This window comes from Suncus etruscus, chromosome 5 (genome assembly GCF_024139225.1).
Source record: "Suncus etruscus isolate mSunEtr1 chromosome 5, mSunEtr1.pri.cur, whole genome shotgun sequence".
NCBI lineage: Eukaryota > Metazoa > Chordata > Mammalia > Eulipotyphla > Soricidae > Suncus > Suncus etruscus.
Window position 1 is genome coordinate 146,403,414 of NC_064852.1, and position 72,089 is coordinate 146,475,502.

Here is a 72,089-nt window from a genome sequence, read left to right on the forward strand (position 1 = left end):
TCTATATAAACTAGAACTTCTAGAAGCAGCAGTTAAAATAGTTTCAATGCTCTTGGGTCAAAGATGAATCTATGCTTTGATTTATCACTTAGTAACTTTATTCACTGTGTTTATATTTGCTTATTTCCTCAGAGGAATAATGTAAGCTAATCGTGTATATCTTTGAGATTAGAGGAAGATTTGCTACAAATGTCATGCAAATATCAGAAAGTGTTGAATAAAATAGAGGCTTTGAGAGAAAAAGTTGGAGTTCCCTAAACTCAAGGAAGTAGCACCATTGTTTTCTGTAGTGTTCCTAATTGCTTTTCCCTCCTTTATTAATTCATACATTGCTTCCTTCAGTATTATTTCAATGTCTGTTCTGTGAGAGGAATGATTCTGTATGTCAGAACTGTAGTTAAGAAAAAAGGTAAAACTATGGTTTGCATACTAATGGAAGAAAATGGCAACATACTATGCATGTGTGAGTTAGAAGAAGAGTGATAGACAAAATAACCTCACTACTTTGTGGGATATAAAAAGATAAAAGATAATGTGGTAATAATATCCAGAAAAAATAGAAAGGAAGACCAGGAGGATCAGTACATGGTAGGAAGTTTGCCACAATAATGGAGCAGTTCAGTTAGGGCAGAGAATGAACCACAATGACGATGATAATTAGAACTGATCACTCAGGACAATAACTCGGTATTGGATAGAGATATAGTGATATACATGGAATTCCTTTATTAACAATAGTCCAAACCACAGTGGTTATAAAGGAAAGAGAGAGAGAGGAACAAAATTCCTACCCCAGAGGCAGGTGGGGTGGGACAAAGGGTGGTTTAGGCCTCGTTCCCTAAATCAAGGACACTGGTGTTGGGAAATGTTCATGGATGAAGGGAGTGTCATACGTTGTAAGACTGAAACTCAATTTTTGTCATCTTTGTGATCACAGTAGTTAAATAAAAAAATCTTTTAAAATATAATTAAAATTCAAAATATAAATAAAGTGGTATGAAATAAAAATGATATACAAAAGGCAAAATGAGGAGCGTTGAGTGAGGCAGTTCTTATCAAAAATAGTGGTCATGGAAAGCCTGATATTTTAGGAGAGTCAACAAAATGAGGTGACGTAATTGTACTTCAAGACCATCAGTACTAGCAATATTATAAACACAGTCCCTAAACTATAATAATAATAACATTGTCTTCAAGAAAATAATAAAATCTTCCTATATTACTGAAGGAACTTGAAGGCATCTTCAATATTCTGCCAAAAGTAAGAGTATTCTGTGTCTCAGGTAAGACTTCTAAAGACAATTAGTATGCACACCTTCGCTTTCTTAAATGGAATAAAATAAAGATAATGTAAGTGTTCTGTGGTGATTTGGGTTGGCAGCTCATTATTAAGATCCATTTAACCAGAAGCTTTTCATTCTCTCTGACAGCTGCTCCAATCAGAATTTATCCGCTGAGTGCTAATTGCTGTGGTATAAAAAAAGGCAGAACTGTGGTAAAAAAAAAAGGATTCAGTGAGAACTGAAACATTCTCAATGAAGGTTTGACTTTGACGACTTGCCTAGCGAAGAATTTTCGGTTGTAGGCTTAGAAAAGTTCTTCATTCTGCTCAGAAAACTGCATTGTAAATTGACTTTGGGAGAAGGAATTTTTAATTCCAAGTTTACAAAAAAAGCAGACCAAACCTATAAATAGGAATTAAGTGACTATGTTCAACTCTATTCTAAGCAGTTTATTTCACCTAAGTCCTTCAGGAAGCCAGCTTTTTCTCAGCTTTATTACCAATGCAATGAAGAAGTTCTTCAGAATTTCTCTGAAACATGTATGATCCTCATATTACAATTAGATGAGACATGTATATTTTATCAAATGAAAGAGTAAACAATACTCAAAAACTTAGAAAGACTTGGGTATGCTCTGGGTACAGCAAAACAGCCTGTATCACTTATCAAGAATAGATACGAAGCAGTATGTGCTATTATCTAAAATATTATTGGCTATTTGTTTTATGTGTGTTCTTGTTAAAAAATGTCATGCCCATGGTCCAGAGAGATAGTGCAGGAATTATTTCACTTAGATCTTGCAATGTGCTGGTTCCCATGTGAATCCCTGTACTATATGGTCCCCATGTGGCTTATGAGCATCACTTGGGATAGCCCAGGCAAAACCTAGCACCACCGAGCCCAAGTAACACTGACATCGTTGACCCCAATGATTGAAAAATACCTGGAGGGAGCCCAAGACTTCTGAACACTGCTTATGAATCTTTTCCCTGCAAACAATTCCAATGCCTATTTCTGAGACCACATGTAAAGTACTTCCACACACAAAAAACAAAAAATTAATAGATTTCTTAATATGACAAAAATATTTAAGTCCCATTTTAGGGGGCAGCATAGCCAGCAGTGCTTAGGGCCTATTCTTGAAGCTACTTGGGGGACATGAGATGCTGGGGATCGAAACTGGGACTCTCAGGCACATAGTAGTTATGTGTACCAATCTGTTGAGTCATTTACTTGCCCCTTAAAGAGAAGCAAATACATGCAAAACAGAAATCTACTTTTAGGAGCAATAAAGTAGGAGGGGTCATTAATATGAATTTATTTTATCCAAAAAAAAACAGCAAGTACTGGAGAGAATGTGGAGTTATGAAAACTTGGGTATAGTGAGAAAGTAAACTGTAATTTTTTTTTTGAAATCTACAAATGTATTTGAAACTTACAAATAGGGCCAGAAAGATAGTACAACTGGCAGGGATTTGACAGGCACACAAATCTACTGGGTTTAATCACCAGATACTCATATAATTCCCTGAGTATCCCCTAGACTAATTTCTGAGTGCAGATCCAGAAGTAACCCTGTATGCCACCAGGTGTGGCCCCAAAAGAAAATAAATGAAAAGAAAATAGCTTGCAAGTAGAAACTGCATACAAGCCAGTTATCCTGATTCTAGGATACAAAGAATACTAAAAAAAAAAACATTTCAGGGGCCGGAGAGATAGCATGGAGGTAAAGCGTTTGCCTTGCATGTAGAAGGATGGTGGTTCAAACTCCAGTATTCCATATGGTCCCCCGAGCCTGCCAGGAGCGATTTCTGAGCATAAAGCCAGGAGTAACCCCTGAGCACTGCCAGGTGTGACCCAAAGACCCAAAAAAAGACATTTCAAAGATATAGTTCACCTCACGTTTGGCAAATAAAGAAACAAAATGGAAAGCAAAAGTGGGAAGGATTGATTGAAGGGTTTAACTGTCATGGTGAAGTATGAAATTCCCTTTTGAGTGATGGTGAGCTTGAAATATAATACATAAAGAAATATACCTGAAACCTCTATTATAAACCAATGTTACTTCAATAAAAAGATAATCATTCATAAAAAGTGCTTTACAGAATTACAAATATGGATAGTTTGGAATATAATGATGATTCCTGAATAATACTTGCAAATGAATATGGCATAATTTAACTTTCAATGGAAACAGATTTCTCACTGCAGGGTTCAGAACTTATTCTAAATCTATAAAAAGCTAAATTAGCTTTCAGCATTTTGAGATAAATATAATAGTTTTCCCTTTCTTACATTCAAATTTAGTATTTGGAATTAAAAAAATTCTCTCCAAAAGTTTCTAAACTAAAAGACAATATAAAGTTCCACTTAGGCATCAATTATAAAAGAAAGGCACAATACAAGTTTCCTTTTGAGTACATACCTTTCTTAGGAAGAATATTTTTATTTGTCTCATTTACATTGAAGGACAAGATAGGACTTACAGGAAGTTTTAAAAACACAGAAGAACTTACAAGTTTGAATAATCAGCCTAGCACTCTTTACAATATATTAAAAATAACTATATTTAAATACATTGATTACAGGTTGTTTATAATAGTCTTTAATTTACTTATTTATTTTATATTTTAATATCTCTTAAAATTTATTTTATTTCTTATTAAATAATATATTTATTTTTAGCACCGTGATCAGAAACATGTTTGTAATTGGGTATCAATTATAAAAAAAAAAAACACCCCCTTCACCAGTACACATTCCTACCACTACTGCCACCATCTTCCTCCTCCCCCACCACGGCCCTCTGTCTTTGAGACAGGCATTCTATTTCTCTCACTCACTACCATTGTCATGATAGTTGTTAGTGAGTTATTTCTCTAATGAACTCACCATGCTTTGTGGTAAGCTTCATATCATGGGCCAGTCTTTCTTTCCCTCATTCTATTGTCTTTGGGTGTTATTACAATAAAAATTTTTATCGCACATATGAGTGAGACTATACCATGTGTGTGTCTTTCTCTCTCTAACCTATTTCACTCTTAGGAAATACTCTTATTCTTATTTACTCTCTGACTTATTTCACTCTTAGGAAAAAGAAGATGGAAGTCATCACTTTCCCCAACTTCAAATTATTCTACAAAGCAATAGTCATTAAAACAGCATAGTATTGGAATGATAAAAGACCCTCAGATCAGTGGAATAGATTTGAGTATTCAGAGAATGTTCCCCAGACATACAATCAATCTTTGATAAAGGGGCAAGAAATTCAAAATTGAGCAAGAAAAATCTCTTCAACAAGTGGTGCTGGGAAAAATGGTCAACCATATGCAAAAAAGTAAACTCAAACCTCCATCTAATACCATTCACAAAGGTCAAATCCAAATTGATTAAAGACCTTAATATCAGACCAGGAGCCATAAAGTATATAGAAGAACACGTGGGTATAACACTCCACAAAATTGATACTAAAGGCATCTTCAAGGAGGAAACAGTACTTTCCAAACAAGTGGAAGCAGAGATAAACTGATAGGACTATATTAAGCTGAGAAACTTCTGCACCTCAAAGAAAATAGCGACTAGTATACAAAAACTATCCACAAACTGGGATAAACTATTCATCCAATCCCCATCAAATAAGGGGCTAATATCTAAGATATACAAGGTGCAGACAGAACTTAACAAGAAAAAAATATCAAAAAATGGGGAGAAGAAATGAACATTTTCTTAAAGAAGAAATACAAATGGCTAAAATGCACATAAAAATGCTCCAAATCAACTATAGCCTCTGTAAGCCACTATGATCAAAATAAAAATTAAATTAAAAAAAAATGCTCCAAATCACTAAACATCAAGGAGATGCAAATCAAAACAACAGTGAGATACATCTCACTCCACAGAAACTGGCACACATCACACACACACACACACACACACACACACACACACACACACACACACACAAAATCAAGAACAATCAGTGCTGGTAGGGATGTGGGGAGAAAGAAACTCTCATTCTCTACTGATGAGAATGCCATCTGGTCCAGCCTTTATGGAAAACAATATGGAGCTTTTCAAAAAATCTGGATATTGAGTTTCTATATGATCAAGCTATACCACTCCTCAGAATATACCCTAGCTTAGGAACACAGACAGACAATGCAAAAAAAAAAAAAAATGCCTTCTACAAATCTATCCTCATTGCAGTATTATTTACAATAGCCAGACTCTGGAAAAAAAAAAAAAACAGACTCCTGACAACATATACAGAGTAGTCCTTTTTTTTAACATATACAAAGTCGTTCATGATCAAGTTTCAGTTAGGAAATGTCCAACACCCTTCACCAAAATGACTCCCTCTCACCTTCCCCTCCATACTTTTCTTTTCTTTTACCTCTTCTTTTCTTTTCCTTTATTTTCTTTTTTCTCCTTTTACTTTCATTCTTTCTCTCCTCTTTTTTTTTTTTAGATAGCATGATTTAGAATATTGTTACTGAAGGGGTATCATGCATATCACTTTATCTCTCTTCAGTACCCAGTTCCTGTTCAGAACAATCATTTCCAACTATCGTAGTGGTCCATTTTCTTCCCTAACTCCACTCCCTCACTCTTTGTGACAAGCTTCCTACCACGTATTGATCCTCCTGGCCCTCTTCCCTAATGTCTCTGGATACTATTACCATACCATCTAGTGTTTGTTTATATGTGTGTATATAATTCCACAAATGAGTGCGATCATTCTATATGTCTGTCTATCCCTCGAAATCATTTTGCTCAGCATTTTAAAGCCCTATCAAATAGGTGTCTGAGAGGTGGCTTTTTCTGAGCATTTCCAATGGAACCATTACTGACCTGATGACTGCAAATAGGCTATTTCCAGGTGTGATACTGGGCTAATCCTTGAAGAAATGTCAGTCTCTAGCTACAGAACATGGAAACTAAACACATCATCTCCCATGACACTGTACTATGGTATATCCCATGAAATAGCCCCACTTCAGTAATTTGCTACTGTTGTGACTTAAGGTTTTACAAGCTCTAAAATTCCAGGATATTAGATTTTTTGTAACCTATGTGTGCAATTGTATGCAATGTAATAATAAATGCTCTTTTTTATTTCCCAGTTACGTTCTTGCTACTAATAAACATATGCAGCTATATTACCATAGTCACAAATATGCTTAAAAATTGACACTAGATACTTGCTAATTTATGGATAGCTTTGTTTCGGTCTTTCTCTTTATAAACATACAGATCAGCCCTTAGTCGTTATCTGTGCGTCAGTTATCGCCTATATTTAAAAAATATTGTTTTCAGTATGAATGTTGATATATGTAGCTTACATATACAAATTTGGCTTACATAGAGTGCTTTAAGGTTATAATTCTTTACTTCCTTTTCTTCTTTCCCTTTATACAGTTATCACATTTTATAGAAGTCTATAATTTCAGTGTTTAGTCAATAAATCCAGGTTAAACTCTGAATATATCTTGACTATAAAATTATGTTTTCATAAAAATTACCAGACTTTTAATTCATTAAAACTGACACATGATTAAAAATATTCTTTTTAAATATGCTTTTTAAAAGCACAATTAAAATATTTGGAAATAGAGTTATGAATTATTTTAAAATTTCTGTGTTAATTACAGAACTAAATATTTAGTCAAGCTTTAGATCAGAGCTTAAAATACTCAGATATTTTTTATTAGAAGATTGACTGAGATAGCACAGCGGTGTTTGCCTTGCAAGCAGCCGATCCAGGACCTAAGGTGGTTGGTTCGAATCCCGGTGTCCCATATGGTCCCCCGTGCCTGCCAGGAGCTATTTCTGAGCGGACAGCCAGGAGTAACCCCTGAGCACCGCCGGGTGTGGCCCAAAAACCAAAAAAAAAAAAAAAAAAAAAAAAGAAGATTGACTGAGCTTTAAACATATTTGTAAAATAACAAGTACAGTTTTATTTACAAAGGGTTTATTGTCCTATCAGCATAGTATAGATATGTGGCTAAATAATGTTTGAATTAGGCTCAGTGTCTAAATGACTCTTGCTTTCATAAGCCACTGTTTGATGTCAATATTTCTATGTCATGATGAAATTGTTCTGGTCCAACATTTATGACCTGAGCAGCAAAAGCTTTGGCAACTTGTCTTAAAGCCAAAATTTCTCTAATTTAATGTTCTTAAGCCTGGATGTGTCTGTTCTTCAAAATTAAAATATCTTTCGATGAGAAAGTTGAAATTCAACATAGTTTAAATTTCATTGTACCTCTCCAAGTGCTAGCTAGTAATGAGATTTGGGTTGGAGGAAGAAAAAATAAGAAAATGAACCATCAATTAGTTCAAGTCGTTAGTCAATTTAATTCCAATTCATTATTTTGAATATAGGTACAAGACAGTATCAAAAACTTTGAAAGTGATCCAAAAATCGATTTCAAAGAGGAACTAATAGGTTAAATTATTAAATTGAGAGTTAATAGAGTGATAGCACAGTGATTAGGGACTATGTCTTATTGGCCTACCATAGTTGTGGGAGCCTGCCAGGAATCATTTGTGAGCACAGAGCCCAGAGTAACCCCTGAGTGCTGTTGAGTGTGGCACAAAAAAAAAATTAAAAGAAAATAATTCCCTGTCTCGATCAATAATTTTTAATTTATTAAGTTGGGGAAACCAGTTCTTTAAAAACTAGCATTAGGCCCTTTGTGCCTCAGGAAATTAACAAATTGGATCATCATACAGAACTTTCAAACTCTGTCTCTTATTCTCTTGTGCAAATACTGAATGTGTCTGGCAAAATTGCTGCTCTTTGCTATACCACAAAGGAAAGTGCCCTTGGACTTCATTCAGAGATACGTGCAATGCCAGACAATGTGGAATTTTCTACTCTTGTCAACCTGCACTCAGCCATACTTGAAGAATAATGCAATCCATTCTCCTGTTTCTCCATCAGTTTCCCTCCTCCCTCCTTTCCTCCTCAAAGTCTAAGAAACATTAGAATTGTAACAAACTCAATCTTTGCATTTTCACTCCTGCATTCACACAGAAACTTATGTTTAAAACAGAATTTTCATACTAGCAAAACATAGAAGCAACTCGAATGCCTCTCAATCCACTTATAGGTAAACAAAATTTGTCCACACTTTTTAATTTATTCACCATAAAAGAGAATAAAGTACTAGCACAGACTACTGTGTGAATGAGCTTTGGAAAATTATGTGAAGCATTAAGATAAATATAGGTTATATATTCTTTAAATGCATTTAAATGAATTGTCCAGAACAGACAAATTTATAGAGATAGAAAACAGAATGGAATTGCAAGGGATTAACAGGAGGGGTAAATTACTACACTCGGTTATGTGGTTTCTTGGGGATGATGGTGGGTGATCAGGAGACATTATTAACGTATTAAAAGAGATAAATAGTATACTTTAAAACGGGGGGTTTGGTGGCATATGCATTTTATTTAACTTTAAAAATAAGATTTTTTGTTTGTTTTTTTTTGGGGGGGTCACACCTGGTAGTGCTCAGGAGTTACTCCTGGCTCCACGCTCAGAAATAGCTCCTGGCAGGCTTGGGGAACCATATGGGACACCGGGATTCCAACCAATGACCTTCTGCTTACCTCCATGCTATCTCTCCAGCCCCTAAAAATAAGATTTAATAAATTTAATTTTATTGTAAAAGAATGCAATTAGTAAATCCAGCTTTCCATAAAAAGGTGGAAATTTTCAAATAAAATGCCCAATTTTATCTTTCTTAGCCTTTCCTATGATGGGGCCCTCAGACTATAAATGTATTCAATGTCCTACTAACAAGTATCTTAAGCCCTAGTAAAATTTTTGTTTGTTATGAAAAAACACTACAAGTTTGTTAAATAGCACAAGAACTTGAGTGTCATCTTTACTTCCACAATATTGTTTCAAGTGTAGCTCAAACTAAAAGACAGATAAACTAGAAGAATAAAATGGAAAAAATAGATCCTTAAAACAGCATACATGGAGCTCAGATTTTGAGAGTTTTAATTCACTATTGTATTAGCTTAAGTTGTTCCTTAATCTACTCTCTATTCTGCCCCCAGTTTTTTAATGCATGATATAACTTCTAAAGAAATATTACTTAGGTAACATAATAATAAATAATACAACAGATAGGGCATTTGTCTTAAAAGCAACCAGCCCAGGTTCAACCCTTGGCATCCCATATGATCTCTTAAGCCCACCATGAGTGATTTCTGAGTGCAGAGCCAGGAATAACCTCTGAGCACCACATGGTATGATCCCAAAACCAAAACAACAAAAGAAATGTTACTCACTTTGTGGGGGGGAAAACATACGTACATGGGCAGAAGGGGAATAAATGCATACATATATATTATACCCTATTCTCTGGGAAATAAGTAAATTCCCACTGCAAATTACAAAGAAAATAATTTACAAAATGGCATTTCTACTATTTCCTTCAGCAACTTATCAAAATTCTAAAGCCATCTTGCCCTATAGCTTAATTAAAATACTGATTTAAACTGTCTGAAATATTTGAGTTTTAAGACATTCTTATTGCAATGAGTTTGCAAAAAATAAATTGTATGTAATGCAATTATTTCAATGATCAATCTATAGTAACGATAATTTTAATTGTGAATAAATTTGAAGCAATGTTTCCAATATTTCATTTCAATTAACTATTGGAAAATCTCCAAGAACATTTACAATTGTTAAATATTTTGTTGATATTAGACAATTAGATATCATTATTCTTTTTTGTTTCTGGATGCTGTTTTCTGGGGACAGAAAATAAAGTAAAATTATTTCCAAATTAGGTAAATTGAATCGAAGAAGTCACACATAAACCAGTAACAATTAGATTTTGGATAAGTTATTAATTATAATGAAAAAGTATGGGTAATTCACTAACACTGAACTATTACAATAAGCAGAATAATTCCAGTATTTACAATGCTCATGAATTCATCTGAGCATTTCATGCATTTCATAACTAATATTTTTAAACCATCTGGTCATCCTTTAATAAAATGATTCCCTGCAGCTCAGAAAAGAATTGTTATCTCTGAGGGCTTAGAAAAGATTGGCAAATGTGTAGGAAAAATGCTGCTAGAGCATTTTATTATGATAAACACTCTTTAGCTAAATGTTTCAAAATCAACAATATGGGAGCGTGACCAGCTTTCGATACCTTGATTACACACCCTGATGTATTTGAAAGTAGTAGTTGGCACTTAGGATTATTTTAGCTCTCTCCAGGAAAGCTGGAATCTTGCGGAACAAACCATAAGGAAGGTTGAGTTCTCGATATTCAGCAATTATAAACCCTAACCATCAGGAAAATGATGCATGCCCAGAAAAGTTGCTATTACCCACGAAACAATTCTTTAAAGCTTCCAAACAATTTTTCTGCAATACATATATCCTTGGGTTAATAACTGCAGTTATGCATTATTTATTTCAGTAAGGCTGGACTATAAAAAGACCAGAGAGTACAGCAGTGTTAGAATACTAGACTTGCATGTGGCTGGTGTTGTCTCAATTCCTACCACCCCATATGATCTCCTGAACACAGAGCCAGGAGTAAGTCCTGAGCAGTGCAGAGTGTGGCAGCCCCCCCTCAGAAAAAAGTCAAGAACATGAGAAAGCTAATTTTATTTTGAAACTTGAACACTTACTCTCATTCAATATTACTTCTTATAAATCTTGAATTAAAAGTCTACTATGCAAAGTAAGATATACTTACTAACCTTTATCTGCTCTATCTAGTGGTAAAGATAGGGCAAATATGTATTGTATATAAACACTAACATGGTTAAAACAGATCAAAAACTAGAGAACCAAGACTTTTGCAGTAGTTAACTCTTAGGACAGATATAGAAAGAGCGACTAAATATAGGGAAAAGGAGAAAGACAGAATCTGTGGTATAGTCATTAATTAAGAAAAAACTATCTGCCATCATAAATGTCACATATGCACATGGTTTTCTTATTTAGTACTGATAGAACAGGTCTCCTAGAAATATCTTATTTTTATTTTCCTAACAGAGATGAGGAGGTTGAAATATGGAGAAAATCAGGAAGGTGACATATATGCACCCAGCTAAGTGAGGAGGAGAACTGTGATTTGATTGCAACTTCCAGATTTCAGATGCCTGTCATACACAGTCTTATGTACAGAAACAGGCATTTTCATTTTTCTTGTACTTGAGAAGGTGTCACTGATATTCTATAGAACAGTGACATTATTGGTTTGTTTCTAAAGAATAGTTTTTGGGTTCCTGATCCCAAAGTCAAGCAGGAATTTTGGGAAGAAACCACAGAGCAAGCGAATAAATGGAGCATCTAGTTGAAAATGATAATGTCAAGTATTTGGGAAAAAGCAACAGAAAAGAAATATCCATATAAGACATTAATTCAATTAGAAGTGTTGAAACATATTAGTAAATAATACCTATAATATGGGAAACATGTCCGTAACCCCTAAAACTTATCAAATGACATGATTTAGCCCTTGTCAAAAAATTCTGGTAGGCAATCTTGTTATAGTACTATTGTACTAGAGATATTTTTTCTTATTACTTGCTTCAGTTTTGTCGTATATAGCCAGCTCTAAAAAAAATAGTGTCACTCTTTCTGTATGTAAATTAAATATAAAATCTGATCAATACCAAAATTTAACCTTCCCCTTGTCCGGTCCGAGGATTCCAAATTCTGCTCCGTCTCGGAGAAATGAAGGGAAACCAACTCAAGCAAACGCTTAGGTGGATTCTTTTATTCTGGTACCAGGGTCTACAGCCTCCTCCCACAGAGCAAAGCCAGAAAGACCTCGTGCTACGGCTGGTTACCCCTTATATAAGATGGGAAATGGGAGGAGAAGGAAGTAGAATGATGCACTTCCTTGAGGGCTGGGTTTCCACCATGGTAACACAGATCATTGGGTGAGGTAGGGGTAGAGGCGGGACTTCCGCCACAGTAACGCAAACCATTGGTGAGGTAGGGTTTCCGGCTCGATAGCGCGGATCATTGGGTGAGATAGGAGTAGAGGTGGGACTTCCGCCACAGTAACGCAAACCATTGGTGAGGTAGGGTTTCCGGCTCGATAGCGCGGATCATTGGGTAAAACCTAAGTAAAACCCGGCATGGATCTAAGTAAAACCCGGCATGGATCTAAGTAAAACCCGGCATGGATCTAAGTAAAACCCGGCATGGATCTTATTCCTTTTCATCTCCCCACTTCTTGTAGTAAAAACTTCTAATCCTAGAAGTTAATGTGGTCAGGGGCCTCCACTTCCTGATTAAAATTATCTGCCTGAGCTAATTCTTGATATTGTTGACGTAATACCATAAGTTTAACGTCCCCAACCTGGGCTCGTATGAACGCAGTGATCCGATTGATTATGCATGGACCAATGGCTACCAGAAGTAAAAGGCTCAGGAGGGGTCCCAGTAGGGGCATTAGATAGGGGAGAATCCCACCCCATAAGGACCATAAGGGACCATCTAATAGCTCTTTTCTTCTTTGGGCAAGCTCCTCTTGATGGTGTCTGATCCTGTCTCGCACTATTCCTGACTTGTTAGTATAGAAACAACATTTTTCTTGCAAGGCCACACAAAGCCCTCCTTGCTCTGCCAGGATCAAATCTAACCCCCGCCTATTTTGTAATACCACTTCAGCCACGGAGTCAAGCTGGTCCTGCACATCATTAATGGAACTATATACTGTGTCCACATCTGAAATTAATTTTTGCGAGAGTTTGTCATATTTATCTATTGATATGGCTAGTCCTGCGCTTCCGGTTGCTAGTCCACCCGCTACCCCTAGCCCTACCAGTAGGGGCAGGAACATTATAGCTCGTCGAGACCGTCGGGTGCCGCCTAAGAGATCTATGCTAGGCAAGGGGATGGACTCTGTCCCCGGAATGATGTCAATGTTGGGGAGCACTAATGCTGGGACGCATATTCCGGTCCAGTTCTGGGGAAAAAGAGAGTAAGCCAAATTTCCACCACATATCCATGCCCGTCCCGGAGGTAAACACCCTGGGCTAGAGGGAGCAGGTAGGACTTCTGAACACTGAGTAGCCCCTGCCTGACCCAGGTCTATAGATTCGGTGCTGTTATGCGAATAGCAAACAGATGATTCAAAGCTATAGGGGACTACCTTAAAGGGTTTGACATAGGTACAGCTAGAAGAAGCAAAGGTTAGATTACCTAGTTGGACAGGGATAGCCAAAGGCCAATTTTCCCCCATTCTCATACAAAGCCAACAATCAGCAGCTAGAGTAGGGTTAGAGAGATTAAGAAGTTTGTGAGTTTCTTCTAGGATGCCATGAGTATTTGGATCTAACTTCTCAGCAGGCATCCGGGGTCGGAGGGAGGGGTGCCGAGGCCACTTAGGCATTTTAGTCTCCACTTCCTTTGTAGCCCAGTCTATGGCCTTTTTTTCTCTTTCCTGGTCTGTTGGCCCTCCACCATCCGAGATGTGAATGGGTGCCTTTAGGGGCCAGCAGACCAAGTCTCCCACTTCAGCCATGCAACTTGCGACTCCATAGGGAGATCTATGCCTACTAACTGTCCATTTCCCTCCTATGCTCCCCTTGTAAGTTTCAGTGAGTCTGGCCACCAGATATGCCCGGTTATTTTTGGTACACTCTCGATACTCCCGATAGCACCGGGAGTGAACTTGAGTAAGCTCCACACATCGAGCAGGGCACTTCCCCCCCGAAGAGGGAGGCAAGGGTTGAGGTTTTTCTCTACACACCCATTCTGATTTTTCCCCCACTTGGGAAGAAGTAGGGGACTGGAGGTAAGCAATTCTAGTTCCACAGTCTACTGCTCGAGTGTACAGGAGCCTACTGTTGAGTTGATAGCCTCCCACACAGTCACAGGGGTTTCCAAATAGTTTTTTTACCAGTTCTTCTGGGCTTATGGACTCATCGAGTCCTCCTTCAGCCAGTGCCAGGAGGAGCATTGTTAGAGTCAGAGGGCATATCAGGGCTAGAGTGTGTTCGCCGGACTCGAATCTTGAGAGGATTCTCGGTGCGCTCCACTTTCCACTCATTACGGTTGAGGTCAGCAGGGGCAGGTTTCAGATGGGAGGCGTGAACCCAGGAAGCAATGCCGTCCACCTTAACAGCAGTAGGGGTGGTCAGAAGGACGACATAAGGTCCCTTCCACCGAGGCTCCAGTGTCTGCGAGCGATGCCGTCTCACCAGGACCTGGTCTCCCGGCTTGAAGGGATGTGGCACCGTCAATTCTCCGGGTTCATATGCCTGTCTGAGTTCTTTCCAGACTTGGCTTTGTAGGGCAGCGATGGCGGCCAGCCGAGCTGCTAAGGGAGTGGAGGTGGAAGAGAAAACATCATAAGGCTCAAAAAGCATTCGCACCGGGGGGGGAGCACCATACAACACTTCAAAAGGAGTTAGTTTACACAAAGAGGGCAAAGGGGTATTCCTAGCCCTGAAGAGGGCAGAAGGTAGGAGGGTAGTCCAGTCCCCTATGCCAGTCTCTAGAGATAATTTGGTTAAAGTCTCCTTAATAGATCTGTTCATTCTTTCTACCTGCCCTGAGCTCTGCGGGCGATACGAACAGTGTAATTTCCAATTTATGCCCAGGGTCTTGGCTAATCCCTGACTTACCTGGGCCACAAAAGCTGGTCCGTTGTCTGACCCAATTACCTGAGGAAGTCCAAACCTGGGGAAGATGTCATCTAATATCTTCTTAGCCACCACCTGGGCTGTTTCCTTCTTGCATGGGTAGGCTTCCACCCAACCTGAAAATGTATCTACAAAGACTAGCAAATACTTTAGTCCATATTTGGCAGGCTTGATTTCAGTGAAATCAATCTCCCAATGTTGGCCTGGTCTCTCCCCTCTCAGTCTCTTTCCGGTTCCCATTTTAGTAGGATAGGCATTTACCAGTTGACAGGGTTGGCAGGACCTTACAATTTTTTCGGCCATTTCCTTTAGCCTCTCTGGTTTTGGTACCCGAGGCCATTCCTTAATTAACTCCATCATTTTTCTGGCCCCCAAGTGGGTGAGTTGGTGAAGAGTTTTCAGATACTGATTTACCTCTGGTTCTTCAGAAAGGGAGTCTACAGTTGTTGACACTGGTGGGAGGTTGTCAGGTTCAGTAACAATAAGTGCAGGGATCTCCTTCATGCGGGATGCTGCTGCCTTTGCTGCTTCATCAGCTCTTCTGTTTCCGGACGCGACGGTTTCCTTTCCCGTTTGATGACCTGGACAGTGAACTATCGCCAGTTCTTTGGGTAGGAGAAGAGCAGATAAAAGACGCAATATCTCTTCTTTGTGTTTAATTTCCTTTCCTGCAGATGTCAGGAGTCCCCTCCTTTGGTAGATAGCGCCATGGACATGGGCAGTTCCGAAAGCATATCTGCTATCTGTGTAGATGGTTGCCCTTTTTCCTGCTGCCATTTCTAGTGCTCTGGTAAGGGCTATCAACTCAGCTCGCTGAGCAGAGGTCCCCTCTTTCAGGCATTTGGACCAGATAACGTCATGGTCACTCACCACTGCAGCCCCAGCTCGTCTCTCTCCATCTTGGAGAAAACTACTCCCATCTGTGTACCATATGACATCAGGGTTCTTTAATGGCTGGTCCTGTAGGTCCCTTCTCAGCCCACTCTCTTCGGCCAGCAAATCCTGGCAGTTATGCAACACTGGTGTCTCTGACTCTTCAGGGAGCAGGGTGGCCGGGTTGAGAATCACAGGTAGGCCGATAGTTATTCTGCCTTTGTCTAGAAGGATGCTCTGATAGTGGGTAATACGGGCATTTGAGAGCCAACGGTCGGGGGGCTGTCGAATTATACTTTCCAGAGCATGAGGGGCTATTATAGTCAGCTTTTGTCCCAAGGAAATTTTATCTGCATCCTTTACCAGAAGTGCAGCTGCGGCTATTGCTCTCAAACATTTAGGCCACCCACTGGCCACTGGGTCTAGTTTCTTTGATAGATAGGCAACCGGCCTTTTCCACGGACCCAGCGTCTGTGTCAGCACTCCCCTTGCCATTCCCCCTTTCTCTTCTAGATATAAGGTAAAAGGCCTGCTAGCATCAGGGAGGGCCAGGGCTGGGGCTGTGAGCAGAGCTGTTTTGATAGAGTCAAACGCCCTTTGGCATTCATGGGTCCACTCAAACTTGGCATCCCCTTTTGTGAGGGGGTACAGTGGGGCTGCCAAGTTGGCGAAACCAGGGATCCAGAGGCGGCAGAAACCTGCCGTCCCCAGAAACTCACGTAACTGCCGGCGAGTAGTAGGTGCAGGGATCTGTGCCACGACCTTCTTCCGGGCCTCCGTCAGCCATCGCTTTCCCCCTCGTAGCATGTATCCCAGAAACGTCACCTCTCTCTGGCACAGCTGCGCCTTCTTAGCTGATGCTCTATACCCTAGCCGAGCAAGTTCCTTCAGCAGGTCATGGGTGGCCTGCTTGCAATCTTCTTCAGTTTTTCCTGCAAGTAAAATATCGTCCACATACTGGAGCAGGGTTACCTGGGGGTGCTGGCTGCGGAAGAGACTTAAGTCTTGGTGCAAGGCCTCATCAAAGATGGTAGGGGAGTTCTTAAATCCCTGAGGCAATCTGGTCCAGGTTAGTTGGCCTGAAATTCCTGCCTCAGGATCACTCCACTCAAAAGCAAATAAGGGTTGACTGGCTGGATGTAGAGACAGGCAAAAGAAAGCGTCTTTTAAGTCCAATACACTATACCATACTCTTTCAGGACTTAGGGTGCTGAGGAGATTGTATGGGTTTGGCACAGTGGGATGGATGACTTCCACCTGACTGTTAACTGCCCTTAGGTCCTGTACTGGCCGATAGTCCCCAGTTCCAGGCTTCTTAACTGGGAGTAATGGAGTATTCCAGGCTGACTGACATTTTACTAAGACCCCTTGTTGGAGAAGTTTCCGGATATGAGGAGTTATGCCTTTCTTCGCTTCCTGACTCATGGGGTACTGCCTAACTCTCACAGGGACAGCAGTAGTTTTTAACTCTACCACTACTGGAGCCTGTAAGGTAGACAACCCCAGTCCAGCAGTTTCGGCCCAAGCTTCTGGAACTAGTCTTAACCAAAAGTCGGTGTCTTGGCTTTCAACTGGCAAGGGGTCATCTGTAAACAGTCTATATTCATCCTCAGCCCTGATGGTCAGGACGGAGGTGGTAAGTGGTTGAACACTGGGATTAAGAAAAGCAATTTCTGGACCAGTTTCTTCAAAGGTTATCTGGGCTCTGAGTTTGGTTAGCAAGTCTCGTCCCATTAGAGGTGAGGGGCAGTTTGGTATGACCAGGAAAGAATGCTTGATTTCTCCTTTCCCCAAGTCCATAGTCCGGGAAGTAGTCCAGGAACGATAGCTACTTCCATTTGCTCCTTGTACTAAGGATTGCTTACTAGAGAGGGGTCCCAAAGGTTTCTTTAGGACCGAGTATACTGCCCCTGTGTCAAGTTCAAAGTCTATGGGAGTCCCCTCCACCTTAAATTTAGCCCTGAGCTCCCGGAGGGGGTTGGAGCCCTGACCCCCCTATTCAGATTCAAGGGCCAGGGTCCTTGAAGGTTGCGGGGATCGTGGGGGTTGGGTGCCACGAGGGGATCGTGGGGGTTGGGTGCATTCCCGAGCCCAGTGTCCCCTCTGGCGGCAGCGAGCGCATTGGTCCTTGTCCAGGGGTCGGCGTCTTCGTGGGCCCAGGTCCCTACCTTTCTGACCTGTGCTAGATCTGTCTACTGCTACTGCCAAGACCCTTGCCAGTTCCTTATTCCTTCTTCTGTCCTTCCGTTCTTCCCTCCTCTCTCTCTCTTCTCTCTCTTTCTCCTCTGCTTCTTTCCTTTCCCTGTCTCTCTTTTCCTGCCACTCTCTTCTTTCCTTTTCTAGTCGCTCCTCTCTTTCTTCCTTTGTTTCTCTCTTACTGAACACTTTCTCAGCCTCCTTTACTAGGTCTTGTAAAGTCTTTCCCTGGATATCCTCCAGCCTCTGGAGTTTCTTTCTAATATCTGCTGCTGACTGTCCTACAAAAGCCATAATGACTGAAGCCTGATGAGTTTCAGAGGTTGGATCGAAAGGAGTGTACCTCCTATATGATTCCATCAGCCTTTCTAGGAAAACCCCGGGAGGCTCATCGGGTCCCTGTATTACCTCTTTTACCTTGGCTAGGTTTGTGGGCTTTCTAGCCGCTTCCCGGAGACCTCTCATGAGAGTCTGGCGATAGGTGGACAGATTCCCCCTACCTTCATATGTGTTGGGGTCCCAATCCGGTCTCCGCAAGGGGAAAGAGTCATCAATAACATCAGGTCTGGTTGTCACCAAGCCATCTAGTCCTATCACATTTTTCCGGGCTGCTGCCAAAATGCGGTCCTGTTCTTCAGTAGTGAACAGGGTACGAAGCAGCTGCTGGCAGTCGTCCCAAGTAGGCTGGTGGGTGTTCATCAGAGAATCTAAAAGATTAATTAACCTAGTGGGGTCTTCAGAGAAAGAGGGATGGTTAAGCTTCCAGTTATAAAGGTCAGACGTGGCGAAGGGCCAATACTGGAGGGCAGGCATCTCCCCTCCCCTCCCATCGTCCATCATGGGCCCTACTGGCCTCAGCGGCATGATTGGCAAAGCTCCAAATGTCGAATCTTTTTGCCTGCTGCGGGTTCCCGCAGCTGGCCCTGCTCGCTGGCTCTCATCCGGCAAGGACTCTGGGGATGATGGAGGCAAGCAAGTTGCTCTTCCCCCTGCCCCCTGGAGCACGTGAGAAGCTGCTCCTTCCACAGCCCCCTGCAGCACGTGGGAAGCTGCTCCTCCCCCAGCCCCCTGGAGCACGTGGGAAGCTGTTCCTCCCCCAGCCCCCTGCAGCACATGGGAAGCTGTTCCTCCCCCAGCCCCCTGCAGCACGTGGGAAGCTGCTCCTCCCCCAGCCCCCTGGAGCACGTGGGAAGCGGCTCCTCCCCCAGCCCCCTGCAGCACGTGGGAAGCTGCTCCTCCCTCTCCCCCCTGCAGCACGTGGGAAGCTGCTCCTCCCCCTTCTCCCTGCAGCACATGGGAAGCGGCTCCTCCCCCAGCCCCCTGCAGCACGTGGGAAGCTGCTCCTCCCCCAGCCCCCTGCAGCACGTGGGAAGCTGCTCCTCCCCCAGCCCCCTGCAGCACGTGGGAAGGCTGGGAAGCTAAGGAGAGATTTAATGGGGAACGGGGTTCTGCAGTCGCCTCCCCTGCTGGAGCAGAAGGGGTGCGAGCAGATGGGTTGTAAGGGGGGGGTTCAAAGAGAAGTAGGTCCGTAGTGTCAGGGTAAATGCGGGGCACAGCTCGCTCCTCTTTAGGCTGTGACTCCGATCCCCTTTTCTCCTTCATGGGTAGGATCGTAGGCTCCAAAAGCGGCTGTAAAGAAGAAGGTTTAGGGGGGGGGAGGAATGGCCGCACCCAGTCAGGGGGACTGGTACAGAGGTCCTCCCACATGAGAATGTAGGGTTCTTGATCAGGATGTCCATGCGGCCCCGGTCGGTACACGATGTCTCTCACTCTGCGAACTAAGGAAATATAAAAAGACCCCCCCTTTGGCCATCCAACTTGAAAGGCTGGCCACTCAGCAGCACAGCATGTCTGCCACTTGCCCCTTTTCACGGCTAGGGAACGATTTTGTGCACGAGTCCTCACTTCTGACCAGTGGTCCAGAGTGAGGGACAAAGGAGTAGTCTGCTTCTGTCCCATAATGAGAACAGTAAATCAAAGGAGTTGATGAGGAAAAGATTTGGGGGGGGGGTAAAGGAGGTGAGGATAGAAGAGTTCAAAGAATTTAAGCCAACACACGTCTACAGAACCTACACACTTACACGACACAACTACAATGGAACAAGACAGAACAGAGGAGCAAAACTCAAAAACAGAAACCTCTAATTAATAGAAATAAGGTTCACCACAGCAGCCTGGGGAACGTCTTCCCCGCTGCAAACTCGAACTCCTGGGGGCCCTCCAGGGTCGTGACCTATAGTTTCTGAACTCGTCAATTCACTACCACCCGGTATCCACTTCGAGTGGGGACTCTCAGGTCCTCGGTCACCCTACCATTTCCCTACTTCCATTTTTGATGCACATCCAGTCACAACAACATAAAGTATACTGCCAATTTCTACCCGAAACAAGTTACAACCGACAACATAAGATACAGTGCTAGCTTCTACTCACAACAAGTTACAACCAACAACACAAGATACAAGATACAGTGCTAGCTTCTACTCACAACAAGTTACAACCAACAACACACAACAACACAAGCTACATTAATTAGAACCCACCGAGTGGTCCGTTCACTACCCCCGCTCCGGGCAGATCTGGTATCTCCTGGCTGGCTCGCCAAAATGTCCGGTCCGAGGATTCCAAATTCTGCTCCGTCTCGGAGAAATGAAGGGAAACCAACTCAAGCAAACGCTTAGGTGGATTCTTTTATTCTGGTACCAGGGTCTACAGCCTCCTCCCACAGAGCAAAGCCAGAAAGACCTCGTGCTACGGCTGGTTACCCCTTATATAAGATGGGAAATGGGAGGAGAAGGAAGTAGAATGATGCACTTCCTTGAGGGCTGGGTTTCCACCATGGTAACACAGATCATTGGGTGAGGTAGGGGTAGAGGCGGGACTTCCGCCACAGTAACGCAAACCATTGGTGAGGTAGGGTTTCCGGCTCGATAGCGCGGATCATTGGGTGAGATAGGAGTAGAGGTGGGACTTCCGCCACAGTAACGCAAACCATTGGTGAGGTAGGGTTTCCGGCTCGATAGCGCGGATCATTGGGTAAAACCTAAGTAAAACCCGGCATGGATCTAAGTAAAACCCGGCATGGATCTAAGTAAAACCCGGCATGGATCTAAGTAAAACCCGGCATGGATCTTATTCCTTTTCACCCTTTAGTTTGCTTTTAATAAAACTATGCTTGTGACCTATTGGGATTTCCCAGAAACAAGGAAAAGTATGGTTGTATTTTCCAAACTTATTCAAAAAATTATTTTTTTATATTCGGTTCTTTGGTCACACCCAGTGGCACTCAGGGGTGACACTCCTGGTTCAGCACTCAGAAATCTCTCCTGGTAGGCTCCAGGGACTATATAGGATGCCTGAACCTGGGTCTGTCCCAGCTTGGCTGCTTGCAAGGCAAATGCCCTACCGCTGCGCTATCACTCAGGCCCCATAAAAAATGTTTTTTAAAGTTAAACAAGACTTACAAACTTGTTACATTTATTTTTAATTTTTCAAGTGAGAATTTCTTTAATCTCAGAAGAGCTTACTAGATAGAAGTAAAAACATTTAAATAATTACCTGTCATCATCTCTTGCTGGAAAACAAATTAAGTGATTACAAATATTAGTGTATCTTACACCTCAAATTCTATAAGGCTCTCAAATATCAATCGTTAAAATATCCTGACTCATGTAGGCTACCATCTTTAAGATATGCCCACACCTCTTTGCTTTTAAAATGTTTTACAGTATGGGGGGTTCTCAGTAAACTCATAATTGAGCTACCATATGACCTAGAAATTCTTCTCTTAGGAATATACTCCCAGGACAGAAAAACTCATCCAAAAGGATGCATGCACACCACTATTCATTCTATTCATTATACCATTCAGTACTATAGCTAAGACTTGGAATCAACCTAGATGCCCATCAACAGAAAAGTGCATCATGAAGATATGATACCTATATACAATGGAATACTACATTGTAGTAAGAAATGATACAATAATGCAATTTGCAGAAACATGGATGAATCTGGAAAATATTATATTAAGCGAGGTAAGACAGAGCAGGATTAATACAGAATGATATCACTTATATATGGTATTTAGAATATCTATGTGAAAAAATAAAATGGCCTAATAGGTAGTTATCTTGATCACCATAGGTTTGAGGAGAAGGAAATAAACTAGTGGACGAGGAGAAACTTACTTCAAAGATGTCTGAAGCAATGGACTCAGCTGTTTAGACTACATAAGTGTCCAATCAACTGCTCATCATAGAGACCTATAATAATGTTCTAAACCTCTTATCCACAGAACCAAGTGTAGTATGTGTTAGGAAGCCAAGGACTCTCACTGCAGAACTCACTATCAGAATGTTTCAATGTCTTAATTATATTATGTCTATAATAACTCAATAACTGTTTCTTGTCCACAGGGGTTCTTGAAGATATAGGTTGGTCACCAGTTTTGCATTTTAGTGTTTTATCATATTAGATTCCAAATACAGTCTTGAACATGATAATGCCTTGACAGAATACTCCAAATTATTTATCTTCCATTTGATTATGCCTAGTATCAAGTTCTAATGCTTTTATCTTCAGAGGCCATTGAAATAGGCAACTGTGTACTGTAGACTTTTATTACAGGCCCTGTTCATTGACTATATTTTTTACAATTTGATGATTTTGGTTTTTTTTTAAACCAAGCTAGCTTAACCACAGGTCCACACTGTCAGTATGCTTCCAGAAAAGGAATATGGATGCTCGAGACATGGTAAATGGTAGACATCGAGGCATGCAGCATGCATTTCTCTATTTATTAGGGAAGCACGCACCAGACATGCCTTTTGGCTTTCCTGGTGCAATGCCTAATTTTCCTCCCAAGAAACATCTGCCAGAAGGCCCGTTGGATAAGTCAATCATTGACCCTTGCGTGGATTACTGGCTATATTTCTAACATGGCTGTGACATTACATTTTCTCTTTTCCTTTAATTTGATTTTTGTCTCCTTTTCTACTACAGAAATTCCGCCTTAGCTATCCTGCAGTCACAAAGAAATTTCAGTACCATAGCCCGCCTAAAGCTCCCCGCTGGCTAGTTTATTTGTAACTCTTACTTTGAGTATAACCTGGCACCAGCAGCTTGTTTTTCTGAGTCTAGCTCCATGATGGTAAACAATTATTTCCGTCCCCCCAATAATCCAATTTCCAGCTACTGCAAAAACATTGCTTGCAGAACCAGGTTCTTTCCTCCAGTTTCTTGAAAAACCTGTTTTTTGCTAACCCCAAAACATCTTTAGCTCATGTTTCCCCTTACCTCTAGCAGGGCTCTTTCTCACCTACATCAGGTAGTTATTTGATATGTAGATTCTAGGGTCTGGTACCATTGTGTTGTCCCTCCTAATGATCCTCTGCCCTTTGTTTTCCCTGAAGACACTTTGCATACCAGACTTGTGCTTAAAATGTCATGGGCTGAAAAGTAAAATAGTCTCTCATAGATGTGGGTCCCCATACAATGCATATTGTGTGGTCTCAATTATTTCATATTTCATATTCGTCCACCTCATGTATCCGCTTTCTTCTGTGAAGGTTTTATGACCCCACTAAGGTTTTGCTTAGGGACGTGAGACGTCTGCAGCAGGTAGACTCCTCTTACAGAGCCCACTAACTTATTGCTAAGTACCCTTATTTGGATAAGTATGATTGTTTTAGAATGCTCCATGCACAATCTAGCCCTGGAAGCTTTTATCTAGCAAAGTTTATCCTTACCATCGATGAATTGTCTAAGACTAGGTACTGGAAAATTCCACACACACACACACACACACACACACACACACACACACACCATCTTGTGCCAGCCTCATTTTGTTTTAAGAGTTTCTGACCCATTTTATAAAGGTCAGTCCTTCAAATGTAACCTACGAATAGATCTCCGATATCTATTTATGTGTGTGTCTGTGTGTGACGGTGTAAGTAGTGGACTCCACTATGCTTGGCTAATCTGTATGGTACATAATCCCTGCCTTCTACATTGTATATATAACTCCTATTATGTGATACAGTATTCCCCCTCCACCCCCTGTTTATCACCTTACAATTCCTCTTCTATTCTTCCACCCCCTCAATCCTGATACTTGATCTCCCCCTATTTAACCCTCTTCACCCTCAGTTCTGAACTCTTCAGAGATAGGAAACTTCGACCTATCCCAGAAAACTGCCAGCTGACTCCCAAAGTGAAAGGACACCTTCCCAACTGCTATGCCTCGCCCCGGGAAGAACCTTAAAACACCACTTTCACTGATCCACTCCTTGTAGCCCTTTTTCTCCCACCTCCCTGCCACAATAGACTGTTGCTTGCTATGGAATTCAGCTCCAGAGCACCCTCAGCTTGAGGACACTACTTCATGCCGGACTTCTGCCAAACCATTTCTCAGACTTCACAGACAATGAGATGGGATGAAACTGTGCTCTGGATCCTACACCCCCCACAACTATCTCAAAAGACTTTCAGGGGACTTCTATGTTTCTGTAGATGCATTTCCTTAATAGTTATAATTATTATTGTCTATATTCATATGTAGAGATAGGATTCCCTTATCCCTGCTTTGGATGTGCTTAGTAGGAAATTTTTGTAGAAAAGTCTCAGTTGGGTTATGAGCTCAGGTTACAAACAGGTTATAGAGATTGTTTAGCTTGTTTTTTTTGGGGGGGGGTTGCTTTTAAAATCCTGTTGCTTTTAAGTTCTTTTCCTTTTTTAATTTTTTATTTAAACAAATTTATTACATACATGATTGTGTTTGGGTTTCAGTCATGTAAAGAACACCACCCATCACCAGTGCAACATTCCCATCACCAATGTCTCAAATCTCCCTCCTCCCCACCCAACCCCCACCTGTACTCTAGACAGGCTTTCTATTTCCCTAGTACATTCTTATTATTAGGATAGTTCAAAACTTAGTTATTTCTCTAACTAAACTCATTCTTGTTTGTGGTGAGCTTCATGAGGTGAGCTGTAACTTCCAGCTCTTTTCTCTTTTGTGTCTGAAAGTTAGTATTGCAAGAATGTCTTTCATTTTCCTTAAAACCCATAGATGAGTGAGACCATTCTGCGTTTTTCTCTCTCTGACTTATTTCACTCAGCATAATAGATTCCATGTACATCCATGTATAGGAAAATTTCATGACTTCATCTCTCCTGACAGCTGCATAATATTACATTGTGTATTTGTACCACAGTTTCTTTAGCCATTCATCTGTTGAAGGGTATCTTGGCTGTTTCCAGAGTCTTGCTATGGTAAATAGTGCTGCAATGAATATAGGTGTAAGGAAGGGATTTTTGTATTGTATTTTTGTGTTCCTAGGGTACATTCCTAGGAGTGGTATAGCTGGGTAGTATGGGAGCTCGATTTCCAGTTTTTGGAGGAATCTCCATATTGCTTTCCATAAGGGTTGAACTAGACGGCATTCCCACCAGCAGTGACTAAGAGTTCCTTTCTCTCCACATCCCCACCAACACTGCTTGTTTTCATTCTTTGTGATGTGTGCCAATCTCTGGGGTGTGAGGTGGTACCTCATAGTTGTTTTGATTTGCATCTCTCTGATGATTAGTGATGTGGAGCGTTTTTTTCATGTGTCTTTTGGCCATTTGTATTTCTTCTTTGTCAAAGTGTCTGTCCATTTCTTCTCCCCATTTTTTGATGGGATTAGATGTTTGTTACTTTTATTCCCATATGAACCAGGTATGACAATGTTCCATTTGACATAAGCACATTCATTTGGGAAAAATCTTACATATAGAAAAAGTTCTTATCTAATAGGGATAGGAACTTACAAATTTTATAGTGCAGGGCTGCCTTTCACCCTGAGTATTTGTTAGAGACTTGACGTAGACCTCAATGGATCGGACATCGATTGTCCAACCCCAAACTCAGTTCCCAATACAGATGCTGGCACAGATTACTACAGCAGCACCAGAATTCAAACTTTCCTTGGAAGAGGCCCAAGTGCCACCCTAACACCAACCTGCTCCAGGGTAGGCCCATCTGACACCCTGATGATGAAGAAAGAGCAACAACTTGCTCTACAACAAGTTGCCCTACCTCACCACCTAACTGTGAGATGAAATTAGAAGATGTTCTGACCTAATATCTGTACAAGAACCATAACTCTATAAACAAGACTGTCTATAACAACTGCGACTAAGCAGAACTTTTCCTGGGACCAGAAGAAAGACTTTACATGACTGAACCCAACCACAATCATGTTTGTAATCAAGGTGTTTAAATAAAGATATAAATTAAAAAATATGCAAAGGATGAGTCTTGAGTGACAAGGGCAAAATGCAAACGGCTACATGTTATGTGGTTCCACTTATATTTAATGCCCAATTCATAGCACAGTATATTAGTGGTTGCCAGAAACTGAGGGGAAAAAGAATGGGAATCACTGCTAATAAGCTTCAGATTGTTCTCTAAAGTGATAAAAATGTTCCAGAATTAGGCAGTGATGGTTGACACACAATTCTGTAAATAAACTAAAAACCATTTAAATTAAAAAAAAGTCTTTATTCTGGGAGATAAAGGAGGGAGAAAGGGATATATGCTTGGGAACAGGGATGAAGGGAAGACAACACTGGTGGTAATGGATATTCCCCTGATTCAATGTTAATATGTACCTAAAATACTACTGTGAAAGATATGTGAGTCATTATGATAAAAAATTGTGTTTTATTCAGAAATGTTACTTGACTTACATGTATTATATTAATTATGTTATGTTATGTTACTATTTATGTTATGTCAGTTTACCTCAATATTAATCAATTTTTTCTCTTGAATAAATTCTTACAATTAAAAAAAGACTTTATCCTAGTACTCATCCTAGGACCTGTAAAAATAATTAAGATCTCTAACAATAGAAGACTGACTATGTCAACCACAACTGAGTAGAATTTTTTCTGGGACCATAAAGAGAGACATTGGGGATGGACAACCAACATACCTTTTGGAGCCTGTAGTCGATCTTTTCAAAGTATGCTATTAAAAGTATGCTTTTAAAAATATGGCTGGAGGCACCCTGTATCTCTTAGGACAAAAGAATTTACTTTTTAATTTCCCCAACATTTGATGTGACTATGGAAAAAAAAAGCCACGCCTGCTTTCTCCCTACTTTCTTTCTTTCTTCTTTTAATTTTACTTACATGCTAGATAGTGGCTCCCACCTTTTCCATAGAACCATACAACTTGAATCACTTTGCTCTGTTTCATATTTCTATGTCTTTTTACAAATTGATAAAACAAAAAAAAGTGGATGAGGCCCAGGAGCCAAGTGGTCTCAGGAACATTAAGTGGGGGGAAAAAGAGGTCAAATCTAAATACCCAAATCAAGAGACCCAATCTATAACAAGTTAAACACAAAATAGACCCATTATACTAGTAGTCCAAAAAATAGGGGTGGAGGTTTGGGATGCATGTGGGGAACCATGGTGGAGGGACGTCAACACTGGTGGTCAGAATGGCCTTAATCCATGTGACTAAACACCTGAAATATAACTGTGAAAGACTTGTAATTCACTATGGCCTCAATAAAAAAAAAATAAAAATAAAAAGTTCTGTGCTCGCTTCGGCAGCACATATACTAAAATTGGAACGATACAGAGAAGATTAGCATGGCCCCTGCGCAAGGATGACACGCAAATTCGTGAAGCGTTCCATATTTAAAAAAAATAAAATAAAAAAAAATAAAAAGTTCTGAGTTCTAATAATAAAATAAATGTTTTCAAGACTCTTACCTTACATAATACAAACACTAATAATACACACTTTATTCTGGCAAAGTTAGCTTCTAGAGGTCAGCATAAGAAGCAAAAATTAACTACAGAGATGGTCATATAAGCAGGGAAAGCGCCTTCTCTCTTTAGACAGTAGCTGCATCTGAGCTCTACATGGTTCTCATAGATAACCAGAACCTGAAGAAGCTCTACAAGTCAAGCAACAAACTTAAATGGCATTGAATAGAAGGATTTGCTATTTGCAATCTTCACAGAAATTTGGCATCTAAAGAAAAACTGGGCTAGATATAGCAATTAGAAGTTACTGTGATTCATAACCTTTCTCTCATCCTTTATTCCCCTTTGCATTAGTCCCACCTTGATTAGTCCATATAAGCAAGTTTTTTATTCTTCTAGATGAAAATGTTTCCAATGGTATGCTCAAGGCAAAGATTGCTGAAAGTTAAGCCTTTCATAGAAATTAAAGAATTGGGGCCTGGAGAGATAGCACAGCGGCATTTGCCTTGCAAGCAGCCGATCCAGGACCAAAGGTGGTTGGTTCGAATCCCGGTGTCCCATATGGTTCCCCGTGCTTGCCAAGAGCTATTTCTGAGCAGACAGCCAGGAGGAACCCCTGAGCACCGCTGGGTGTGGCCCAAAAACTAAAAAAAAAAAAGAAAGAAATTAAAGAATTGGGATCTTTTCTCTGGGATTATTAAATATAATACCATGTGAGCCTGGCCATCTGTGTTACTATGTAAACTGAATACCAAGCCCACATCAGAAGATAGTAAAAGCTAAAAACATCTAGAATCTGGAGTTGTCAAATAAATCTGAGTCGACTCTCTGAATCAACTGCATATCTTCTGAACCTTCCCATACTTCCATAATGCTGATTTGAGCAGAATTTTTGCCATTTGCATAAGAGAAAGTCCTAATGGGAACATAAGATAATATAATATTGGTTTAAAACATTTATATGGTATAGTAAAATCAATTTATATCCTGTTTATTAGTTCATTAACATGATCTGAGCATAACTCTTTTGGAAGAAGTAACCTGTTTTAAGACAACTGTGATGTACAAAGAAATGTTTGAATGCCTAAAAATACTTCTTTTTAGAAGAAACATTTAAAAGAAATCCAATGAAAAAGTAGACTAAGAGAGATTTTCTAAAAAGTACAAAACCAGTAGGCATCTAAGGATTTCCGCATTTAAAACAATGTAGAAAGCTGTATTTAGCAAAGCACATTTTCAACTGAGGACAATGAAAAATATGAGTGAATATATTCCATGAATTATGCATTATATCAGAACCCAATTTGGGAGACATTTTGACCTCAGCTATTTCTGCGCTGGTGCTTATACTCCCAATTAATCAGAAAAGAAATTAGCATAGTAGATAATAGATAATGTTAGAATTAAAGACAGGAAGTTAAAACCCCTAATAGTAATTTAACATTTAAGAGCATAAAATTAGTTTTGAAATTAAAATGAAATCAAAGAGCAAGAAGTAACCTTTTTCTGGTTTAAGCTATAATTTGTAAAAGGACATAAAATGGCTTTTTATATTTTTATTCTTCACAAAATAGTTCAAATGTGAATTAACTAAATATATAGTGCAATTATAGATAGCAATGGGTTGATCAATGTAAGCTCTAAATTCAAACTGAATCTAAACTTGAAAAAAGGGTACTTAGGTACAGGAGACAATTTTAATAAATGCCACTTTATAATTGAAATAATAGGCAAATATGTTATTAAAGAATGCAGAAAAATTATATATATATGTATATATATATATATATATATATATCTGTGTAAAGTTTCCTAAAGGCTTCAGATTAAAAATCATAGCAAAAAATAAGAATGTTCGAAAATTCAAACTATCAAACAGTATTTTTCCTTAGAAACATGAAATAACTCAAATTGTGTAATATGGCAAAAATGGATATAGACTATTCTTCTTCCTCCTATATATTCACAAAATAAATGGTCAGCAAAGCTTCATTATGTAAGTCAGATCCAAAGGTCATCTTACTAGAAACTTGTTTCACTTATAATTTATAGAGGAAAAAAAACTTATTTAAGACTTGAAGAAATTTCTCCTGTCATATGAACTATTATAAAACTCTATTGTCTTAAACGTATCAACTAACACTCACCTGCCAGAAGCTATAAGCAAATATAACTGTTACCAGGAAAGAGAAAGTGAGAACCAGAGTGAAGGAAAAGAGAGAAAGGGAGACAAATAGGACTACCAATGCAATGATATTTTAAACTTATCATCTGACAATTACTTGTAGAATGGAATATATGTCCTATCAATTCTTAGCTGATAAAACACTACTTATCTGTCCTTAAAAACTAAACAAAAATTAGCACCACTGTGGACACTGTGAATTGGTGGGTCTGGATAAAATATTTCAGTATCGGGGCCGGAGAGATAGCATGGAGGTAAGGCGTTTGCCTTTCATGCAGGAGGTCATCGGTTCGAATCCCGGCGCCCCATATGGTCCCCTGTGCCTGCCAGGAGCAATTTCTGAGCCTGGAGCCAGGAATAACCCCTGAGCACTGCCGGGTGTGACCCAAAAACCAAAAAAAAATATTTCAGTATCAGTTTTCTTCATTGTCCCCATGCCTCTTCTTTTATGGAATATCTTTACTCTCATGTTTGTGAACAAATCACGGATAAAAGATAGAAACAAGTATTAGGGGGGGAAAAGTCCAGATCATTGGCAAAAAGATCCTAAAGGTAGCCAGAAAGAGCAAAAGAAAGAATAGGGGGAAGAGGAAAGTAGGAGGGAAACTGGGGACATTGGCAGGAAATGGGCACTGGTGTAGTGTATGTACATTGTATGACTGAAACTCAAAAATAAAAAAACTTGTAACAGAACCAAAAATAATCTTGTAAATTTATCTGTGGTGATTCATAAAGAATGTATTCACTGGAACGAGAGCAGTGTCACAAGTGGTAGGACATTGGCCTTGCACACTGCTGACCTAGGATGGAAGTGTTCAATCCCATTGCGTCCCATATGGTCCCCCAAACCAGGAGCTATTTCTAAGCACACAGCCAGCAGTAACCCTTCAGCATCACTGGGTGTGGCCCAAAAATGCAAAAAATAAAAGAAGAATGTATTTATTTAAAAAAGAGAAATAGGGCCCAGAGAGATAGCACAGCGGCGTTTGCCTTGCAAGCAGCCGATCCAGGACCAAAGGTGGTTGGTTCGAATCCCGGTGTCCCATATGGTCCCCCGTGCCTGCCAGGAGCTATTTCTGAGCAGACAGCCAGGAGTAACCCCTGAGCACCGCCGGGTGTGACCCAAAAACAAACAAACAAAAAAAAAAACAAAAAAAAAAAAGAGAAATAAGGAATTGGATGCAAGAGGAAAGTTACAGAATAGTTGCAGAGAATAGGGTACCCAATGGCAACTTTAGAGTGAAATGTGATGTGATGGCATATTACATTTCAGCAAGAACACATAAGGCTCCAAGAACAGTAGCATTAGAGGCAATTTCCTGGTAAGATAGAAAGACTTAGACTATTTCTTTCTTAGCTCCCAGCTTTATTCTAGACCACCCAAGGACCCTCTTTAGGCCACAGGGATCTTGGAAACAAACATTAGAACAGCCATAGGTCATCCTTGCTAAATTTCACAAGAAAGGATTGTTGGCCAGCAACTCTCCCTCATCAAAAGTTCTAGTTAGTTTTTCATTAAAGCTAACCACTCAATTCACAAAAGTGCTCACAGCAAAACAAATAATTACCTTGATTCTTTCTGCCCAACCCAGGCTGCAGAGGACCCCATTTATCATTCCCTCAAATGTTCTCCCGGAATGCTTTCTAAGGAAAATAGCTCCAATTGCTTCGAAATGTAATTCATGTCAAGGAGATAAGTTTCCTCATCAAAAGGGTGAATGGAGGAAGAAAAGACTTCTACAAAATGCCATACTATACACAAGAAAAAATATTTTAAAATCTCTGAGAGTTTGATTTTCTTCTATGGACCTTACAAGCTTTAATTTCACTAATTCAACATGCCTTATTTCTGCTGTCCAAACCAGGACAAAAAATAGTTTGATGCATCAAAAGCCTATCACTTATCTATTAAACCCTTTCCTTCTGCAGAGAAAGTTGGCAAGTGACCAGTGTGAAAATGTGCTGCCTTTCATGGAATGTAATTTTCTTTAGTCCAAGGGAAGTCACTTTTGAGCAAGTCCTTCTGGCTCCTTGGCAAAGGCAGGCTTTGCCTTTTACCTATCAGGCTTCTCCTTTATCTTTTTCTCTGGGCAGAGTTCCACTTCAATGCCATGAACTATCCAGAAGGCTTTTGAAGAGCTACCAGTCCTAAATTACCTCTGCTGGAAAATAGTAAAGAAATAAGAGCCTGGGGCCGGGTAGGTGGCGCTGGAGGTAAGGTGTCTGCCTTGCAAGCGCTAGCCAAGGAAGGACCGCGGTTCGATCCCCCGGCGTCCCATATGGTCCCCCCAAGCCAGGGGCGATTTCTGAGCACATAGCCAGGAGTAACCCCTGAGCATCAAACGGGTGTGGCCCAAAAAAAAACCAAAAAAAAAAAAAAAAAAAAGAAATAAGAGCCTATAAAGCAATTGATTAAAAGAGAGAAAAACTGTATAATATATTTTAGCTGCTTAAATCAATTTAGTAAGGTCTATTTAGGAAGTCCATAGGCTGAGTTCAAGCTACAAAAAGACATAGGGAAATGTAACGTATCTTAGGTAATCTACAAACTACTAACAAATTCAAAGATTCCCTTCATGTAAATATATGGTAAATATATTCAAATAAAAGAAAATGCATTTTGGATTATAACCCCATCTCAATTAAAATAACCACTGACAAATGTAGATGGAACTATAATGTAATTTACTTACTTATTTCTTTCTCAGTGTTAGGTTCTGCAGGGGTTGGGGAAGTAGGAAAATGGGGGTCATTGGTGGTGGGAGTGTTGCACTGGTGAAGGGTGGTGTTCTTTTTATTACTAAAACCCAACTACAATCATATTTGTAGCATGGTGTCTAAATAAAGATATTATTTAAAAATATCTAAATGATATTCTATACTTGCCCTAAAAATAGACACTAGAAAACAATAGATTCTATGACAATAGTGCAATATATGCCATTTTTGTGATACAAGAATGATTTTTAAAAGGAGATGAAAGGTAGAAGAGAGAAGGTCATTGACTTGGCCAGGAGAGAGAAAAGATGTGATAAGTCTTCAAGGGAAGGGAAGGGAAAGTAAAATTCTGGATCAAGCAAATTTCCTGGGATTTCTTAGTCAGGAAAATTGGCTGTTTGGGGTGGTGGTAGTGGGGCTATGTCAACAACGCTGAAAATCTATAGTGCATTTGAGAGAACGTAGAGGTTTGGTGAGCACAGGAAGTATGGTGAAAGGATGTGAGAAGAAATTCAAGAGCTGGGAATCTGACAGATATTGAATATCATCCCAAAGATGAAACTATCTTTGAGTTGCCAATTATTTCTGAACAAGGAAAAACTTTCCCACATACAAAACCATTGGCCAAAAAGATTGGCATGGCTTTGCCATTTGGTTTTCTCCAAACCCTAAAACAAATGATCTCAGTGGTATTATACAATGGAGCTTCATTTTTTTATTTATTGCGAGTTTTGTTTGGAGACCCTACCCAGTGGTGCTCAGGGCTTAGTTCTTTGCTTTTTGCTCTTTCTTTGACCTCTGGCAGGGTTTGGGATACCATGTGGTGCCTTCGAACAAACTCAGGTCAGGCATTTGCACTACCATTGCTCCAGTCTCCAATAAAGCTTATTTAACAACAGGAGAGTTAGATTTTTTGAAGAACTATTCCCTTTTTCTTAGTTTTATTTTTTATTAAGGCACAGTAATTTACAAAGTTATTCATAATTGAGTTTTAGGCATACAATATTCCAGATTCTTATTTGAATTAATCACTTTGAGTGAGGGGAAATCCTAAAAGATGATGTTAGATTTTCATTTGTGGGACTGTATTTACAATCAGATAAGTAGTACACATATTAATTTTAACAGATGCATATTGTATACATATATTGTGGGGATTACATATACTGTGATGCTCTGCTCTCAGGTTCACTCCTAGCAGTGCTTAGGGAACCCTATCTAGTACTATCCCTTCCATCACCCCCTGATATATTTTTAAAAGTATCAACTCTCAAGGTTGTATTTCATTTAGTAATGCCTATGCCTATACCCAGAATATATGAGAGGATGGAATGTAACCGTGGAATCAATATTATTTATCAAGGCTGCTTAGAATCTACTCATTTATAGCCTTGCATTTAATATTATTTGTTGCATAATAAGTTTGTTTTCTCTGTCTTTCCTTATTGTCCTTTTTAAGATGCAGAATTAAATTGGAAAATTGATTCAAATTTCGAGAATAAAAATGTTTCTCCTGTATGAGGGGAATGAATATAGAGAAATAAGGGGTGCAGGAAAAGTGAATAGGAGTGAATGAGTTCTCTAACAAATATTCTGAGGAATCCTGCTGTGTCACTTAGATCCTACAGCTGCTCAAAATAGGAAATATCCGGATGCACTATGCTGCATAATGGGAGAGAAATTCTCATTGTTTTCTCTGTCTTGCTTCAATAGTGTCCAAGCTACAAAGTCATTCAAGGGCATAAGTTCAATAGAAATAAATATTAACATTCTACTTTATGCAAATTTACTCCTATATTCAATAACCCAACCTTTAATTTGGAATGTTTGTACAAAAGCTTTGTCTTGACACACTTTATTATGTAATTTACCTTAAAATGTATATACACATGACTGATAAGTGGATTTTATGTAGTCATATATTTCATTATAGGCAATATATACCAATCTCTCTATGTAAGCTTTACTATTAAAATATTGATATGCCATAAACGTGATCACATAAGTGACTGAGAAATGTACTGTCTTTTCGAAGAGAAAGCACATATCAAGCCCCTAACTAGCTTTCCCTTGCTTAATATTTGACTAAAATTTAGAAAGAAATGCCGAAGAGTAAATGAATCTTTCCAGGGATCCAAATAATATAAAGTTACTAGGGTGTGATTTAATTTTTTTTTTGTTTTGTTTCTAGGCCATACCAGCAGCACTCAGGGCTTACTCCTGGCTCTAAGCTCCACAATCACTCTTAGCAAGCTTGGAAGACCATATGGAATGTTGGAGATGAAACCCAGATAGCAAATGCATGCAAAGCAAATGCCTTACCACTGTGTTATCTCTCCGGTCTGAATGTGATTTAATTTTTGTAGGCTCACTTATCTTAATTTTGGAGGTTAAAATACAATAACCAAGGGTCAGAGTGGTAGCACAATGGTAAGGCATTTGTCTTGCACACAGCGGACCCAGGACAAATGTGGGTTCGATTCCCAGCATCCAATATGGTCCCTGGAGCCAGAGCGCTTTGAGAGAAAGTAGAGCCAAGAGTAAACCCTGAGCACCGCCATATGTGGTCCAAAACAAAACAAAACAAAAAACAAAAATTAAAAATGTTTTAAAAATGCCCATAAGTAAATGGTTATAATCCTCAAAGAAATAAGGTAACAGATGCATGCAAAATGAAACAAGGTAGAGTTGTCCAAAATTCTCTGCACATCTTTAGTTAAGATTATTTTTAATGAAGATTGAGGACAGCCTCAGACAGAATGCATGTTAGTCTTCTTCATATAACTTATCACAAGAATCTCAACTATGCTTTTACTAATCATTTGTCTATACCAAATGCACAGAAAAGCAGCTTTGAATCATGTATGTAGTGTATCGGTATAAATGCTCTGCTACCAATGGCAATCTATATGAAAGAAAGGGTGGTGTTGTACATTTGCTAAATTTGGAAACAGAAAAAGATTATATACTCACAAAACTATTCAAAACCAATTGCCTTTCTGAAAGGTGAGTTCTACAGCTCATCTATTTCTAAGGGCCATTGAAGATGCTGGGAAAGAGGTCCAAGTATTCTGGAGATGGCTCTAAATACCCCCCCAGGCAGTGTTGGGGTGACCTTGGTAAGTCCTATTTCTACAGGGCCAGAGGAGGTCCATATTCCCAGGCCCTTGCATTTGAAATTTGGTGCTGAGGAGAGGTAACAGGAGTAGTCCCTGGTACCCCCAGAACTGTTTGAATGGTCTGACATTAATAAATAACATTTCAAATAATAATAAAGGTCTTTGAGACCTTTCATGATTTTTACATTTATATATTATTTATAGGTTCCAGGGGTCTTCAAACTAAGGCCTGTGATCCACATATTGTATTTGTTCCCGTTTTGTTTCTTCACTTCAAAATAAGATATATGCAGTGTGCATAGGAATTTGTTCATAGTTTTTCTTTTCACTATAGTCCGGTCCTTCAACGGTCTGAGAGACAGTGAACTGGCCCCCTGTTTAAAAAGTTTGAGGACCACTGGATAACATTTATAAATTTCATTTTTCCTTAGCTTATGTCAAAGTTTACAGATAATACACCCACAAAAAAAAAAAAAAACCTTAAGTTTTCCAAATCAGCACTGCAAACAATGCCTCATGTTTAATATTTGGTTTATGGAAGTATATTCTTTGTGGGTAAGTAAAGATGGAAGAGAAGTCCATTCCTTTTCAGGACATACAAGCATTATGTGCTTCTTTTTTCAGTGAAATAGAAAAATAATGGTGACATAATCAACAATAACACTGCTCTTTGATGCCTTACCTATTATTTTTCTACTGTACTAACTTGATTCTAAGGTGTCCTCTGAGTGTATCTAGGGAATTAATTACAACAGACTATTATTGAACACTGCTGAAATGCTAAGTGAGTAAAAACATGAATCTTAGAATAAATAAATCAATAGTGGAATTAAGGATTAATATGAAACAGAAACAGTGATGAGCTTATATATACTTGTACTCTATAAATAGACTTTATTGAGATTTAACAGTTGGCTACGGGCATTATATCTCAGCCTAAATTTTCCAAGTAGCTCTTTAAACTGCAATGTTACCTTCACTTATATCAAAACTCCTGTTAGTAAAGCCCACTGCTTAGTACAGAAAAGTCCACCTAATCTGTTATATAAGTCTTGAGGTACAAAGCCTATAATGAAAATCATAGGCTGGTGAGATGACTCAAGAAGTAGGCACATGTCTAGTATTTGCAATGCCATGAGTTTGATCCTCAGCACCGCATACCATCCACCTTAATCCAATACCCCAGTATTGCTGGATTTGGGCCTTGGTCCTCTTAGGCTGAGCACTATTATCCTGCTAAAATGAGTTCTGCAAGGATTGCGTTCCTAGACACCCTTCCCCAGAAAGCTGACTGTGATGCATATATTTAAATGCATATATCAATTTTTTTCAAGAAGTGGGTTAAAATTTTTCAATGCACTTAACTTCATTATAGGCAGAAATGAGTGTTCATATATATCTACATATAGATATATGTAAACCTATTTTAGTTTAAGAGTCTAGGATATTCTATTTAACCCCTCACTAACAGATCCAGTACTGCCATTCCTTGAAAACTGGAGAAGATGTGAAAAGGGCATGCATAGCAGGCTCCTGGCAGGCTCTGGGGACCATATGGGATGCTGGGATTTGACTCACAGTCCTTCTGTGTGCAAGAAAAATGCCCTATCTCCATGCATTCTCTCTGGCCCCCACATAGCAGTTTTATAAGAAACACTGAGCAAATCATCAAAAATCCAATGGAACTTCAGTTTGTAATGACTAAGAAATACCTGAAAGGATCTTTCTGTGCTCAGAATTTGTTCTCAAGACACTGACCTTAGAATCTGTTAGTAACAAAGGAAGGCAATGCCATTTGGATTCCTATAAAACCTTTCCTTTGGGTGAGACAACAAGGTGACACACTCAGTGAGCGCCTTTAGGAAGCAAACAATGAACTATGTTTACAAAGGAATAATTCTCCCAGGTTATCTAATAGCTTCTTCTTCCTGCAGATAAAACTATTATAAACTGGTTCTATGGTAACATGGCATAGAATTCAACAATCTTCCCTTTATCTTTCCCCACCCCATTGGAAGTTGAGAAAAACAAACAAAAGAAAAAAGCAAAAACTTCTATATTTCTCTCGTAAATGTTATGGGATTGAAGATCAGTTTTGAGAAAAAAAATGCTCCAAAGTCAAGGAGATAACACGTTAAGACTTTAACTAATTAAGGGTTGAGGGCTACAGGATGAGAACGGCATATGGCACTAGTCTTACACTTCCCACCTACATGAACTGTTTAGTTCCATAAAAAGCTGTATGGTTTTTTTTTTAAATTGTTTTTTGGCAATGTATTCTTGCCACAGGAATAATATATCTCTGGGCTCTGATACAGTTGAAAAAATTAATTTTGTCCTAGCAGGAGGGAAAAAAAGGTTCCATTGGACTAGGGAATTCTTCCTTATCCCTGAGTAACATGCTTTCTGCAATTGATAATTGTGCTTATTAAAAGAAAAAAAAAGTCGTCCACAGTAAAACACAGTGTCAGCTCACCGGCACCAATTTAGGAAAATCTCATTAAGTACAAAACACCCAAATGAAAATCAAAGGACCGTGGTAAAAAGTTGCCTCATTTACATGTTTTGATAATCTACTGCAAGGCAGAATATGCTGTACTCTAATTATATGGCTTTCCAGTGTGTATTTAAAATAAAAATCACAAACCATTTTTTTAGGCTGTACTTAGGGATTTAAAACTTCCAAGAATGAAGCTGCTGCTACAACAACAACAGTAAGTAAAAGGACCGCAACTCTTCACCAATCTTGACTAATGGCAACCATTTCTCAAAAAGGAAGAGGCTAATATTTCACCTTAATGGTAATTCATACAGCATTGTGATATGGCAATGTAAGAATAAAACAATACAATACAATACAATAAAACAATAAAACACACTAAAAAATGGAATCAAGGCCTCTGAAATTGCATATTGCTGAATGGTTTTGACTACTATAATTCTGGGTCAAAACCCAGTGGTGTTCTGGAGCTTCTCCTAACAGTGCTTGGAAGAGTCACTGTGGTATTCTGGTAATTCACAGTGCTTCTGATCACATGCATGGCAAGTGGCTTAACCCCTGCTCCCCTCCCAAGTTCAACATATTTACAAATTTGACACAAGCTGACATAATGTTGCACATCATACCATAATAACTTAAATAGGTGGCTTAGTTAATATAAGCTTTACATGCTTTTATAAATTTTTTTCATGCATGATTGAGTTTATCTGAATATAGTAATCTTAGTCACTCAAGTTTGAGTATATCAAAATTGAGTATTTGTGTCTGCCCAAAAGTCCTTTGTTGAAAGTGTCTATGGTTGGTAACTCAGCTTCGAGATCTATGTTAATGGGATTTGTGATCTTAGAGACACTGAGCGTTCTCTCCAGTCTATGGCTATATTCAATGAATCACCCAGTAGTCTCTGAAAAGACACTAAATCCCCTAGCACCTTGGACTCTCAGCCCCCAGTACTGAGAGAAAAACATTTTTACTGGAAAATGCATTAAACTAACTCTTGGATACTGCCTTCATCCAGAAAGTGGGAGAATCTATATAAATAACTAGGGCGACAACTATAGTCAGCTTGACCTACAGTGATTCCAAGCCTCCTGGATTCTACTTCCATGTGCTGCTTGGCATTCCTCATGACTAAGGAAATGCATGAACCTTTGAGACAGAGGTAACACCATGGTTCTGGTCTATTTCTGTGGCTGACTCAGTCTAGCACAAGCCAGTTACCATGTGTCAAGGGCACTCACATGTGGAGAGGAGGGGAAGAAATCAAAGGGTCTCACCAATAAAGAGTGTTGTATGAACAGATCATGGTGGGCCATCAACCCAAGTCAAGGCCTCTGACAACTGAATCACTCTGTCTGCCAAGCAGACTCCAGCTCATAAGATAATTCCACCTGGGGCACCAGAGAAGCTGCTTCAAAAGCTCTGACCCACAGAATTTTGTGATACAATAAATATCAAATGTAATTTTGAATTCTTTAATTGGGAGGTCACGAGTTGCATAATAATAGAGAACATTTAAACTGGGTATGTCTTTGCTGCAGTTTAATGGATAAAAATGCCCGATATCCTATTCATAAGTCTTGATATATAGTTCTTGACTTGATATTTTATATCTGTTTTATAACTACCACATATGCTCAATCATAGGCATTGAGCCTCAACTTAAAATTGGGCATTTTTCTCACAAGCCAAGAGCTCACTGCAACCGAGGTACAAAAAGCTGCTGTATCCATTCCATAAGGTAAGTGCTTTTCTTTCACTTATAACCTACTAGCTAGAAGTGCTTGATCTTAATGGCACTTAATTTATATTAATATTTAAATATATATGAATGATCTTATGCACATTTAGAAAATATTTTTTCATGGAACTCTCAGCACAAACACATTTTGGTTTTGGAATGCTTTTTCCTGTTATGAGAAAATAAAACTAAAATAAGCACAGAGTATCTGCTCTACAAATTCCCCTTGAGAGATTCTATGTGGTTTTTAATATTTTTTTCCTACTTTTTATGACAAATATTGCTCTAAGTTCACTTATGAGTTAAGTTTAAGATTGACACTAGCACAATAACTCAATGTACTTAGATAACACTAAGATCTTTAATAATTAAGGAAAAGTATACAGCACAATAGAGACAGAAATGTACACTAAGAACATATAGAAATACTATAAAATCTTAAAATCTAATCTCTCAAATTCTTTAAGACTCCTAATTAGATACATTAGCCTCTACTCCTCCCCACAACTACACATCAAGTGATAAGCAAAAGGGTCAAGATAACATCAGCCCAGAAAATCAAGAGGAACAGTGATGAAGATAATTGCAGAGAGAAGAGGGAAGCCACCATAGCAGAGGGCAAAAAGGAAAGTAGAACTCGAGATAATTGACTTAGCAGAACAGAGAAAGCTAAGCTTAATGCCAAAAAAGCGTAAGGAGGAGAAACTGCCAAGAAGCAAGCAAACTTCGTCCACAGAAATGTAATTTTTTTTAATGGTTTGGAGTCCACACCAGAGCTCAGAGGTTACTCCTGGCTCTGCAGACAGGGATCATTTCTGGTGGGTTCAGGAGATTATATGGGATTCTGAGGGCAAAACCTAGATTAGCCATGTTTGATTCAAGCCTGCAGTACTATTGTTCTGATGCAAAGAAAGAAATGTTTTTAAAAGGTTGAAATAGAGACAACTTGTGTTTCTGAAGGCAGTGCAAGGGTGGTGTTGACACCACATTGTTGGTGTTGATGAGTAAGAAGTAGAGAATTTGTGGAATCCAACCTTGCACCCTGAGCAACCAACCAATAGAGAAAATCCATACAATCAACTGAAATGCCAAATCAAAGTATGAAAGAGTACAGGAAGCAGGTATAGGTAAATATTTAGTGAATATTCATGTCCTGGAAAGCAATTTTTTTCTACCCTAGATACAGCACTCACTTCATTCAACTTCCCTATTTCATTCTAAGAATGTGGTAGCCTCCTACAAAAGCATTTGGAAAATATTCTTCTCTGAGCAAAATGACAAGCACGATGCAAAATGCAAATATTGAAAGCTGGGTATGAATATCCAATCAGGTATTAAGCATACAAAGAATAAGAAACAATACACCAAAGTGTATTATGAATATAACTCCACCCCCAAACTCCAAGAAGGAATCCCACTGCCTTTTTGTGAATGTTGTTGCTGTCAACATTGTTATTGTGGTGCACAAGGGATGTCTGGCGCAAAGATGGAGCCCAAAGCCTCCTCCCTGTATGGTAGGCGCTCTACCACATTGCAAAAGGGAATAGACAAATAAAGCAGAGATACAGGAAACAGGGGCAGGGGTATGGTGAAAAATACAGAGCACACCAAAAAATCAGTAGCAACCTTCAGTCAGACAATGCAAATATAAAACTTAGGCAAGATATTTACATGGACATTAAAAATAAGAGCATGCCTCTTATTTAGACAAATTCATATTATCATCAGAAAATGCACATAAAACCTGGACAAGATATTATATGTGGACACTAAAAATAAGAGCAATAATAATATATCTAAAAAATGAAAGTGGTGTACAAATCTCTTCAACTGGAAAAAGTGAAGAAAATATAGAGATGAAAAGAGTATTGATAAACAAATTAGAGGCTAGTATTCATATAATAAGAGCTCCAGAAATATAAAACAGATTGTAAAGAGAACAAGAGCATCAATGAAAATGTGACTACTATGATATATTAGAACTTAAATAGAAATAAAGAAACAGATAGATAGGGTCCACTAAATGTTTTATATAATGAATCAAGGATAACGATCATCCTAAGGCACATCAATGTAAAATTTCAGAACACAGAGGATAAAGAGTAATCCCTAAAAATTCCAAATGATGAGAACACTATTCAAAAAAGAAAATCCACACCAAACCAACCAAAATGTCAGCTAGCTGAAGAAATTCACACTTCTTAGCAAAATCTGTGTGTTAGAAGAAAATAGAAGATCATCTTTGACAATTAGGAGATTTTAAGGATTTCCAATCTGTGTTTCTATACCCAAATGATTGTGCAAATGTAAAAATCATTTAAAGACCATGCTGAATCACAAAATGTACCTCAAAAATGAAGTTATAAGAGAATGTCTCTGACAGAAATGAGAGGAGAAATTCACAAGGAAAATAAATGGCACTGAGAGGAATGGGGTGCATAATGTCATTGGAGCCCAAAGAGAGGCATCCCAAGACGAAAGAATCAAAGAGTATTTGTAGAATGTCAGAGAAGGGAATCTATGCATAAACAATGAACCACAGAGTTATACAGCAAGATACAGATTAAAACAAGAGGACTGAACTTGCACTTAGATGTGTGTGTGTGTGTGTGTGTAAGGAATTGTTCTAAGAAAAAAAGCATGATTAACAAACTCATTTTTACAAAATTCTTGATAAGTTTTCATTTCCAATCAACAGTTCAGAATAGAAAAATAAAAAGATAGTGAATAAATTATTAATTCCAGGGTAAAAGAAGCATAGGATCAACTTAAATATTCTGCTATGGCCATCATTTTAAACTTAAGTATTGATTTTACTAAAAATTCACAAAAACTAATTCAAAACAAGGAGGGGAAAACTAACCTTAAAAGCTCTTCCCATCTTCCTTTGCAACAAATCAAAAATTATGAAAATCAAAAGCATGAACTATATAAAAAACGTATTTAGAAAGAAAAAGATACCTCTGAAAGAGAAGCAAGCAAAAAAATGTTGAAAGGGGTCTCTGGGGAGGAAGAATGGGAAGAGGAGAAGGAAAATCAAAAACTGCTTCGTTTTATTATAAACCTGTAAAACCACTAACCTTTCAATCAGAAATCTATATTTATTTAAAAACTGAAATGGAAATGTAGAAGAGCAAAGACAATTAAATTTCCGAAAGAAAACTGAAATATTTATCTTTAATGCAATATCAAAGAAAATCATAAATTCCTCCAGGGGACAGGAGTGATAGCACAGCGGTTAAGGTGTTTGCCTTGTAAGCAACCAACCTGTGCTCAATCCTTATCCCCTATGGTCCCCAGAGTCTGCCAGGAGTAATTTCTGAGTGCAAAGTCAGGAGTAAAACCTGAGCACTGCCTGGTGTGGCCCAACAACAAACAAACAGCAACAAAATTCCTCCAAGAAATATAAAACTGATGTAAAAGAAAGTACATCACCCAGTGTCAGAGAGATTCCAGTGCCAGAGATAGATACCTGCTATAGCAGGTAGGGTATTTGCTCCAATTGAGACTAACCCAGTTTTCATAGCATCCCACATGGTCCCCAAACCTTCAACAGGAAGGATCCCTCAACACATGGTTAGGACTAAGCACTGAGCATCACTGGGTACGGTCCAGAAAAAAAAAATCTCCTAAGAAATAAAAGCAAATAAACATTAATATAAAGGCCAAACAAATGAGACATACTTAGTTCATTAAGAAGGGGCATAATTACAATGGAATATTCTCTGGCTAATCAGGAAAGAGAAAATCATGTAATTTGTTGCTATGCATACGGATCTGGAGAATATCACGATGAGTAATTTCTTGAATGAGATCCTGTGTTGAAATACTTGACTTACTGTAGCCAAAGGTCTATAACTTTCCTGAGTAGCAGAACTAAAATAATATAGTCTGTTAAATGCAGAAAGATGTGTGTTTTCTTCCTTGTCAATAATTTATATAAGTAATAATTATTGTCCTAAGTCAACACTGACAATATAGGACATTGTGTATGAAAGTTTTGCACTAAACAATAATTTATGCAGTAGAGTTTCTACAGACATTCTAACATTTTCTAAAAGTAGCTTTTAGAGAGATATATAGTACAGAAATTTAGACATTTGCCTTATCTGTGGTTGATTCAAGTCCCCTTCCTAGCACATGGTTGATGCTCCAGGAGTGATTCCTTAGCAAAGCCAAACAAATAAATACATACATAGATAAATAAAACAGCTCTAGGCACTAATTAACAAATGCTGATGTAAGATCTTCTTGCTATATAATCTCTTGTAGCTTCCTTCTTTGGACTATGATCGAATTAAAAAGCAGTTAACAGAAAACAAGCTGCTAAAATACAGAGGAAGCAAACATTCTTCTAGTTGAGAAGGCAAAGACTATTCTTCTAGATGTGACCAATTAGATCCACTGATCTGGCCCATGTTTTTAATAAACATTTTGTATGACACAAACTAGGTCTATATTTAATGAGGCCACATAATACCCATAGTTTTAAATCCCAATTTACTACAAAAAAAAAGGTAAAAGAAAATTGACTTTAAAGATTTGTCCAACAGTGCTTTGTGGACCCAAAATTGCTGAATCTCTCTTTCAAGTTGAATATGAATAATTATATCTAATTATTCTATATATCTAATAATTATATCTAATATTGCAATTAAAGACCATCAAGAAAATTAGTCTCCTCATCTCCACACAGAAACAGAACCATCATAAAGGGAAATCTGTAAAACTAAAACATGTGTTGCTACTAATAACTCTTCAAAATCTAGAGCCATAATCATATTGCATTTAATGAAAAAGTCCTGAAGTATAGAAAAGTGGAGGAAATATGCAAATATAAAGCAGTTAGAAAAGTAGAATGTAACCTACTTTGCATCCTAAAATTGCATATGCCTTTTGTTCTACCTTAGCCTTTTTTATGGAATTTCAATAGATCATCTAGGAATGCTCTTGTTTTTCACTCTAGAATATGAACCATGGCTTTTGAATTAAAAACAATAATTCTGGGGGCCAGAATGATGGTGCAGCAGTAGGGTGTTTGCCTTGAACACGGCTGACCCAGGAAGGACCTCAGTTCGATCCCCCAGTGTCCCATATGGTCCCCCAAGTCAGGAGCAATTTTTGAGCTGAGTAAAATAAGTCAGAGGAAGGGAGAGAGGCACAGAATAGTCTCACTCATCTATGGGATTTAAGAGAAATAAAACATTATTGTAATAATACCCTGAGACAATAGAGATGAGGGCTGGAAGGACCAGCCCACAAGATGAAGCTTACCACAAAGAGTGGTGAATGCAGTTAGAGAAATAACTACACTGAAAACTATCATGTCAAAGATAATGAGTAAGAGAAATAGAATGTCTGTCATGAATACAGGCAAGGGATGAAGGAGGTGGGGGATGGAGGGTATTGTTGGTGGGAATGTTGCACTACTGAAGGTGTGTGTATGTGTGTGTGTGTGTGTGTGTGTGTGTTTATAACTAAACCCAACTACAAACATGTTTATAATCATGATGCTTAAATAAAAATATTTTAAAAATAAATTAAAAAAATAAAACAGTAATTGGGCCTGAGCATTAGTACAGCTAGTAGGGTATTTTCTTTGCATGTAACTAATCTGTGTTCAATTCCCAACACCACATATGGTTCACCAAATTTACCATGAGTTCACCATGATTGTTCCCTCAGTGCAAAGCCAAGAGTAGACTCTGACACCACAGGAAAAAAATCACTCAGTACTGAGTCTACAGAACTCAAGGAGTACATTAGCAGGTCAAGAATGAAAACAGGCAAATCACAAATATGAGCCACAGCTAAAAATAATGAAATAAATTAGATGTCATCCTCAAAAAATGAAATTAAAATTACATGGAAAGGGCAAAAAGAAAAGAATGATTAATTATAATTAACATATGGAATGGTTACATGGGAAAATACTTTAATAATTTTCACTGTAATTTTGGATGTAATAGCTTTTCCTTTAACTTATTAGTAATTTCTTCTTTTCATTTGGGAAATTTGTCTTGCTTTTACTTTTTTGGATAACATCTAGCAGGACCTGAGGGGAAACTACTAACTCTGCTGGAAAGAACCCTGAGGCTCTAGGAATGAATCCAGAACTCCCCAAAGACTTGGATATTTCTGGGGTGGTATGAAGTTAGTAACTTTATACTTCAATGCCAGAAATACAAGTATTATTATAATTATTATGAATTATAACTCTTCTCAGAATTAAAGAAAAACTTTTATGTATCTATCTGCCGAATTGCTACTACTATAAATTATACTGACATCACTATTACAAATTAACCACAAATGAATTAAAAAACTAAAGTTACCTACAGTCAAATGTTGAATCTGCCAAAAAAACTCTGACCCCAAATAACTCTTCAGAACTGAGTTGTCCAATATGTATGGTAGTCATAAGCAACATATAATGATTAAACACTGGAAAAGAAGGTACCTGTGAAGAGAATAATTTTTGCTTTTGTTTTGTATTGGGCCACTCCAGTGCTTAGGGGTTACTCTTAGCTCTGTGCCCAGAAATCACTCCTGGTGGACTTGGGGAACCATATGGGATGCAGGGGATCAAACCCCAATTGGTCTTGTGCACTCAAATACCCTGCCTGCTATGCTATCATCACTTTGGCCCTAAGAGGACAAATTTTTAACATAATAAATAACCTAACAATATAATACAGTGTATTTCAAATATAGCCTAAAAATGTTAAGGTTTAACACTTTTATGTTTCTTATAAATTCAAAAGGTAACTTTGAAGCAATAGGATTAATAAGACAATTACTGAAAGTACTTTCACCTTTTGAGTTCTATAATTTTAATGATTCTATTAGGAACTTCATAGTTATGTGTCTGGCATTGCCCCTCTTCTAGACAGTTCTTGTTTCGAGTTTAAAATAAAGTAAAAACAGGGCATCTGGCTTAAATGGATGTTCAAAGACATGGATTGTTAGGATTTTCTTCATATTAAAATGTACATATTGTGCCCTACATTCAGGGAACTAACAGGTAAATCCTGACTTTTATTTATTCGATATAACTGTAAGCTTAGATTTTAGACCATAAAAAGTTATATTTGACCAAGTGATAAGCATAAAATGTACAATAAAAAATAGGCCAGTTTATTACACCCATAAATATATAGAAATGTAAGTGTTAGATCAAGTTAGGGGATAAACAATTAAGTTACCATTTAAATATTAGAAAGAAATTAAACCATGGAACAACAACAACTAAATTAGAAAGGATTTGTTTGAAACAACTCAAATATAATCAATATAATCAGGATTTCAATCACCAGCACAAAGACTTGACTGATTCAATTTTCCTGAAAATGTAATTAGAATGCATCATAATGCAATTTTATTTAATGACATAGATTTTTACGATTTATAAATATTTTCACAGTATTCACAACTAAAAAGAAAATAAGAAATAATTTTATTTCATTTACTTGCTCTTATAAAGATAAGTGACAAACATACTTGTTAACCAGGAGGGGATATTATAATTTTGGAAGGTTAACCACATACTCAAGCATATTTATCTGACAGGTAATAGAAGGAAACAAAATGAATTATAACTATTCAGTTAGAATTTCTGTTAAAATAAAGTCGCATATTTAAAGATTCTAGATTCTATGCATTTCTTTCATCAATGCCAGGCTGATGTGGAGCATCCTCTAGTTTTAGCATACCATTAAATGCAGAGAGATCTGCCCTGCAGGCAGGCTGCTGCTGAGTCGTCTGGGTGTTGAGAACACTCTTTGGAGTAAGTCAAAGAAATGCATAGAATCCAGAATCTTTAAATATAAGAACCTGATAACAACAATAGCTAAAGTGTGAAAAAGTTTCACCGGACCACGAAGAATGACTCGGGTTGGACAGACTGGCATACCTCGGGTTGGACAGACTGGCATACCTGGAACCCAGAGTCGATCTTATGCCAATAAACTTCTGGAGGGAGGCCTTCTTGTAATCAGGCCAAGGATTTTTTTCCGTTTTCCCCATATTTTTCTGGAGCTATGCAAACAATGGCGATTGCCACTATCATACCTTTACTATATTTTTTTACTCTTATCCTTTAAGAAACAAAAACAATTTACTGAACTTAAAAACAAATAACTGTAGTAGAATGCTTGTCTTGAATACAGACGGAGGTGGGAAGGGGTAGGAGGTATGATACACTGGTGAAGAGGGGCGTTCTGTTTGTGACTGTAATCCAACTATGATCATGCTACTTAAATAAAAAATATATTAAAAAATTTTCCAAATCAGGGCTGGTGCCATGACTCAAAATTGTGGAGCTTCTACTTTAGATACAGGTGCTAATATGTCTCTGGGATCACATGTGTGTGTGCAATGACATAAACCTACATAGCACAAAAGTGATCCAATAAACCATCTCAAAATTATAAAAACAAATAAATAAAGTTACATAAGGGTGGGGAAAAAGAAACTTAAATATTGTATGGATTTTAATTCAAAATATTTAACATTCTTCATGAGATCGATATTTTCATTTCTGAGCATGTGAACAATTCTAAAAATGAAACTGTTCCACTATATATTGTTTTGTTTTGGACAGCCACATTCAGTAAAACGCAAGGTTTATCCTAGCTCTGTATTCAGGGATCACTCCTGGCAGGTTTAAGGATCTTATGGGATTTCAGAGATCAAACCCAGTTTGCCCACCTGCAAGGTAAGTGCTATCTACTTGTTGTACTATTACTCTGGACCTTTAATATTGAATTTTAAAATTTCTTAGTAAGTTTCCTTAAATAAATAAATTAAACAAAATGCATACTTCTCCAGGGGCCGGAGAAATAGCGCAGCAGTAGGGCACTTGCCTTGCATGCGGCTGACCCAAGACAGACCTCAGCTCGATCCCCCAGCATCCCTAGGTTCCCCCAAGCCAGGAGTGATTTCTCAGTGAATAGCCAGGAGTAACCCCTGAGAGTCACTGGGTGTGGCCCAAAAACCAAAAACCAAACAAAAACTACATACTTCTCCAAATCCATGACATAGTAAGTATACAATAGGTTCTTTTCCTATTAAGATGATGTACACACACACACATATATATATATATATATATATATATATATATATATATATATATATATATATATATGCTCAGGGGTTACTCCTGGCTGTCTGCTCAGAAATAGCTCCTGGCAGGCACGGGGGACCATATGGGACACCGGGATTCGAACCAACCACCTTTGGTCCTGGATCGGCTGCTTGCAAGGCAAACGCCGCTGTGCTAGTTACTCTTAGTTCACATCAATATGAAAAACTAAAACAGGTTTCACTCATTTATATTAATCTTTTTAAATTTGGATTTGTTTGGGGCCACACATGGCAATGCTTGGAGTTTACATTGGGCTCAATACACAGAACAGCCACCTGATGAGCTTCAGGAACAATATGGGATGCTGTGGACCAAACCTGAATTGGTTGTGTGCAAAGCAAGTGCTCTCTCTACTGTACTATCTTTCTCTGGACCACATTCTTTATCATTTAGAAATGTCAGACTTCTTTTCCTTGATTTTCTTTTCCCCTTTTTGCCCCAAAATATCCTATGGGCAGCATTTTGTCCTTCATTTGTACTTTTTTGTCACACCTAGGTCATAGTTCATAAATGATATATATCCAAATCTTACGTTTAATTTTAAAATGTGTAAATCAGCATTATGGGAAAACAAAAAGATACTGCTGAATCCAAATACAGTGAAAAGTTCCTTGAATGGAAGATTACTTTTAGAACTATTTAGGACAAAGAAAATAACAGACCCCAGAGGTTATAGGTAGCTACAATAAATAAAATAAATTAAACACAGGCTATGTTATTAACTTCCTTACCTGACGAGTTATTCTTAATCCCCGGTGTGCGTAAAAGGGGAACAATGAAGGTATAACAAACATAGACTTTAATATAGAATTAGCCCATCAGCTAATATCTTCCTAGGTTATTTTATTTCCAATTCTGAAGTTGTGATGTATGTCCAACTTCTATGTTTTCACAGAAATATATTCTTCCTTGGCTATATCTTTGTTACTCTCTTGCCAGTAAGTCAACAAAACTAAAAACTATTTTTATATAATTCGAATTCTTTCATAGAACTTTTGTTGTTGTATTGAAGGATAGCTAAGACAGCATTGAATTTCTGATTTTTGAAGTGGATGTATTTTTATTAAAATAGAAATAAGTTATCTTGATAACCTATACATTTAAGGAGTTCTTAAACTATGAGTAAACATTTGTACATAACCTCTCATATAGCTCTTAGAATAATCTGTGTGAGTTTAAAAATAAATAGAATATAAAATAATGCTTCCAAATAAATCTTTAAATCTTCTCAAGGAAATGAATATATTTCTTTTTTAACAGATAACTGAAAAATGTTTAAAGAGCTTATTATTTAATTCATCCAAAGTTACATAGACATTGTATTTCCAAACTTTTAAAATATGCTTGTTTCATTTTATTGCATTCCTGAAACAGGGGTACATTTATAATCAGTGTTGGCTCTATTTGATGAATATAGGTTAGAAAAATGTTAAGCATTGAGCAAAAATCGGGACCCCAATTTATTCAACGCAAACCTTTTTGCTTTTATGCAATTAAACTAAACCATGGTTCAAAAGTTGATTGAACTTATAGTTCCTAGAATTTCTAAAACTATCTATTTAATTTTTCTACTAAATATAAAAATAAAACAAAAATAGGAGGCTGGACCAGTAGCACAGCGGTAGGGTGTTTGCCTTTCACACAGCCAACCCTGGACAAACCCCAGTTTGATTCCCAGCACCCAATATGGTCTCCCGAGCTTGCCAGGAGCTACTTCTGAGTGCAGAATCAGGAGTAACCCCTGAGCACCTTCAGGTGGGACCCTAAAACCAAAAAGATAAAAAAAAATAGTAACCACATTCCAAACCATAGTTGTACTAGATCTATTACATGGAAAATACTTGAGCTCTGCTGATATGACAACTTTGTAAGAAGTAAATCAATACATCAATTTAGCTGAACTAGACAAAGTTTGAACTTAAGAAATCTGTAAGACTGCAAAATTTAAAAACAACTTCTAAGCAGCACACATTGCTTCCTTGGAGCATTTGTCTCCAAGTTACATTTACAATTCCCATTTGGGAGTGACTTTACATTTCTATTCAAACACTTCACTAAAAGTCAAGACTTCTGACTTAATAGCCTAAGTCTTATCTGACTTTTTACAAAATAATTTCACATTTTGAACCTAAAATTGTCACATTTGCTCACATAAAGGTTTGAGTCACTTTGAAGTTTTGCTATTCTAAACCCCAACTATCAAATCACTAACTCAAATATCAAGGAGAAAACAAAAAGGTTAGAATAAGAAAAAGAAAATCTCCAACATATATTTCATACTGAAATACCCTAGAAGGCAGCTCTATGAAGGAAGGATTCCTTCTAATGGAAAGTAAAACATAGAAACACAATGTTCCGAGCCCCATGTCAATGACCTCTTCAAACGGTCTCATCATCGAAGTTCCTTTTCATTGTTTCCATGAGTGGCTTTTATGTAAGAGGAATAGAAGTAATGAAGCTGCTCCTACCAGGTTACATGTTGTTCTGTCCCTAAAAGGTTTGTGGTACACAGTCCTTTTGCCACAAATGAGTCATTGAAGGCCTTGGAAGGAACTTGTATAAAACATCATAGAAAACAATGATTCAGGGCAGGCACCTTTCATGCTGAAATTGACAGAATTCCTTTTTTCTAAATACATTTCCAGACCAAGAACATATACATGCTATATAGAAATATGGAAAGTCACAACAGAAATTAATTTAGAGCACTCTCCAAGGTCAGTCACGATCACCAGCCAATGCTACTCAGAGGGAATAAGCCATATAATAAGAATTTAATATATACTTTTGAAAACTAGGAGAGATCCAGGGACCAAATTTCAGATGGAAGAGATGTAAAGAAACCATGGGCTGAAGTTGGGACAATCCTAAATAGAAGAGATGATTACAAAGAACAGATTGGATTTTATTATCAGGGGAGGTGGAGAAAAACACGAAAGTTCTGAAAGGTTCTTTTTTTTTCTTTTTTGGTTTTTGGGTCACACCCGGCAGAGCTCAGGAGTTACTCTTGGCTCTATGCTCAGAAATCACTCCTGGCAGGCTCAGGGAACCCTATGGGATGCCGGGATTCAAACCACCATCCTTCTGCATGCAAGGCAAACACCTTACCTCCATGCTATTTCTCCGGCCCCTGAAAGGTTCCTCTCAATAGAAATTAAGGAATCTATCAAATAATTAATTTCTTTTAAACTACATATCAATCTTATCATTGTGCTTCCGCAATTTCTATATGGCAAGTAAAAGGAACTACATATGCTGTTGAAGTACATTTGACATTTTCCATGGCTTCACTTTCATTTACACTAACTGCTCTATTTAAAACGTCTCGTTTGGCTTTGCTTAGAGAAGTGTCTTGCCAGGGGTGGGTTTGGTCCACATCCAACAGTACAAAGGGTTTAATTCCTGATTCTGTGCCCAGGAATCATTCCTGGAGAGACCCAGGGGACCATATGTAATGCACAGGGGACCAGATGTGGTGTTGGGATCAGTCCTGAGTAAGGCAAATGCATCCCCCTCTATTACTCTTGTCTCTCCTTGATATTTTTTAATTATTTTTATTTAAAAACTGTAATTTACAAAGTTACCCATCCAGTTTACTCCAAGCACACCTTTAGTATTGCATCTGCATATATCCAAATCCCTTCCTTTTGAACTAGATTTTTAATCAGATCCTACTCATCTTTCTCAAGAAAGGTTTCAAGTCATCTGTAGAGCCAGAGTAGCCCATTTCCCAACATTTATATTTCTCTGCTCCAAATTTTAAACTCAGTTCTCACCTGTCTCATTTACACACAACACACACACACACACACACACAAATCAGTGTCTCATTCACCCACTCTAGTGCTTAATCCATAGGTTTTATAATGAAACAGAGTTTCAAAGGAGAAACAGTGATTCTGAATAAGACCAATGTATAAATCAGGCTTCAGAGAACAGAATAGTTTCTCAAGAAATAGTCTATAAGCTTATTAAAAGCAGAACAGTGATTCAATATCATCAATAGAAAGAGTGGAAGTATGTGGGTTAGAAAGATAGTCCAGTGGGTAAGGCACTTGTAGAACAGTGGGTAAGGCACTTGCCTTTCACATAGCCAATTCAGATTCAATCCCCAGTATCCCATACAGTCCCCTGAACACAGCCGGAAGTGATTTCTGAGTACAGAGCCAGGTGTAACTTCTGATTATTGTCATGTGTAGTCCAAAAACATACATTTTAAAAAATAAGAATGACAGGGGAAACAAGGGAGAAAAGAGAAAGATTATAAGAATAACTTTGGCTAAAGCCACAAAATGTTTGTTCTTAAAACTACCACTCAGTGGCAAAAGTATCTATCTCAGAGATAATTACATTCTAAAAAGTATCATGAGTTAAGTATATACCAACAGGCACTAACATTTCTACCATAGCAGCTGGTATTATTGCTCAAAAGCATTGCTACTGGTGGCGAACATATGTATTCATTGCATGTCCAATATTAGGACTGAACAGCTTTCAACAGTGGCCTGTGGAAAAAGCTGACACTCATGGGCAAAATTCTCTATCCCAATCATGGACTCTTTTATATATTTTTCTTTCTCTGTTAGGTGGAAGGCAGTGTTCCAAGTATAGGCTACACTGCTGTGAGCCCAAAGAAATGGAATAAAGGATAGACCCAGAGGACTTGCAATGGCCATGTGACACTACATTTAATGATGTGCACTTAAAACATAAAATATTGCATTATGGTCACTTCTATAGAAAGAGACATATACTTCTGTCATCTAAATCACAGAGATTTGAGAGTCAATTAACACACCACTGCCTAGCCTAATACTCATAAGTGAGATGACATAGAAATGTTCTAATTGGAACACATAAAATTTACATCCATGTCATATGTATATATATATGACATAAATTTTTTGTTCAATACTGGTTTATTTTTATTTTTTAAACAATAAGCTTTATTTCTTAATCACTTTCTTTTTTAAATAATTTTTATTTTGACCAAAGTGGATTACAAATCTTTCACAGTAATATTTTAGGCACAGTGACATTGAATCAGGGGCATTCCCTCCACCAATGTTGTCCTCCCTCAACCCCTGTTCCTAGCATGCATCCCATATCCCCCTCCTTTGTACCCTGGGCTTCTAATATAAGTGGTCCCCTCTGTGTCTAGCTTTATATAACATCATTTATATTTTCACTTTCAGGGTATAATTCATATCCTGGAAAGAAGGACTGCTTTTGCTCTATTCTCTTGTGCAGCAGGACTTTTCAATAAGACAACAAACACAAATATCATTTGACTCATCACATCAAATAAGCTGTGCTCTAGTTCTGAGTATTTACCTTTGCCTCGTGTTCTCTTTGATTTCATCTATTCTAGTTCATTCACCTCTATAAATCATGATATAAAATATTGGTATAGCTGTGCTAGAGGCTTCCTTCATTGTGATAGTTTCCTGTGGGGGACTCATTTTTCCCTAACCCTACTCAATATCTATCAATAAGCAGTAGTCAATCTGACAAGGAAGGCAAATTAGTAACCTAAGACTCTTTTACCACTCTACTCATTTTTCTTATCTACCTTCCCAAAGTTTTATACTTGATCAATTTCTAGATAACTGCCTCCCACAGTGAGCAATTTTATGGATGGGCAAGGGCAAAAGCTTGCCACCAAAAATCTGTTCTCTGCTAAGCATCTGTTCTGTATTAATTAAATGCCCTCACCAGTATTTGCTTATCTTCTCCATGTTAGAGATTTCTCTCTACTCCTTTAGAAAGATATGTGTACATATATGAGAAGACCCTCCTACTGAATGTTTACACTGGATCAAAGTATTGGTAAAAAACTAACATATATAAGAAGAAAATCAGACCCCTTAAACCATCCAGCAATCCTTTACCTTAAAATGATATAATCTAAGATGTAATAAATTTAAGTAACCTAAGGCAAATCAAATCAAATCACAGCAGAGATGAGCATATGGTAATACATTTGGGATCAACCTTGTGAGATTAAATGAGATCACTCACCTGATGTGTGTGTATCATAAACAACCATGTCAGGCATGAATATCTCTCAACAACAGAGGTAATGCTATTTAGGAGAATATTATCATGGAATTAGGATACATTTGAATATCTTGATAAGTGAAGAATTATTTAGGGATGACAAGTCCATGTCTAGACAAGAGTCTATAACCAGATCAGGCCAGTGGAAAATATAAACCAAAACTTAGGTACACTTGTATAAGTGTGGACTACTGATGAGGTGTCAAAGACTGAGATTGTTTTGTTCCCCATATTATCTTTTTCTTCTTGAAGTTACCATGGTCATTGACCCAATCTCAGGGCCCATGAAGACAAAAATCACTGTTTTCTCCAAGAGAAAATGGCAGCCAGATGCAACAATGAGTCTATAATACCTGCACCTCCCTCCCCGTTGTTTGTTCACTTAATAGGCCATTGCTGTAGGTTGCTCAAGCTTAAGAAGCCAATGGGCCTAGGAAACCTAGAACCAGAACTTGTAGAAACCATTTAGAGATGCCTCCTTCTTGGTGACTAGAACTGAGGATGATGAGCACATTACTCCTCTCTGCATTGCTTATTTACTTGTAAAATGCATATCACAAGAAACCTATCCAAGTTATTAGAATACATGAGAAAATATCTGCCAACAATCCAGAACAAAATATATTCACCATTTTAGTCCTAAATAAATACCAGAGAAGTCATTAGTAGTGAAACTAGCATGCACCAAAAAAATTATAATAAAAAATAAAACTATCATGCACATGATAACATTTATATAAAAGATACCTTGGGACAATCACTAAATTTCTGTTTTTATAAATTATCTTTAAGGAGACACTTAGGGAATTCAGGAAATGTTAGGAACATTTTCCTACCTCCAGGCAAAATAAAGCAGGGAAATGGGTGGGAGCAAAGCAAGAGGAAGATGAGTTTAGATTTGGGACACTAGGCAATGGGAATGTTGCACTGGTGAAGGGGGGGGGGTGTTCTTTATATGACTAAAACCCAACTACAATCATATTTGTAATCAAGGTGTTTAAATAAAAATTAAAAAAAAGAAGTGACTAGAAGACTGAAACAGTAGCAGGGAACTGAACAGCAGTGATATTGCTGGGGATTTCCCTAAGAGAACTCTTCCCTGGTGAGTTGTCTAAAAGGAGGACAGTTTTGGAAGCCCTGGCTATACAGAGAAGCAATCAGGTTTGTTGGCCTGCAGCTCTGAGATCTCCATCAGGAAGCATGGCTCATTTTCCAGGGTTAAGAACTAAGTCAGTTCTTTCACTTTTGGAGGTCAGAGGAGCCAAGAGAATGATAGCAGATCATTCTATTCCTTCTTGATGGTGTTTTTCTACTAGCCAACATCATCTTGCACTTGAATGGCACCATCTGTTTCTGCATATAGTGAATGCCCACGGCAAAGAAGCACAGTTCCAAAAGGATTGTAGAACTTATCTGTACACAATACCCATTGGTATTGACACCCATGGCCCCCACAGATAACTACCAAAGCAACAAAGCTTCAAGAACTTGGCAAATGTGGCTAAAGATGACAGTTTGATCCTAACACTGATGACGTCTGCAGCAATGCTCCTCAAAGTGAAGGCCTAGCAGCTTCTAGAAACTCTTACTAATATGTAGCCAAAGATGGTGCTGGTATTAGAATGGAAATCAGGGCACAGCTTCCTGCCTTGGGGAAATATTGCTATGAAAAAAGTCAAATGCTCATAAGTGCTGCAAGACCAATGGCCAAACTGGCAGACCGATCAGCTTTAAAGGAAAATACCCGAATAGTGCAGTTCTCTCCCACTTGCCTTGGGCGATCTATCAGCACATTGTGTGTGCTGCAACTTCAACATGCTGGTTTCTGAAATATCTGATGCATGTCTGAAATGTACCTCTGCCACTGCATTCAGGATTCCAAAAATACTTTTTTGGTGTTGGTTCATATTTACAACTCCAATTGCTCACCTGTCTCAGAGGGAAACTTACAAAAGGATCAATTAGATCTGGCCACTCTGGGCTTAACCTTTAACCTTACACTTCCTCAAGATTGCTTCCTCAGTTCTCCTGGTCCTCCACAGGCTCCTGGCTTCCCTCTCTCTTTATACTGCCCAACCAGTCAGCCAGGCCTCATTCTCACCCATGCTTGCATATATTAAATTAAGGAATAGCTTTTCTTTACACCCTCTATTTATATATGTACTCAAATCTGCTTTGCTTCTACAAGGTATGAAGTCAGTGAGAGCAGAGATTCCTGTGGCTTTATTCACATTTGGTTGCTTTTGTTGTTTTAAATGTCTGTAAAGAATGAGAGGTCTACTTTTGCATTGAATAAGAATGAATATGTGAATAGGGAATTTCTGGAATTGATATGGAGTGAAAATACTCCATTTATGCTATCCTCACTAAAATATATCATGCGATTTATGTGCCAGTGAGGCACAAGAGAAGGGAGTTCCCATAGCAACTCAAAATCAAAACTTCATACCTGCAAAGCTCTAGGAAATGACTCGACCATCCCTTTACATTCATTGCCCATATGTGGCTTCTCATTGTCCCTAGTTATTCTTCCTGGCTTCTCAGTCTGTACCACAAGTAAGTGACAGCTTTGTCTTTCTGTCAGTAATTGGTCCAAATGCAAAGTGGAAATCCAGAGTTATCAGTGAGACTTTGGCAGGCCTATCCCTCCTTCTAACACTGCACAAAAGCTCAGGAAGCTACCACATCTTCAGTTGTGCTTTGCTTGTTATATTTGAGTCCTCTTTCTCCAGGAACCTCATCTGTCTGCCAACCTATCTGTTCCCAGGTACAGGTCCCAGCCAGCAGTCTCTAGATGCTGCCTGGCCATGTGTGTGCCATACCTCCTCCTCTTGGGTAGAACATATAGACTAAGACAGAGAGAGAGAGAGAGAGAGAGAGAGAGAGAGAGAGAGAGAGAGAGCTCTGCTGCAAAAAAAAAATGTGATTCCAACTATTTCCAAGTGAGAAGGGTCCCATATGATTTCCCTAACCCCAAGGTTCTGCTCCCTCAACTATTCACACAAATAGGAAACAGCAATTTGCAATAAGCCATACTTGGAGGCAAACTTGGAATTTTAATAATAGTGTTATAATTTGTTTACTAATCTCTTTCTATGAATACAGAAGCAAGATCTGCCTGGTTGAGAGTGCTGGTCACCAAGATGATGGTTTCATAGACAAGTATTGATTAAATTTAGCATAATAAATCCAATTATCCTTGTGGCTTCCTCTTCTACTCTTTTCCTTTAGAAAATAGTAGGGTCATTCCCGCATTAAATTACTTGTGAAGAAAAAAAACTTATTTTTCCGTTAGAAGAAATTCAAGAAAGAATTAATAACAGTAGAGTCAGTAGAGTCTATGATACCTTGTGAGGGAAAATAAATGGTGTTTATTACATGCAAGCTCTGTAAATGAAAGGGCTCAAAGCAAAAGCATTCAAAACTCTCTTGGGAATTTATTGAGGCCAGACCTTGAAAAACAATGTTTTCTCATCACTGAATCAGGACCTGCAAAGGGCCTCTTTTGATAGCTTCGTAACCATATTCTATTTTTAGCAAAAAGTCTTATCTCATAATGGTTCTTAGCAGAAATTATCATCCATGAGACAAGCATCAACGTAGGATAAAGTGAATCTTAATGCCCTGCGCCTCCTTTTAGCCATGAACAATTCCCATTGACAGCTGTCTCGTATCCCTTCAAGAAATTATTTAGGGAAAGAAAAGCCACCACCATAAACTTGAATCCAAATGGCCTTTGTGTTCTTCTGCTTTTCTGTTTTCTACTGCAAGATCATAGGACACTTGAAACATTCATTCATTAGCACCATCATACATTTTTTTTCTTGCATGGCTTAGAGGGATATGTCTGCAGAAAGCAGATACTAAGATACGAAGTGGAATGAAACAGTGGCAGCACTTTGCATCCAGAATAACTGACTGAGGCCGGAAAGGTGGCGCTAGAGGTAAGGTGTCTGCCTTGCAAGCGCTAGCCAAGGAAAGATCGTGACCGCGGTCGCGGTTCGATCCCCGCCGGCGTCCCATATGGTCCCCCCAAGCCAGGGGCGATTTCTGAGCGCTTAGCCAGGAGTAGACCCTGAGCATCAAATGGGTGTGGACCAAAAAACCAAAAATAATAATAATAATAATAATAATAACTGACTCATTTTTTCTTGCTATTTAATTCTTGTCCAAATGAGAGCATAACTGACCTTCATTGCTGCACTACTAAAAATAAAGGATAATTTGTCATTTATTATTTTTTTACTGTCTGTCACTCTAACCCTGTTATTCATGTGAGAGACCATTACTGGGATTGTAATATCTATTTGTTGAACAATGGACCCTAAAATGCTTCATGTTAAAAGCGAATGCGTGACAAATAAACATATCCATGGGTTTCAGATAACAAGGATCTCACTAGGAGTCAGCCAGTTACCATTCCTGCTGGCTGCTGTCCTACACAGCAATACTGAGTCTCTCGTGTCTGCACATGAGACACTTCAGAAGGTAAATCTAAAACTCCAATACTAGTCAAAGCATTGACCAGAAGAGAAAAACTCAAGCCTATCTGGAGACTTCTTTATCAAATGCTTGATAGTTCCATGCAACAGAGATTTCCAGTCCTTGATGACTCTGCTACTTGAAGTCTCCAGACCTCTCTTTAATGACTGTCAAATCTGGAGAGTGATGGTTTATGAACAACACAGATGCTTCAAGTATCTGGTTCAAAAGAACTGAATCCTACCTCAGATGCACTTTAATAGAGATAGCAAGGAAAGTGGTCACGAAATGGAATGACTCTAGAATCATCTTGGTGGGATCAAGCAGCTGAAAGGAGCCTGATGGTCTCTTGTTTTGATTCTCCTTGCACTGGCATCATTTCTAGGAAAGCTTTTGCCATTTGCAAACAGATGGTCATCAGCGGCTCCAGATCCAAATCCTAAAATCTCTCGAGTCCCCTCGAGAAAAAGAGCATCTTTCTGGTGCTGGGTCAGAATCCTTGGGAGTTCTGTCAGCATTTCTCAAGCTGAGTTCAGATGCCAGTTCCCAAAGACTTGGGGCTTGAGGGATGAGGAGATGGGGTAGAGACTCAGCTCAATCATCTACCAACCTCTAGGGGAACAGACTCCGAAGAAACTCAGGTTTCACCTCCAAAAAGTGGATTGTGGGGTTGAAGCCCATCCACAAACGCAGTGTTCAGATAAAAGACACATGTGGCAGAAGGAAATTTTCAAGGAAAAGATGCTGAACTTCTGAATAAAATCCAGTAAGGCCACACTTGGAATGGCTCTGGGGTTCTTGCTGACATATCATGAAAAAGCAAAACCACTATAAGACATTTTCTGTAAAGGTTCTTAGTCCCTGCTTTCCTTTTCTCCGGGGCCTCTACAATGTAGAGGCAAAAAAGCATCTTATCTCTGCTGGATTCTAGAGAGAAGAGAATGGGGAACAAATAAGAAGCAGGTGAACAACCTAGTAATTCTGGGGCACTTCTGGAGCTGCACAGATCGTGTTCAGGCCAACTTATAGGGTAGGAAGTTCTTTCTTCCCAAAGCTCAAGAATATCCAAAGACAGCTGTAAGAGCAATATAATAACTGGTAGAGAATTTAGTCTCATTAATAGTTTGATTTTAAAAAGAGGTCATCAGCTCAATCTCCTTTTCTTTCTTTTTTTTTTTTTTTTTTTTTTTGTGGTTTTGGGTCACAGCCGGCAGTGCTCAGGGGTTATTCCTGGCTCCAGGCTCAGAAATTGCTCCTGCAGGCACAGGGGACCATATGGGACGCCGGGATTCAAACCGATGACCTCCTGCATGAAAGGCAAACGCCTTACCTCCATGCTATCTCTCCGGCCCCTCAATCTCCTTTTTGATCTTTCAAAAAGAAAGCATATGAAATATAAATGGCATGTTAGATACCCACTCAAATAATTAAAAAAATGCAAAGTCTTTAAATTCCATCTAGTAACTTAAGAGGACTAGACAGAGCTCCCAATGTTCAACATTTCTGTGGCCCATTTTTGCTAATCACATAAAAAATGTCCTATTTTTTCTGCATATTTAAATATATCAGGGATCATAGTCCTCTCCACAAAGGACTTTCCTATAAATAAGTTCAGTTCTATAACAGTAAGTATATCTCTAGTCTTGTGAATAAAATAACATAAATAAAGGAGCTCCAAGTAAATAGATAAACAATAACCATTAAAATAGCAAGTAGGTAGTTAAAGGATTTTAATAACCTTTTCTTTAAAGATTTGTTAATAATTTTATAATGGAAACATCAGAAAAAATTCTTCAAAGGCACGTGAAAAAGGCAAGAGGCTTAGAATTCTCTCAACTCAGAACTTCAAAGAAGCAAGTCATTTAATACTTTGACACTAAAAGCATATACCCAGAGGTGAATGAATAAATATATTACTACATATGACAATGGCAGCATGCCATATTCATTAGGAATAATTGGAAAATTTGTTTACTTGGGTTTTTTTTTTTTTTTTGATCATACCTGGGGTATTCAGGGGCTATAGCAGATGAGATGCTAGGAATATCACTCCTGGTCATACCTGGTCTGAAAAGGGGGTCCCCTGCATTCTCTACTCCTTCCCCACACATACATTTCTTCTCAAGTTGTCAGCAATCAATTTTTTTGGTCCCTCTTAGCTTTCCTTGGGAAAGATTGTTGCTACCTCTGCATACAGAAAGAGCAAACAATCCCATCAATGAAAGAGGAAGCCTCAGTTTTTTCTTGCCAGCTGCACCAAACAGCTTCATTTGTTCTTATCCTACGTTTCAAACATTCCTGCCAATTCGTGAGCTCTTTCTGAGACAGAGGAAGTTAACAGTTTCCCAAAACCATAAATTCTGCCCCCAGATCTTGAGTTCATAGGCGCCTAAGACCAAGTCTATGGCCTCATATAACTGGGCATATGGTAAAATACATAAGCTAAAGATCTTAAAGACAATCCCTACCAATCTAAGTGGAAACACAAAATGTTCATCTTATCTTAGTAATACACAGAGGCTCTAGATTAACAAGACATTTCTGGGAAACAAATGGGAATCTTCTCCCACTATGTTTGCTAAGTAACGCAACCCAGTTTCCTAGTAATAACCTTACAAAAATTAAAACATACTTAACCCTCTATGAATTTCCTCCCCTGCTGAAGACTTTCTCTGCCACTTTCCAATATACTTTTCTAACTTTGAGTCTGAGCATGTTTATTATTACTCAGATAGTGAAGAAGCTGGGAACCCTAAACATGCACAGAAACCTACCATCAACACTGCTACATCATCCATCACCCTGTCCCCATGCCTGGCCAAAAAGGCTCCAAATTGTCCACAGCTGGCTTGTGGGTCACAATTCCTTTGGGGCCAGCCTTCAGCATCTTTTATTCCCTGATATTTGCCAATGTGTGCTTTATGTCAGAAACTCCCCTCTGCTCCCTAAGTCCCAGGCAGTGCTCAAACTCCTCAGGCTCAGGACCCTCTCTCTACATATAGTTCCCACCTAGTTGGAAGGTGGGCTCAGCACAATTTCCTGTTTCTAGTGCCAATGGCTTTATCCAACCCACAACACACATCATATTAGAAGCTCCACCAGGGTGAGAATGGGTCTGCCAGCTGAATAACTGGCATATCATCGGATCCCAAACATCTGTTAAAAAAGTTCCACACAACCTAACACAAATATCTTCTAGTAAGTACATGTCTGCCAAAGTGTATTTTGATTTGGCAAAGTTTCACTCTGCTCTGCATTCCTTGAGCACATTTGGAAGGTCAGAAGAGTATGTTACTGACTTAGGAAATTCCTAGATAATTGGGAGGACTTTCTAAATTAAACATAAGTCAATGACAGAAAGTAAGAAAAAGCCGGGCCAGAGAGATAATATAGGCTACTTGCCCAGCACACAGCCAACCCAGGGTTCAAATCCCCAGCATCCCAGAATCCCTTGAACACTGTCAGGGTACATTCCTGTGAACAAACCTAAGAGTAAGCCTCATACTGCTAGGTATGGTTAAAAAGAAAAATTTTACACACACACAGCAAAATGTGGCATCAAGGGGCCGGAGACACACACACACACACACACACACACACACACACACACACACACGGCAAAATGTGCCATTGAGGGGCTAGAGCGGTGGCACAGGGCCTAAATATCTGCATACACAAAATTTGCCACTAAAATTTCATCCTTTTGACTATTGTCATCCTTTTTGACTATTTGCCTAATGTGCAGTAACCTAGGACAGACTGTGGGTTGGATCTCCCGGTGTCCCAACCAGGAGTAATTTCTGAGCGCATAGCCAGAAGTATTCCCTGAGTTGGTCTTATGCCAAAGTGATTCAAAGTGCTTTCTTTGGAAGTAAGATCTCCCTGTTTTTTAGGCCAAAGGTTTTTTATTTCCAATTTCTTCCATATCTGCTGTGCCCATGCAAACAATTGCCACACATGCATCTTTTTGTTGTTGTTATTTTTGTTGTTGTTGTTTTTAGTGTATTGCACATCTCTGAGAAAATAATGGGAGACACTAAACCTCCGGCTATTGCATTAATGACTATACTGGTGATACAATAATTTTCACAGATATAACTACTAATGAACGCTCTCCCTTCTTTTTCCATTTTTAATTCTCTATTCTCTTTCTATTTCTTAATAACTTTGCTTTCTGTCATCCTGAAACAAATGTATTATATCAGTTATGCCAAAATGTGATACATTTTCTTTAAATAAAATATTAAAAGAAAAAAGAATAGACCATGAGCACTATGGATTGTGGCCCCTAAAGAACAAACACATAAATAAGCAAACAAAAAAATCAAACTTGCTTTTCATGACTTTTAAATAAGTTTGTTAGGTAGATTAGCTAAATGCCAAATTAATTTGTATAAATGTTCACCTTTGTTTTTGTTTGATCAATCTTTTGCCTTATAAAACACAGAACTTCAAAGAGTAAGGTGGGTTTTGTCATCTCATACAATTTTTTTATTTTGCTATAATAGAAATTCAATTATGCTGAAGGACTTTTATGTAAACTTGTACGTATGCATGTTTAAATAGTCAAAAGGATGAAATTTTAGTGGCAAATTTAGTGCATGCAGATATTTATTTTTCTGATGCCTGAACTGTCTTATCATCAATATTCTTTCAATAAAAATGAAAATTAAAATTTTTTTCAAAGATTTATTACATAGACTAGCTATTTTCTGCTTTAGTATTCACTATTTCCAATTCATAATAAGTACTTGAATTTTCTCCTGATATTTACACTCATATGTCTAAATACATATTAAGAGTTCTAGGCCTTGTCATTGATTTTTATTTATTCACTTCCTAGAAGATATAAAGCATGAGGATGATATTTCTTTTACTTTATCTCCTTTTATTTTTCCATTAATCTTAACATTTTCTCCTTCTTTTTGATAAAATAAAACTCAAAAGTTCTGCTTTCATTTTAAGATGTAGACAACCACATCATAACTAGAAAGGCCTGGATAATTTTGAACTAGCTAGTCCTGCCTCCAGTTAGAGAGGGAACTAAGGGAGGCATCAAGACCAAACAGGTGCAAGACTACTAAGTTGTGGGTTAGATACAGAGGGGACCACATATTCTAGCCGACCTGGGATGAGGGAAGAGGAAATGGGAGGTAGGACAGAAACGGAGGTGTAGGGAGGACAATTTGGTGATGGGAATCCCCCCTGATTTTATGTAAATATGTACCTAAAATATTATTGTCAACACTATGTAAACCACTATGATCAAAATAAAAATTAAAAAAAAAAAGATCACTTAGGGGCCAGAAAGATAGCATGGAGGTAAGGCATTTGCCTTGCATGCAGAAGGTTGGTGGTTTGAATCCCGGCATCTCATATGGTCCCCTGAGCCTGCCAGGAGCGATTTCTGAGTAACTCCTGAATGCTGCCAGGTGTGACTCAAAAAACAAACAAACAAACAAACAAAAAACAAAAAGATCGCTTGATCTTAAGTTCTCTCTTAAGGATTATGTCCAATATAAAGAAAAGAATTGAAATCAGAGTATATGTATCTTCTAGGATAAATGAGAGATGACCTCTTTTGTCCATGATAAAACTCATGAGAAAGAAATTCTGCCATAAATGAGTAAGAATACTTACTTAATTCATTGCAGTGCTTGTAGTAGTTACAGGGTTGATGCAACCCTAGTGACTCTCCATAGCTTAGTGGATATTTTTAATGTGGTAGATCTTGATTTGAATGTAGATATGGTCTATAGGCAATTAGTCATTCTTTAAAAAGAATGTGCTACAAGGTAGATGAACCTTGAAGACATTACAGCAAATAAAATAAGCCTGTCAAAAAAAAAAAAAAAGGAAAACATTGAAAGGAGTCCATTTTTGTGTGGTGCCTTGAATAATTTGGGTCATGGAAACAGGAAGTAGGATGACTGTGATGGGGAGAAAATATGGGGAGCAGTTGGTCTATGGGTACAGAATTGGAGTTTTACATGATAAAACTGGCTGGCAGGGGATGGTGGTGCTTTCAAGGCAGCTTGAATTGATTTAATACTACTGCATTGACACTTAGTAATGGTGACAGCAGCAAATGTCCTATGACCTATGTTTTCACCTAACTGAAAACAATAAGATTTAAAAAGAAAGCATTCCTCAGTGAATTATTAGGAGCCAAAAAAAGACTGACAGGGAAATTGAGAAAAACTTGAGTAAATGCCTATACCAAAGGGTCATTCACAAGCTCAGTACCATCTGCTCAGTACTCATCAGAAATTTTGACAGTTAGGGGTGTTACAGAGGACCAGAGAGAGATTACCTTTGTTCCAGATGAGTGTGTAATTAGTGACTGACTCTTTGAACAAGCACAAAATCCCACTTAACATCCCTGATTCCTCATGCATACAAAAGCCTTCAGCCTCTATAAGGAGGGAGGGGCATAATGGTTGACAAAACCAAACTAAGACCTATGTTCTCAGGGACTGAGACTAGGGTTAGTCTAGGGAACTTGAGCACTTAGAGTGGCTATGTTCATAACTGCCAATAACCCAGAAACCACTCAGATGTTTCTCAGTTAGGGAATGGATAAAAAAAAAAATTAGTGGTAGTAAAAGGATGATGGCATTAGAAATAACAAAAGGGAAGTTTCCAGCCTCAGTGCTGTACCAGTGACCATTGAGGATAACCAGCAGGGTGAGAGCTATCATGTTTCATTAAAAACATGGTATTTTGGAAAGCTTAAGGACTTAGGATCAGATCAAGAGAGTTGTGTGGAAAGGGAAGAAACTCAGGAGCAGATTTTTAGTAGAAAAAAGATCTAGAGATCATAGGCTGCTCAATAAGAAAGAAAAATTCTGGCCTTATGATCTAAATATCTTCTGTAATGATAGGTAGAAAAGTCTAGATCAGTGAGCTAGTCTATATTTAAAGTCCAAAGACCTCTATACATATATAACTTTGCCCTATCTCAAACATTGCTAATTATCATAGTTTTATTATTTTTTGTCTTGGAGGGAAGAGTTGGGCATGTGTTCATGAGCTAATTCCTGTTTCTATTTTCTGGCATCATTTCTAGTGGTACTCAGACGACCATGGAGTGCCAAGGATTGGATATGGGCAATATCTAGGTGATGCATGTACCTAGCTCTTTGACATATCTTTGCCACCTTGAAAATAGATTCTTCAAAGTGAACGGTAGATTTAGGATTGCTCTAAGTTCCTTTGGTTGGTTTCTGTATCTGCAGCTTGTTGACAGGGATAGAATTCAGTTAGCATTAAAAACTTGAATGAGGAAAACTATCTCCTTTTTGTTAGTAACCTTAAATTGCAATTTGGTGTCATACTTCATTGGGATGGGGCACAAGCCACAGTAACATCAGAGTCAGAAGTTTCTGTGACTTTGTCGCCATCCAAAGCCACCAACAATGTCAGTTCATGTTACAGATGCTTAAAAATGCTGACAAAAATCATTTCCACTTATGCTTCTTTGAAAAGATGATTAATATGCTTCTGCTTCCTTCTGAACTTTATTTATTCTGCTTATTGATCTGCCAGGAGAGAAATGCTTGTATGATTTAATGATCTTCAATGGTGTATATATACATATATATGTACATATATATTATATATATATATGTATGTGTGTGTGTATATATATAAGTAGGAGTCCATTTAGATACCTAATCCCCACCCTTCACTGAATGGAGCTGTGGTATCTCTGTAGGTTACTCTCTTTTGCCATTGGTACATATCCATGTAGTTAATTGCAATTTTTGACTACCTCAATGGCACTTTTTTTTGTTTTGTTTGCATACTCAGTTGTCCAACCCTATAATAATTCTCGGTGGTCAGCTCTTCAGTCTCACAGTTGTTGCTGTCAGGTTTCTGTAGTTAAAGACCCTGGTTTCTGTACAGGTCCTGAGTCAAAGACTCATGGTCTATTTATTCTTGACTCTATGCTCAGAACTGCCCTATGCTTATGCTCAGGGATTATATGGAGTGCCAAGATTCAAACAAGGATTAGCCATGTAAGACAAGTACCTTAATATGTGTACTATCTCTCCAGCCCTAAATTAATTTTAAAGCCAACACTATGTCAAGAAACTCCAAACAAATGAGCCCTCAAGATAACTTTTATAATTAAAATTACCAATATGTGGTATTTACAACACATATAATTGTCCTTTTCATGTTTAAAAATATCATAGCATTTAAAATTTTATGTACATAAAATTTTAAAAGAATATTTGTCATTCCTCTAAGAAAATTAGCACTTACCACAAAAAAGAAACTTGAGGAAAGATATAAAGAAAACAAAAATTTTGTTTGGTTCTAAATACTCTGTATCTAAAGCCTACTTTAATTAAAACAGGAGGTCCACATGTGTGAGGGAGGTATTTAAAAACTAGCACAGACTGAAGCTTTTTCTCCATTTCTGAGTGAGAATTAGAGAAAGAGAACATATTGTAAATGTTGTTAATTCATTAGTCAGTCATATAGCATCGAGTCATCTTGCATAAATGTCGCACACCTTAGTCAAAGAATAATGCAATAATTTTAGAGTTTCAGAGAATTAAGGCTCTCTATCTTGGCAAAGACAGACTAAAGGAGAAAAGTGATCATGGAAGACACATTCTCTCCCTCTCTCAGTCCTTCTCTCTCTCTGTCTCTGTCTGTCTGTCTGTCTGTCTGTCTGTCTCTCTCCCTTTTCACACACACACACATATACATACATACAAATACACCCCTCTGCCTCCCTATTTTTAAGATGGTCCAAATAAAACAGAGGATGGTACATGAACAAAGTTACCCTTGCTAACTAGTAGCAAAAAAGAAATAGTCTTCATAAAATTGGTGGGGCTAGTCATATTCAGATATGTATGTCAAGCCATATGAGTGAATATTTATAAAGGAGACTCAGAAAACAAATTTATAAAGCAAACAGTTACTGAGCATGTACTTTATAACTGGTTCTGTCTTGTAGGATCTACTTTGTAGATCCTAGACTGTCCTTTATCACAATCCTAATAAACTTTGTAACAGCTAGGGACTCTGCCTGCCATGTTTACTTCAAGTTTCATCCACATGTACCAATGGACAGGATGCTCAATAAATATTTGGCGGGGGTAGGATGGTTGCCAATGACACATTACTCATGGGAGAAGAGAATTTTAAACATACTCTTGAGCAGTTACTTAATTTAAGCTCCCTTCACACTCAGAAATCTCTTCTTCATTGTCCTTGGCAACTAGCAATCAAGCATTTCCTCTCTGCAACAGAGATGAATAAATGATGTAATAGCTCATAGTGAGAGAAAATCAGCTTCCGTGGAATTTCTAGACATTGGTTCTCTCCATAAAAACTGCATCTTTCTTTCTTTGACATCTGTAAGTTCATTAGATTCATCCTCAGCTTATTGTCAAGTTTATAGTCAGTGTTTGTACTTTTTTGGTTTTGTTTGTCTGTTATTCATAATTCTTACAAATTATTTTTCTCTACTTAACCAGTGGACAGAGAATCATCTAAAACAGGGTAGTTTAAACCAGACAGAATATTTCAGAGAGTTTATAACAGAGGATAAAAGGTTACCCCTTTTAATTAATATTTATTTTTTTCAGTTGTATTAAAGTATTTATTACAAGTAACTTTTTCAACATATGATACACAAATAGCTAATAAGAATCAAAAAAGAAATAAGAATCACAAAGCTTCTAGAATATGTCAATGAAACTTACAATGAAATTTACAGTGTTATAATGATACATTAGTTTTCTTTGGAACAAAAAAGTATAGTATTAGTGAAGTTATGTAGTAAAGAGAACATATTATCCAGAATTCTATTATTTTTGTGTTTATGTAAAAATAAAACTATTCTTTTTCTCATTCAAAATTTTTATTATTATTCATTATACTACTATTTATTTTATACCCAATGAAGACTGGACATGGTGGGATAATCAACAAAAATCTGCATGTTCTTCACAAAAACCTCATGAAAAATAGATTAATGAGTGCTGATTTGAAATTTTACCATATTGGTAAAGAGTGAAAATCATATTTATGTGTGGCAAGTGAAGCGCTTTTACCTTCCTGGAACCACCTATGACCACCATTTTAGCTCTAAACAGGGCTAACAAAAAATGAATGGCCTGGCTTCTGCAGTTGTTCACTTTTTTATGCTTGAATATATTTCCTTTATCTTGAAAACAATGGCAAAGCCAATTGAGACATTGACATATTTACCTTCCTGGCTTCAATTACCTTTTACAGCAGTCTCCAAGCTAGCTAAGTATGTGGCAGACTCTGATTCCATTTTCCCATTCCATAATGCTAAAATTAGAGGCATTTATGGTATTAAATCATTTAGATCAATGAAAACAGAGATTTTTATTTATTTTCTAACTTAAAGCCATTTATCATGAATGTTAACATTCTTCTATTAAATGGGTGATCTATGCTTATGACATCCTGTCACTGTGAGAAGAATCTTAAATCCATTAGCCTACTAATTCACATTGGAAGATGACAACTTACTTTTAAAAATAAGTAGAGTATATTTGAGCTGGAGCAATATCACAGTGGGACAGACCTGGATTTTATCCCCAGCATCCTATATGGTCCCAGGAGCCTTCCAGGAGCAATTTCTGACCTCAGAGCCAGGAGCAACTCCTGAGTGCCACCGAGTGTGGACCCCCGCAAAAAAAAAATAATAACAAAAATAAAAATAAGTATATTTGGGGGCTACAGTGATAGCACAATGGGTGGGTTGTTTGCATTGTCCTGGGCTGACTTGAGTTCAATGCCTAGCATCCCATATGGTAGCCTGGGCCTACCAGAAGTAATTTCTGAGCACAGAGCCAAGAGTTATCCCTGAGCACTGCTGGGTGTGGATAAAAATATTAATTAAAAAATAAAAATAAGTATATTTGGGGTCAGGGGCATAATAGAATGGGAAGGGCACTTGCCTTGAAAATGAGGTCAATTGCCAGTACCCCAAGCCCTCCCAGAAGTGAGCCCTGAGAATAAACCCAGGAATAATTCCTGAGCATAGCCATAGCCAGATAATAGTCCAGAAACAAACAAACAGCACAGGCATATTTAAGAGAATAACAAGACAAGAGCCACAACAGAGCCTATAGAATTTTATTTATTTAATCATTTTATGATTTTGAGTGACACCCAGTGATGCTCAGGCCTTACTCCTACCTCTGTGCTTAGGGGTCCCATGGGGTGCTGGGACGGGAACCAGAGAGCCACATGCAAGGCAAGCTTCCTACTCACTGTACTATCATGCAGCCTATGGAGCCTATAAAATTTTTAAATAAATATTTTACAAATTAACTTCTCTCTGTGACATTTTGTTCACTGCCCACATGTAACAGCTTGTAGACATGAAGAACTTCTTGTAAACCATAATAGACTTATAAACTATTACAATTTGATCTTTAGGTGTAGAGCCTGAAGCTTACAAGGTCAGCCACAAGAGAGAAATCCCTGAATGATTTCCTGACACTTGTGAGAAAACAGTAATCACACAACCAAAAAGCTCAGTTAGGAAAATATCGCCATTTGCTCCATGAATGAACTATAGAGCTAATAACATTCACTGATTTCACTAAGTCATGGAAATTCAGATCAACCACTAGAAAGATACAGTTCATAATAGAGAAGTAAGAATCTTTGAGATTTTAAGCATGACCCAACTTCTGTAAAACAACATTTCAAAGAGTTTTCTTCCAGAACTAACATGAGCCCTACTGAGAGGTCCCTTCTGGTATATGTACCTACCAGCAACCCTCCTTCCAACAAGAACCCCTACACACCCGAAACCAGCTTTTACCACCATCCTGCTGGCTCTTGATTAGAGCCAGTCAAGTGCAAGTGAGACAATTGGAATTTCTAGAAACAGCAGCCTCTAGAAACAGTAGCTTTTCCAGTGGAAACACAATAGTTGAGACTCTCCACTTCCTAGATTTTAAACTGGGGTTTGAAAACAAACTTCACAAAAGAGTCTGAGAAACAGGGGTTAGACAAGGTTTTAGTCCTGACTCAAATACTCCCTGAAGCAGTTCTTGTTCCCTACACACACCACCTTTCAACCAGATATTCAGATTCTTGCCACTGAGAGAAGCTGGACTGATTCAAGAATAAAAGCTCACTTTCAAGAGTAGAGTGAGGTGTAGAAGCAGCAGCAATGTTTAAAGATAAAGAAGGAAGAATACACATGCTGGGGTCTTTATGTCTCTCATGCACCCATTCTAAGTTTATACTCATCAAAGAGTAGAAAGGGCTCTGAAGAGAAGAAAACTTGAAGAATTAAGTTAATGTGCCTAAGTATCCATAGCTAGTAAGTAAAGAACAAAG

At 38.2% G+C, this 72,089-nt stretch overlaps 1 protein-coding gene and 1 non-coding gene across 2 annotated transcripts; one reads left to right on the forward strand and one right to left on the reverse strand.

Annotated features, from left to right (window-relative positions):
* Positions 1 to 15,005: 15,005 nt before the first annotated feature.
* Positions 15,006 to 19,967, reverse strand: LOC126008717 (uncharacterized; the record flags this gene model as incomplete). Its single annotated transcript, XM_049772944.1, is given in 3 exon segments — positions 15,006 to 18,069; positions 18,136 to 19,040; positions 19,410 to 19,967. Coding segments are annotated over 3 exon segments (4,527 nt in total), but the record flags the coding sequence as incomplete, so codon positions are not given.
* Positions 19,968 to 27,604: 7,637 nt separating this feature from the next.
* On the forward strand, positions 27,605 to 27,711 carry LOC126010454 (U6 spliceosomal RNA). The gene has a single exon (XR_007496484.1). It is a non-coding gene; the product is annotated as a U6 spliceosomal RNA (small nuclear RNA).
* Positions 27,712 to 72,089: the final 44,378 nt, after the last annotated feature.